We start from the raw sequence: 72,089 nt of genomic DNA, 5'->3' as shown, positions 1-72,089 counted from the left end.
ACGGAGTGACCAGGATTGTGACAGTGAGAACACCATATACCCTTCAAGCTTTTAGGTACGGATCCTTCTCTCTAGAAGCCACTAGTGCGCCCTTACCCCCTTTAGAGGCTCTCTGGGTCTTCGTCTCTGCTTTCGAGTCGAAATCCTCCAAACTGGTACCTTCAGACCTTCCTTTTGAACTGGTCGCATCCGAATCTTCCTGTCATCTGACTTCTTTGATTTGGACATTTTCTTCTTGGATTTGCTCTTCCCGAATTTGCGATTCCTGGATGTCCTCCCGTGCAGCGATTCCCCCGCTCACACTGCTTGCGCCCTGACTGCCACGAGCATTTTCTATGTCCGATCCACTGTGGCCAATGCCGTCCATAGACCCCATGACAGCCCTGAAATGTAGTAGTCATTGAGTACCTCTTGCGCAGGGCTTTGAGCCACAGGCACACGTTGCAAGAGTAAATTGAATTTGGACGCATAACCTTCCACATCCTAATCACCTTGCTCCAAGCTAAGCAATCTCTCCAGAGTTTGCGGAATCATTTTTTCTTGACGAAACTACCTCAAGAATGCATTGTGGGCCGCATCATATGTGGCAAAATGGTTCACTGTGTACTCTGCCAACCAACGTGCTGCCTTACCCGTCGATAAGGTTGACTCAAAAACTGCCTCTTGTTGGAGCGGTATCACAGCTCCCGGATTGTTGATCCCATACACCTTTTCAAACATCCAGACATGCGCATCGGGGTCGTCTGACTTTTTCCCCAAAAACTTGGCATACTTGACATTATTCACCGCAACCGCAGGAGCTATCGCAATCATCACAGCACCTCTAACATTTGGTGCCCCTCCAAACGGCCTTCCTTGACCGAAGAGATTGCGAGAAGCCGTCGAAACTGCAGTTGGAGACGAAGATGCACTCAGCACTTGGCATGCATCAATCGAGACCCATACCCCGCAGCCTTGGCGGCGGTGAAACTGACTATGCAGGTGGACTCTATGTTAGATATGCTCAATGCCCCACCCTCCTGGTAACCACTAGTGCTCCAAGGTGCTCAAGTTGTAAGGCCCCCATATTAGGAGAAGCCATGGGACATTGGATGGATCCATGTCAGATGAGGTCTATCAATGAGACCTTTAATGGTAGAAAGGTGATCTATGTGAGTCTAGCCTATGGGCTAGGCAGGGTAGGTAAGCTGGTAGCACAACACGGCACATTGACTTGATTGTGTGGGAGCCCCTTGCTCTCGCTAGGGTCTAGGGGCCAGTTGGCCTCCAGCTAGGGGGTCCCGAGGCAAAGGTATAGGAAATATTCCATGGACGACTAGTCGGTTCCACCGACTAGGTTGACTGGTCGGCTCCACCGACTATGTTGATCCAGCTACCGCCCTCATAGCTATAAAGAGGCGACCTTCCCAGTCCATTGTATCAGATCAGATCAGATCTTCTAGCTAGTAGCTCTTCACCTAGTATCTGTCTAGATCGCCATCTAAGCTCCATTGTGGGAGCGCACGGGTGGATGGAGCCATCATCTGTACCACATCGGTATTGAAGGAAAATTTTGTTCGTCTCCAATTGGCTATGTACTCTCTATTCTTTTTCAGTTTCTGTTCCACTGCGGCGTGTAATTTAACACTCTAACGCCAATCGACCCCTCCCGGAGCTTCTTGCGGACTGCCGTCTCCATGCTCAAGATCACTGTTGCGTCGTTGCCCGCATCGTCAATGTCAAGGGATCAAGAGGTCCTTGCAAGCGTGTGCACATGCATGCTTACTAGGAAGATAACAACCGTAAAATTCGCTGCCACGACCATCGAATGAGGTTCTTTACAGGAATTTCGGCACTTGCTTGATCGTAAGCAGGGTGCTGGGGGTTGGATCACATCTAATAGAGTTCATCTTGAAATCCACGGATGCGCCTCCTCACCGCAGCAATCTCCTCCGGAGTGAGTGCAACTGCATGCAAAACTCCATGTGAAGTGCCTCCGCCAATGATGGCAAGGAGTGAATGACATGAGTGCTCAATTGCATGATTGCGAATTCCTTGCATGATGGTAAGAATGTGCATCGTGATCACCAATGTGTAGCGTCATAAATATGGGCATACGCTACGAAAAACAATAGACAAACGATACGCGTAACATCCACGAGAACGGAATACAAATATGCAAGAGCATGTATGCAAGAGCATGACAGAACGCTAAAGAACACTGTATTCTGGAGCACTAGCTCGCACTTCTATGTACATGATGACCTCGGAATGCTAGTAATAGCATGCATATAGAACCGTCTAACGGTTAGAGAAGCAACCGTTGAAGACCCCAACCGCTTGGAGATCCGAACCATCAACCTTGCGGCTAACCTAGGGCAGCGTGGGATGCCTTCCTCTTTAGTTTTAGTGGTGGCAGAGATGTTTGGCTTGACGATGCTTTTCACACTCAACCACAATCAGTCCTATTTTCTTGGTCAAACAGGAGGCTACAGATGCCTATCCATGCATGGACTGATTGATTTTATGTTGATGATTGGGCCTTGGATAGAGGAGGATCAGTTTGCATTGCTCCTAGTGTTTCCACTTTGGATCACTTTTCGAACATTCTGCCAACATTAGGATTTTTTATACCCTCTATGTAGAGGAGGATCTCTCAGAGGTAGCTTTACAGATCTGGGTTTCTCATGTGCAAGGTGGAGTGCCCTCCCCTTCACATATGGCAGCAACCCTATTTGACATTAGTGACTTTTATCATCTAGTTGCTAGTACCAAGAGAAGTGAGATTCTTAGGCGAGAGATTGGTGTTTGCCAGCAGTTGGCAGCTTTGCAGAGGGAAGAACAGAAGAGGCCACTTGATCTTGGATTCAGGAGTGACTTGCTGCTGCAGCAAGGGCTCATCAGCAAATTTTGTTTGATCAGAGAGAAAATTTTTCCTTTCATGCACGAGAGTCCTTCTGGTTATAGATGGGATGTAGAGTCAATAAGCAGTTCTTCTCTACTCATGGCCCCAGACATAGTAGAGAGAGCGTCTATCAGCTTATTGACTCAAACAGAGTTTTGCAGCCAGATTCAAATGCTGTCATGCACATATGTAGCTACAGATTTTTATGCGTCCCTTGTTTTAACAAATCTTGGTAGTGTGGCTATAGATGATGCCAGATAGGTCATTTGGCTACTTCTCCCTAGGTTGGTGAGTCCAGATATGAGACTCTTTCTTGATGCACCTTTTACCAACCTAGAATTCAAGACTGCTCTTCTTGCTCGTCATAAGGGTAAATGCCCAGGTTCAAATGGGCTTACACCCTCCTTTTTCTTGACCTTTTGGGATATGATTAGGGATCACATCACCTCAGCCTTGTAGGGCATTTGGGACTCCGGTGAGACGCCTAGCTTACTTATGGAGGGTCTTCTATATTTAACCCCAAAAGGGGGGTGCATAAATTTAGTACCACAATCGAGACCCATCACTCTAATGAGCAACCAAGCACAGACTAGGCAACGAAGCCTCTAAATGAAGCTATGCTCAACTTCCACGATTCACACCAAACGGCCGACCTGCAAAGCCTCTAGCGCCATATGGGCCTCCATCACTCCTCTGCCACGAAATGACCACTATGATGAGCACGGCTCTGCCACAATTTTGGGGCCTCCAATGAGCATCATCCACTTCAGCAACTTCAAGACCACAACTCGACTCCTTTGTGAATGAGAGATGACCGTTTGCACAGGCCATAGGGCTTCACGGCGAGTCCAATCCAACGAGGAGCTCTCCAACGCCTTCAACATCTATGCCAACGGAAGTAGCCTCGACGGTAATACTAGCATTGACGAGCAACAAAATCGGCTTCAACGCCTGAGTAGTGAGCGATGATCCAACGGCCACGACCCTCTATCGGCTGAACGACAACCAAACACTCATCCGCCATGCAATCGACATCACAACAACAACCTCCAAAGCTGGAGCCACAACTCCTATGCAGACAACGGCAACTACAACCTTCTACAATAGACCATTGGCCTCACAATGCCTATCTACATGTACACCCAACCAACAAGCAAAGCCCACGAGCAACGATGCCAACTCGGTGGCCAAAACTGACTCCAGCGAGAACAACGCCCTCTCCACGGAACTTGCAAGACCAACACCCCCAACAGCTTGCACGACAGAATTTCGAATGCAGAAGAAATCTAGGAGATTCTATCGGAATCTCAGAGATTCTATCAAAGTCTCTGAGATTGCCAAAATCTTTATCTCCAATGACACGTGGCGCACTGTTCACCAACCCAGGGTCACCTCACCCTATGCTTGGTTGGTCAAATTGACACGTGTCATCCACATCATCACAAGCCACACTGGTGCCACATCATTAGCTTATTTGCCACGTGGAAAATGTGACATGTCATCACCTTTTACCATGTCACCACGCCTTGTCAGCTGTCACATCATTGACATGTGGTAATGCCATATCATCAGTGGCCCCTCCAGAAGGCCCAGTCAACAGGATCCCAATCATCATCCACCTCAGCATGCCACATGTCACACCCTCTTGCTAAGCACAGTTGCCTCTTCACAGGCGCGTAGTTTAAACAGCATGTGACCTCAGCCTGCCACCTCACCACAAGCCACATCATCATTTTTGGGCCTTCTTGGGATCAAAAATTGGCTATCCTTCCGAGGGCCATATCTTTTGATCTAGAGGGAATTTCACAGAGCTGTAAAAAGGAAAAATGATTGCCAGATCTTGCTTTATGCAATGAGAACCTCAGATCTGAAATTTGATATTTCCACAAGTCAGCATCATTAAATCCTCTTCATTGGAACCACCTCCTGATCCTTTGCAGCGTACCCAGCACTTAAAATGAATTAAGATAAAAAATTCATTTGTTGTATTTTGTGCATCGACATGTGGTCTAGATGTAGACTAGCACCACCATAGAGGAGATCCAACTCCACCAAGCCAAGTCAGCCCCCATTGACATATTACCCGATTAGTTCCCACCGGCGTCAATCCCTTCGGATCTATCATCAGATACACATTCACACACTGACACCAACTCAATCTCTTGGCATTTGGCACTTCAGCATCTCAGTGTGACACTTGGCAAAGTTCTCCCTCCTGGATTTACAATGGTTGCATACTTCTTGCATGCACATATGCCACCCATGTATAGTCATTTTCATTAACTATTTTTGGCATTGGTTCCATACACATACATCAGCATTGTACAACCTTTTGGTTATCCCGACACACAGTTGTCATCATTACGTTACAGGCTGAATCCTTGGCACATTGCAGTTCTCACATAACTTGGTTCTGACAGTCTAGCGTAAGCCCCCCAGTGGCAGCTCTCACACAGTGTTCTCATGGGTAGACTCTCGCCGGTACACGGGTAAGCCTCTTGCACAGAGCACCAGACCGCCTCTAGCATGGAGCTCTTCACATCACACAATTGATGATACACCAGTCATGACTCCGGATGAGATCCGTGAGTGGAAAGAGAACCTTCTTTAACCATTCATTGCCACAGGGTATGTACCAATGTACGATGCATACTCGAGCCTCATTGGCCTTGATAGATTAGATGTAGATTCTCCACATGTTAGCAAGCATCAGCCTGTAGTTTTTGATCATGCACACTCCTTGGTAAGCCCTTAGCATGCGGCACATTTGACAGTAAGCCCTTAGTACAAGGTAGTCCCATCGACATCAGCACAGACTGATTCTAATGATGTACAGCCATCACATTTATGCATGGATCTGACTCCATCCTTTGCCACAGATGCAAATGCTCCAGCAGGAGTTCACCATTGATCATGCAGTCTTACAGTAGGTAACTCCTCAGTATAATGCACTCACATCTCCAGCCGCATGCAGAGATTTATGCCACAGCGCATTCAGCTCCTTAGGTGATTACATTCCAGCATCCATCACTGATACTTTCACCTCTAACACGGAGCATACCATGGACACAGTTTCCATCAGTAGTACAGATCAACAGATCATTCCTTAGCATGAGGATACTTATGCATCAATGCGATCCTGACCCAATGTAGTAGACATCATCAGGTTCAGCCATAGTGCAACCTAGGGAGACTCAGTGTTTCAGCATGCACTTATGGCTATAGTATGCAGTCCTTACTTGATGCAGATTAGTGGTTGGATCCATGACTTTAGACCAATCCCTACATCATCATTCGGCACCTCATATGCCTCTGCAACATCTAATGCTTCTAGACCTTTTCACTGTTAGTTCCTTCTCGATGAGCCTATGATAGATGCTACTATCCTCCTTTCTTTTAGCTCTTTCTTCTTCATATTGTTTTATCCATTTCTTCATTTCTCCAAAATTTGAAAGACAAAATCGATCTATTGAGTTGCAAGGAGACACTAACAATCATTTTCTACTACTTTCCCTTCCCTTGTCTGACCTCTCCTACAACCATGGTCATCACTATCATCCCAAAGTCGAGACATGTCTAGCATGAGTTGTACAACATTGACTCTTGCACCATCCAGCCTTCTTCAATGCTTCCTTTGGTCTAGCTTTTTGTCTTACATACCCTTTCAACATCTTCATAAACTGTCCTAAGAAAAACATCCACTGCCTATGCAAAGTTCTTCTACCAAGTGTACTAGTAGATGCAATTGGATGTCCATGATATTTGTTGGAAATTCCTTTTGAATCAAAGATACAACTTTGATGGTGATAATTGATTATTTCTTGATCTCTTTTTTATGATATCCACTTGCATTTATTCGTCTATAAGCGATGGAACTAAGTTTTGCAATGAGAAGGAAAATTAGATATGTATTTGCAGACCCTCTGATAAATCTTACAAATACACTAAGCTGGGTGATGGCATTCGACACATATGTAGTACTACACCCCTACAAAGCAATCGACAGTACATACTATAGTAACAATCATGTGTCAATAAAATTGAAACAAGAGTTCAAAAAAAATCTGAAATCAAGTGTGCCTTTACTTTAGGCCACACATTTTCTCCATTCAAAGTAAAGGCACCCTTTAAATTCTACATGTATGCAGCTAAGGTCTTCATATCCCCACAATAACAATATTCACCTAGGTCTCTTCTACTTTTGTCAACACCCATGGTGCCTTTGGTAAAATCACCTTGCTAGCACAGTTTGTTTTGGCCAAAAGGCTCTTTTGTCATTATTTCATTTCATCTCATGCTTTTGGGATATCTCTGATGTTCCTAATCATATGTTTCCACAAATTTTTTGTCATTTTTTTTCAATATATACATTGGGTCTAATACATATGTGACTTTATGTTAAGGAAGAGTGTAAAATATGAAGTTGTTGCAAGCTAGGTGGACGTGTTTGTGCTTTTGGATCATGCCAAAGTAACTCCCAATCGCTAGATCTCATGACTAGAAGAACAGGAGCTAGTCTTGCCTCCCTAAATGATGGATCCAATCAATATGGATGGCCCATACAAAGAAATCTCATGTAATATAAAACTTTTTTCTCAAAAAATATATAAAACTTTTTTTCTCCCAAAAAAGAAAATATCGTGTGCTTCTCATATACCATCTTTGAAAGATTTTTTGACTACCAACTGCACAAAGTATCTCTTAGGGCATTCTTGGTATCTGGATACTTGGAGACCTATTAAAATGATAGCACACAAGAAAACAGTCTTGAGAAGTGAAAGAAGAACACAATCAATTGCAAATAAGTTTTGGTGAATTGGGAGGAATAGAATTTTGAAACCTGAGCAGTCATGCAATCTGAGATAATCATGAAAATACATTTTACTTAAAATGACAATGGCCCAAAGGATTTGAAATGTTATAAACCTGCATTCCATTCCATAAAATTTGCAACTCATCTATCAAAGGGGCTAGATACATATCCATGTTCTTCAGCTTGTGCTTGCCTGGCACAATGAGTGCCAACATCGGATGCCCCTTCTTTGTGGTTAGCCAAGGAGAGATATTATAGATTGTGACTACTATTGACATGGACCATGATGTGGACTGATGCCCAAATGGATTAACACCATCCATAGCCAATTCAAGATGCAAATGTTGAAACTCTGGACACTTCTTTTCTATGTGTCTCCAAGATTTTCCACATGTAGGTCCTTAATATTCCATCCATGGAGGAGCGGTTGCAAGAATGCCAATCCATAAGTCCAACTAATGATCCACAATGAAACAAGTGCAAGATGCACATTAAGATGGGCACGTGTTGCAATACCTTTCCTAGAATCTTTTGTCCTTGTGTGTCTTGTCGGTACGAGATGCCCCACATTGTAGACGTGCTCATACGCCCCCTTCTCCTTCCCTTTCGCCTTTCTTTTTCCCTACCCATTTTCCTTCTTCTTCCCCTTCCCCTTCCCCTTTCCTGTCAAAGTGTTTAAATAGAATGAATATTTCCTTGTTTAAATAGAATAAATGTTTCCCTTCCCCTTCCCCTTACTTTTCCTTCCTTTCCCCTTCCTTTTCTTTTCCCCTTCCCCTTCCCCTTTCCCTTTCACTTTCTATTCCCCATGAGGTCCAACAAAAGAAGCAATAAGTAGAGCATATAGCTCATTTATGAGAAGCAATAGGTAGAGCATACAGCTCATCTATGAGACGTCCAACATCATATAGCTCATGTATGAGAAGTTGAATCTACAAGAGCATTCACAAGATGCATATACAGAGTCAATGAAAGAAGGCAATGCTACTCAAGAGTCTTGAATCAAGTTGAGCTCATAGCAAGAGCATTTGAGTGACTCTAATACCATGTAAATAAAGATAGAAACATGTCAGATATGAGCAATCAATAAAGTGAGTAGTGAAAACCGAGAAAGTGCACGTTTATGTGATTTAATATAAGCAATCAACAAGCATTTTTTGCAAACTATAACTATTGCCATTGGTGAGATCAAAGAAAAAATTGATGTCAAACAAATACATGGATGAGGATCCCGATGTATCCACCAACAAGAATGTCGAGTCATAATAGTTCAACACTAACTGATTGTTTGATACATAGTCTTGTATACATGAATATCTTACAAAGACAAAGTTGTACTTCAAGAACAACATTGAACCATAATTCAAGCTCTTTGTTAACTTGATGGGAACTTATCATCAACATAGATGGAACGAGCCCGTTTCATTGCCTTTTTCCTTCTATCGAATTTCTCTCTCTCCACCATTTCCCTTGCCATTGCTTCAGCATAGCATGGTAGTTCACTACAAACACAACATACACCACAAAACAAATGCCTTATCTCTCCAAATCGTGATTGCAGCGTGTAAATGAAAACATGACGCAACATCCTATCTTATCATAAAGGCATATTACAAGCATACACTTCTTGTTCTCCTCAACACTTATAGCATGAAGGAGGAAAATATTCATGTGTGTCCCATTTAACAAAATATGAAACACCAAAAACACAAGCCCTAATATGTGTGTGTGTGTGTGTGTGTGAGAAAACATGATGCAACATCCTATCCTACCATAAAGGCATATTACAAGCATACACTTCTTGTTCTCCTCAACACTTTTAGCATGGAGGAAAACATTCATGTGTGTCCCACTTAACAAAATATGAAACACCAAAAACACAAGCCCTAATAGATCCATCATATATCGTATGATAAATCATATGAACTGTCATAAAAAATAAGTCAAGATGGCATCTCTATTGGAAAATAGCCACTTGGCCCTTGCATGTTCATCTCAGAAAATAGTGCAATCTATTGTCATGGCCTATGTCCAATTCTTTTTGCCTTTGTTGCATTGGACTTCTCAGGATATTTCAGCATATACGTCACAGGCAATGGAAATGCTGTGGAAAACAAAGTCATCCAAGAAGGCTCTCCGATTACTAAAAATGGCCCCCCAATCCAAGGGCCAACTCTCTTCGTCAGGAAAGCTTATATTGGAGTGTTGTATTTGACAATCCACTTGCATGTCAGGAGCCTGTTAAGGCCTACAATTTGAGCAAAACGGATATCAGGCACATAGATGATGTGGTGGATGATCAGGGGCACCTACTCACTTTTCCTCAAGCTGTGGCCACATATGGATTACGCATGCATCACAGGCCTATTTGGCGAAAGATTACGGAGATGTTACAACTTTTTTTGCTTGTTCCTCCTCTTTTGCATGATGATAGGTTGGCTGATTGGGCACTATGTCCCTTAGGGCTGAACATCCGTCCTGTGCCTTTATGTAAGCTCACATCCATTATCACTTATAGGCTTTTGCAGCCGAGGCCTTGGATACATACTTATGCTAATAATCTGTGGCATTTGCTCAAACCACTTACTTGGTGGACCAAGACTATGCATGCATTATGGAAAATTAAGCTTCCTCTCAAGCAGAGGCTTTTCCTCTGGAGATGTATCAGAGGCACTCTGCCTGTAGGTGTTACACTGGTCAAACGGAAGATTGCTACAGCCACGGCTTCCTGTCTTCGATGTTCAGCATTTGCAAAGACAGTACCACACCTTCTATGGTTCTGCCCATGTTCTAGGATTTTGATTCAGAGGATTTCTCAAATGTTACGCCTTCGTTTCCCAAATACAACCTTTGGGAAATTTTTTTTGCTTTTTGGCAGATGTCCCACTCCAATAAGACCCTACTCCCTTCTCCTTCATTGGGTTCGGTATTAGGCTCTTTGGACTTTTTGGACTGCACATAATATGGCATATTTGCAACAACAGTTCACTCAGCCCTATGAGTTTTTTCGAGCCTCCTTAAGGCAATCTGTTTATGATGCTTGCAAGGAAGGTGACCTGGAGACGTCTTGCTTGCAGATAGTTTACTCTTGCTTTTGATGGATACTCTCTGCTTTGGAGACTCTCATTGTATTACCTAATTCTGTAATATAAGCTACTTGCATTACCCAAAAAAAAAAGTGTGTGTGTGTGTGTCTAATTGAATTTGCTATGTGGAGATAGCTTCTAATTATCAATAAACAGTCGTCTCTGTTGGTTTTAATTGTTCTTGTTCTGTCTAGGATTAGATGTAGAACTTTTACCATGTTATGCATTCCTCTAAGGCTTCTTGCCTTTGAACTACATATTACACATCTTGGCCCCTAGTTCACCTTCAACATCGTCATCCATGGGTCATCCCTCAATATTTTTTACCGATCCTCCTCTTGGATCAAATAGGCTTATCAGTTCATCAGACTTGATATCCATGCCTCTAGCAATATCAGTGCCACCCTAGGCTCCCATAAGATGGTGGTAGACTCTGGAGTATTCGTTCAACAAAATCCAGATCATCCCAACACTCCAACCGTCTTTAACACATAGTCAAAAACTCTCACCTACCATGTAAGACCTTCCTTACTACTCTAATACCATTTGAAAGAGATCACACAACTAACACTCGATGCACACAGCACAAAGGATGAGAGAGAACACACACAATTGGCTATACAAAATGTACACTCTCTATCATACCAAATAGATGAACATAATACAAATATATATTGAACCTTAATGTGGTTTGCCCTAAGTCCATAAGGCCTATTCAGACCAAGACTTCGAATCTCATCTAGAGTCCTCTATCCTCTTATCCATATACCCATGTATACAATGTATGAACATATGTAATACAATATGTAAATGGATGATGACCAACCCAATGATCCATACTTCAACATCTTTGGTGTGAGAATGAAACATTAGAAAGTTGCATTGAATTTTTAGTCTACAAAAGAAAGAAAGTCTGAGCATTTTCTTAAATTGGATGTAGACCATAATCAAATAGTTGAGCTTTCTTGGCTCTAGGGTACATTCACATGATTCAAAAGTGGTTTTGGTTGCTATCTTGTCTTCTCAATTCTTGAAAATAGTTAAGATCCTAAGATTGGATGATGACCTCAACTTCTTAGGTATTGTATCAATTTTATTGAGTGAAGAAAAGACAGAACAAGCCTTGCAACCATGGGGGAACCAGCATATTCTATTGATGATGAAAAGAAGGGAAACTATACAATTATGAGAGGTGGTGGATATTGTGGCAAGCCGTGCCACATGGAGAAGCACTGTTGGAAGTGACAAAGGGATGAGCTGTTGAAAAGTTTGAAGAGCAAAGCCCGTGTAATGGAATAGTCAATCCCAAATGAGCATGCTGAGTAGTATGCTACGGTAGTGGATGATGACTGATCATTTTTGTTCTTGAATTCTGATGGTTCAATTCTTATTGGCTTGTTTTGAATCATCTTGGTTCAAATTTTTTGTTGATTATTCGTAGCATTGTTAACAGTTGATTGGCTTTTGGGGGGGAATGTTGGAGAGAACCCATCGTGGGAGGTTTATATTGGACTTAGGTTAGTAAAAGCTTGTAAGTGGTCAATAATTAATGAAGCTCATTGGCCGCTAGAGGAGTCTTGATGTGAGTAATTTGAAGATGACTAGTCCCTCCACGTACATGTTAGTTATATGAATTTCTTGAGCTATTGATTACCATTATGTTGTTTGGATCATAGACCGGAGAACTACATTTGATTGCTATTGATTAGCTCGTTGACAAAACAAGGCCTAAAGGTCAAATATCCGCTTAGAGTATTGTGTGGCATTGCAAAATTAGACGAATTGTACATGATAACATCACTTTGTAACTTGGGATATAATCTCGAGATGAGAGCATGTAGTTGCCCATCTTTGAACAAGACATCAACCTCAACTATCAATGTAGTAGATTAAGAGATGTAAGCTGACATAAAGCTTTTTTGCTCTACTCAAAGCTTAGTATGTGCTCAAAAGTTTGCATTGGTAATGTAAGCCTATAAAGAACCTTTTTGTTCTATTGACAGCTTAGTAACTTACAAATTACATGCTCAAATCTATAAAACTTTGTGACGCTTTATATTCTATAGGCAATGTTCTTTGCACCATCTTAAGGAAGAAAGTCACAAGGGCTATTTTTTTTACTCCAAAAGGTCAACAATTTCAAAGTAAGCATGCATTTGATAAGCCACTATATAAAATGCAGAGTTTCTCAATGTTTATCCATCGTCAAGACAATTGGTGAATGGATAGCTCGTGATGTCAAGAGGTAAGGCTATTGATAGAAGCTTGTAGCTAGTCTAACTATTATTGCCATGCAAAAGAAGGATAGATCTCATGATCTACACCTGGTTTGATGCATCACATGAACCATACCAAAAGCTAAAGGTAAATACAATGCAATTCACACTCGAGTCAACTAGTGTCATAACACAATCATGATGCTCAAATTTTTATGATCTCAAGTTGAAGGTTTAACTACTAAGCATCATGGTGGAGGCAATAAGGGAGTTACTTCAAAAAAGAGCATAACTAGGTCACCCAAGTTAGTAGTGTACCCGGATTACCTAGAACACCTTAGAGATTATTTTCATGTGGAAAGAAACAACCAAGGTCTTGATGTGATACGTCCTACCATTAACAATGGGTCAATCCTTTTTTAGTTGTTGAAAATTAGAATTGACTACTAGCTTGTCATAAATAAATTTACTCAAAGGTTGCAATTAGAAGCAAGATCCATGTCCAAGCCTTACTTACATTGATCGATGATCAAGTAGATGGCAATACAAGCAATACCTACCTGTTGAAATGCAAAGTCAAGCGACTCGATACATTTTGTACAATGATAAAAAATGGAGCAACATGCTAGAGAAATCCATGTTGAGTGAGACTAATCACTCTAATGACTCAACGTGCAAATCCCACAAGAGTCACGAGCGACAATATGCCTTGATTTGCCACTAGAATTTTATGGAATCCAAGGTGTCGCGTAACTTGAAGAGAGAAATTTGTCATACAACACAAGGGCTGTGACATCATCTAGGAAAGTGGGTGATAGAGAGGGACAATGGGTTAGAAAAAAAGAGTCATGCTATTTCTAATACAAGTTTTTTCAAGCTTTGAAAGAAAGGCTAGAGACTGTAAGAGTTTTTTAGAGCAAAAGAGGAGAGGAAAAGCAATCAAGTTACAAGAATTCATTGAATCATTAAATCATTAATGGAAACTCTTTATATAGAGAGTGAAGAGGTATAATTTAAGCATTAGGAAAAGAGGGAGTTCATTTTGGGATCTTTTAGGGTTTAGAAAAATAGGCTCTCAACCAATCAGAAGAGGACCAATGTACATTGAACAAATACCAAAAACCATGTAAAAATATAAAATAAGTCATATTCAAAATCTTTTTCTTTTATTATGTCTAACATACGTGATCTTCAAAAGATGATTTTCTATGCAATATTTGATGATTTTGACATCGCCAATACGTTCGGAGCGGACCAAAACTCCCAAATCGACCCTGAAGACTCGAAAACCAACGCCCGAAGACTCAAAAAAAGGCAAAAATGCCCAAAATGGGAGATTTGCACAAAAACGCGGTTTGACCAACTAGCGGTTTTCAATGTCTCCATGGTCGATTTGGGAGTTTTGGCACGCTCCAAACGCGCTAACAATGTCAGTATCATCAAATATTGCACCGAAAATCAAGGATCTTATATATGCATTTAATGTGAAGCCTGAGTACTAGACTGACATTTCTACAGCAAGTATCCGTATTTTATTGCATTTCCCATATTTTGAGCGCAACAAAAATAGGTAAATAGTCAATTTCTTAGAGGGCCCTAAAATGAGTTCCCTTCTTTTCTAATGAGGCATGTCTACCAAGAGGCGTATACCCTATCAAGATGAGTGACTTGGGGAAAGAGTGTGTTTGAATGTAAATATAAATGGACAACATGCCTTACGAAAAAGTCTCTTGCCTAGAACTGTGGACCTCTGTGAAAAATTATGCCTTGTGGAATGTGTCCGTTTGAAAGGGTACTCTAACACAAAATCCATCCATAATCTAGGTAGGAAAGGAATTCAGTCAAAAATCGTGACATCACTCAGGTACTAAGGAATCCCCAACCTGGTTATTCTTAACCACAATTTCTCATGGGATTGTGTGTGTGTGTGTGTGTGACATTTTATATATATAGAGATAGATAGATAGATATAGAGAGAGAGAGAATATTTTAACCTCGTGCTATTTAAGAAACAGCCCTGGAGTGGGTCATACGAGGGATCAAATACACGCATACCCCACAGCAAGAGTCTCTCAGGTAACCAACACATGAATCCAAAATCAAAATAAAGAAAAATATTTAGGGACAAAAGTAACACTTAGATTCTGCTTGCATAAGCTACAATGGACGCAGAGAGAGAAGGGGGGGGGGCTGGGCTTCTATAAGCATGACTAAATTTAAACTCCTGGTTTTTAATTCTTATGATGGCTGTATTCTGAGTGCAACCAAGTCATCACCCAATACTACTCTGCCCATGTAGAGTTCATATGACGTGTCTGAATTTGTAACTAGGCCCAAAGCAACTAATAATATCATAACATGATCCAGTCCTGTGTTAAGTGGATATCAAGGCAGTTTCCAAGCTTCAGTCCCCTCTCTTTGATGCAGAAGCCGCAGAGCCCATACCATGTGGGGAAAAAAAAGAGAGTGAACATGTACACCTATTCATCCTGTTCACACTCATGCTTGCAAATTTGCATATTTCTACCCAAGCCCAGACTTAGTAAAGAGGCAAATGGGCACAATGTAACAGCTTTGGATCCTCCAATGGCCATTTCCCTGCAGGCCTTCCATGAAAACTATGAGATCCTACCATTGTATAAACCTCCAAAGGTCAGTTAAATACAACCTTCATTCTGCAAATTTTTTCGACTGCACAGGCATCAATGAAGCACAGTTGAAAAGAGTATTCGAACTTTCGGAGCAAGCTTTGTTCCATGCTATGATGCTTGCCAAAGTTATGACTCTTCTTGAGCTCTCCTAATCAGAGCCATTGTGGCTGTCAGCTTTTCTGGTACAAAATCTGTTCAAGAGGGGGGGGGGGCACAAAAAAAAAGTTCTTTTATTTTACACTTTCGAGGTAGTTCTACAGAGAGAGGATTTAGCACTGCTCCACCCTCATCCCTAGCACATTGCACCTCCAACATTATGAAGTAAGAATGGCACATTATTCTTTGAAAAAAAAAAGAATGGCACATATATAGAACAAGGAAACAAACAAGGAACACGGGCATCACAAGGAAAAAGCAACCAAAAAAGTCCCCTGCAACAAACACACCACCCCCCTCAAGTACGGCATAACATTATCCCTACCCTCCCATGCATTTTAGAACAAGCTTCAGGGGACCCCAAACCTGACCATACAAGCCCACAGGACTTCATAGGAATCACAACCTTCACTTCATTTTGCACATTTCCTGAGACTATTGGTTCTCTCTCTCGCTGTCATAGACTCTGATGTCATGTAGCCCCTATAGCCATTGTAGTGAGCTGGGCCTCCTCCTCACTCTCTCAGAGCTGAGGCCAGCCTTACTAGATGGGAAACACTGCCCAGGTCTTGTTGTTTGTGACCAAGGCATTCTATATTTGTGTTGTTTCGCCTATATGGCCAACATTTGCGCAGCCAAGTAATGCTGTGTTTGCTTACTCACCCAAGATGTGTGCAACCTAGCTAGGAGTTTGCTTGTGTATTGTTTTTTCACAATAAAAAAGGTTCTCTTTTTTGCTCTCTTTTTTTTCAAGGGAGCATTAAAATTGCTTTGAAACTCATTAATGAGAAAGTATTTTGCTTGTAAAAAAGGACAAGACTAACAGGAAAACAAAGAGAAGATTGTTTTGAAGTCTCACGTACCCGCAAGAAATTCAAACCTTTTCGCCTGGCTGACATGCGTAGCTGCAACATCATGAACTATTATTAGCTGTGCTCAAAACCATACTAAAGACAAGACTGACGCTCTTTATTATGTGATTTTGCATGTTTGTGTGTAGAGGCATCTGTCCTCATGTTGTGATTTTAAGATTGGGACTAGATTTTCCTGAGCTCCATGCCTTCTTTCACTTCTTAAGACGTGATACAATTTTCTATCTATTTTACTGAAAACCACAACAAAAACAACCCTGCTGTCAAAGTCGTCTCCCATCCCAGCTAGAAAAAAACTCATCTGTTAAGACTAACATCCATTCAGAATCATGTATACAACATCAAATACAAACACTTTTGACTAGCATCCCCGACATGACCCATCAAACAGTAACTATGATATTCACAACAATAAGGTTTCGAAATCGCATTGACTAAAGTATCTGACCAAGGCACGAGGCCTGAAAACTAAACACTTAATACAGATTGACTACACTGCTTCTGTGTCTGCTGCTTGGAACCTGCCATCCATGTATTCCATAACCGCTAATGCAAGGCCACGCCACACTATCCACATGGACAGGGCTTAAAAATATATATTGGCCAACCAACCAAAGAATAGAATTCCAAATGGAGCAAATGCCATTTCTAGCCATATTTACAAGTCTCAGCACAAGGTATTTCCATCGAACGATGAGATACTTTTTAAACCCCTATGATTTCAAGGTTCACTCTCTGCTTAGCTTCCAATCATTGCATTGCCTTGCCGACACCTAAGACAAGATGTCAACAACGATGTGCTCCCACGTGGTGGACATAAGACTTGGAAGCTCTTGCTCCAAAGAGGGCCTCTCACAGGGGACCACTGGAAACAGGCACACGGATCGATCTTCTCAAAGGCTCCCCTCACAGGGAAGGGTTTACCCCTGAAGAGGAGAGTATTCACAGAGTTTGGCAGTGTTTGTCTGGACTCTGGAGGACTTATCCCGGCAAAGAAGTATGCCATGAGGAGTTTGAGCGACATTCCATTCCTCCTTTGGCACCCAGAGCCTCAAGATCAGAAGGGTTTCATGTTGGGGCAGCGGCTAGGCGCACTGGGATAGTGGCCCAGCCAGTTCATTTAGAGTATGGAGCTGTATCCCCACGGAGATAGAGGCACGAGCGAGATCCCTCTCTCATCTAAGGGGGGCAGATATTCGGATGCTAGAGATTGACTCCGCCATCCCTGATTCTTGGAGGGAGGGTTTGGACAGAACCTCAACCCCTCCACAGTGGTATGGTTAATTCTCTAGGATTGGGCCCCCTAAGATCCAGTTTTTGCACCGAGCCCTTGGATCCTTTTGCTCTAGGCAATACGGAATGGGGCTCGGAGGCCTTCTACAGCTGAAGATGGATGGAGGCCCGGAGTTGCTGGATCTACTGGAGTGGCAGAGGATCGTAGTAGGTCGCTTGGGCAAGAACTGGAACATTTACCTAGTCCAGTCATAGCCGGGCAAGAGGGGTCGCGGTGGCATCTTTGATTGTGGGAGGGCCAGCCTCTTCGCAAGGTGCAATGGGATCCAACAGAGTGGCTTTGGACTTCACGAGTAGGGCACTCGGAGAGCGTCGTGGAGCTACCCTTCTTCTCGTACATGCATGTCGCCTTTAGCTGGAGGCAATAGCCCGAACTCCCTTGAGCGTCTGTGGATTGAGCAGCAAGTGCCCTGGGAGGTTCTCTCTAGATTTTGGTCACATTGATGAGCCAGCCGTAGTCTACGACAGATTTCTTATTTCTTCTGTATGGGCAAAAACAGAGGTTTGCCCATCGCGGTCCTTCGATAGAGCAAATGCGAGTTGATGGTACATGCCACCGATGCACGGATAGGAATTTGGACATTGTCTTTGGAGCAGCCTTGCAAAACAGATGATTTGGCAGGAGGCCCTCCAGATCATAGCCAAGACATAGAGGATACATGTAGTAGACATAAATATTTTCTCAACGACATGTATGGATCATTCTTGGGTATCCTATTTTCATTTACTGTTTTATGATCATATATTTACCGACCACGCAGTGATTTTCTTTGTGTGAGTACTTTTGACAGGACTTCACACCCCGGCCGGTTATCTCCTAGAAATCATGTGCACATGGTTATTTACAGTTTGTAGCATGCTCCTATCATGGTTGATCACCATGTTTGCTATTTTCAGGATAGCTCATGTCACCTTCACTGTGACCATAAAATGTTCGTGATATCTTCAGTATAGCCTATGGCACCTTCAGCGTGAAACCATGTCACCTTCAATGTGACTCTATCACCTTCAATGTGATTTGTCATCCTGAGTATGACTTTACCATCTTAAGGCTGGTTTACCTTTACCATCTTCAATACAATCTTATTTACAGCATCTACAATATGGTGATGGATCTTCAGTATCCATGATAGTCACATCTGGTGACAAGACGTTGAAAGCTAGTACATGAGGTGACTTCACATAAGTGAAGTTATGATTATATCACCCTCCACGTGATATGTTCCGTTGAGTCTCTAGTACCCATGGTTTATTCCTGACACCTTCAGACTGGCTTTGTGAGTGAGCCTTGGTGTGTTTGGCAATCATGCTTGGCTTAAGATCAGGTAGTGTTTAATCGTGAGCCGGATGTTCAGAACCCATAATCTTTGAGTGTTAAGATTAGCACCTCGATCACTCACATGCACATTTGTTTGTGCAGTCAAGATCTAAAAGACGGCTTTAATTTGGGTCAATTCTAGGTGAGCCTGGTAAACCTAGAATAGGCCTACTTTAATTAATTGTGTGCATGGGTAGAGGGGTCATGGGAAAATTTTATTAAAAGACCTAATTCAAACATTAAACTAATTTCTCCCTTGTACCATTATTGCCTTGCCTTAGGAGCTCGGATCAAATGGCACAAGTGGATTGGCTTTCTCATGGAGGTGGAGTGCAGATTTCTCACATGGGGAAAGGCCCTCAGTCTCAAGTGATTCCTAGAGGCCAAATATATGCTAGGTGGGAATTGATATCTCAACCAAGTAACATGTGGCTCCCGACTTCAAGAAAATTCACCACAAGCTTTGGTATTGGACTTCCGATAAACTCCCACTGGTAGGGAGAGCTTCCGTGGTAAACCTGACTTGTTAGCAAACCCGTACTACATAGCAGCTTGTTGATGCTTTCATGGAGGGTGCATGGGCAGCTTTGCAGATTGTTCAGTAACTTCTTGTAGGCTGGGTCCAATTGTTAGAAAAACCTAGACCCTTGGCTAGTTTCTTCACGCAGCAGAAATAGTAATGGTTAAGGTGTGTGCAACGGAGAGGAGAAGCGAATGCTGTGATTCAAAACTTCAACTTATGTGTCCACAAGATAGAACTCACAAACATCAAACTCGGGAGATAGACAACAGTAGAGAATTTCAAAAAAAAACTCAGAATATATTGCACAAATCTGAGTCAAACACTTTTACAGAAAGCTTCACCGAAGACCCCAAAACCTGCAGCAGTCCGCTGCCCTGGGTTGCTTTATGGTGAGCGCAAACTCTGTTCCTACTTCTGTCCTTGCACTGCTTTGGTTGCGTGCTCCTCAGTAAGCTTCAGTAACCTTCGTAGAGTTGGTTTGACAGCACCCATGTGCTCTCCTCCAGGCTGTAAGTATCCACCAAGATCTGCTCCAAGACGTAAGGGCTCTTCCAATCTAAACTATGTGTGAAAACTTCTGTTGCTGCACTCCTCCACTCCTCTACCGTCCAATAGACTATTGACCTGGAGTAGGGTGAAATGCCCAGAGACTAAACTCTTCAACTGCCAAATGGCCCCCACAATGGGTCCTTCTATAGAGGGCTGGGAAGCCCCCTGACTGGCCAACCCAGTCAGTAAACGCACCAACCAGTCTGTAAATAGACTAACCAGCCAACCATCTGCCACAGACTGTTGGGCCGACCCATCTGCCGACCTGTCTATGCCTTTACAAGGCTCTTTTCTGCAGACGCCTTTCACTGGCTGTCTGCCAGTCCATCTGCTGCCCTTTCTCATAGCCTAATCAGGCTTTTCCAGGAGCACGTACTTCTCCTGCACTTGCTTTCTGTGCTGCCTCTGCCAGCCTCTTCTGGAGCAGTCCACCACCATGTCCCTTTCTGGCAGCTCCTGCACAGTCCTGCATAGCAGCCACACAGGTCCTTCTGTCTTTCAGGCTGTGCAGATCCTCCGTATTGTCACTGTACTGTCTGCTGTACCCGCCCTGCTTAGCCCTTTTACAGAACACCTACCCACCTCTAACAATGGACCATGTGGCAGCCTAAAGTGCTGCCCACGTGGCTGTCCTGTGGATCATCATTCCCTCCACCTAGAACTACCCATGTGGCATCCATACCTGATGCTCACACAGTAGACTCTCATGCCTCCCCCATTCTGTTTTGGTACCATGTCCCTATGCTCTCCTCGTGTGGGGAATTACAGGTGGGACAATGGACCCTAATCTCCAGCAATAGCACTTTGACACTTGCACAAGGGCAGCCTACCAGACAATGTTCCTTGAGAGTCCTATTGGGCAAGCTTATTATCAACTGCCTCACTCCATGCTCTAAGCCCTAGAAGCTTCTATTGCAGATCGCCCTCTTGAGAACATCCTTGGGTACGTGTGTGTGTGTGTTTTTTTTTTTTGCTTTTTTTCTTTTTTTTCTTTTTGGGGGGAGGGGGGGGCACACTTGGCAGCCCTCCCGTAGATGGGTTTTGCAAGTGCCTCCCTCGCAGGGAAGTGCTCATCAATGCACCTGATGAAGGTCTAGAGGAACCTTGACATCAATCTATCCCAGTCTAGCCCACGGTGCAAAGGAGCTAGGAAGGCAGCTGTTGGTTTAAAATCCGCATTGGTTGGGTGCATTGACCCAAGCAATTCCTTGGGGGGTCCTAAAGTGAAACTGCCCAGGTTCTTGTGGATTAAAGACTCCTCGACTATCATAGTCAAGAGGAGCAAGGTGGCATACCACAAAGAGTTTTCAAAGGAGATTATCCCCCTACATGCTGGCAGGGGCAATTTTCTTGGATTAGAGCCATTCACAACTTCTCAAACTATCAAATCTTTTGTAAGACACCTCATGCCTAGATGTGAGCTCAATATTATCGCACAAGTGATTATCCCCCTGCATGCTGGCAGGGGCAATTTTCTTGGATTAGGGCCATTCAAAACTTCTCAAACCATCAAAGAATCTTATGTAAGAAGTGTCACTTCTAGATGTGAGCCCAATAATATAACATATGAGTTAGGATGGAAAAGCAGCTTCTTACCAAACCTATCCTTTTTCTCCTCTTCCTTCAAGGTATGTTGCTTGCTTGATGTGAATCTCCACATCTTTGCAAAAGTGAGTGTGTGTGTGTGTGAGCGAGGGAGGGAGAGAGAGAGAGAGAGAGGGGGGGGGGGGGGGCGCGGGAAGGGGAAGGGAGGGAGAAAAATTAGGAAATAGATGAAGAAAACGACGAGGGGAAGGGAAAAAGGACAGGGGCTTGCTTGTGTTCTACTTTTTATAAGCTGAAAGGAAGAACAGGAAAGGGCAAGAGGATATAGGGGAAATGATAGGCCTAATATCTATTATTATGGAACAGCATGCTTTTTTTGAACTCTCAATCATTCAATCAAAAATTAAGGGATGGTCCAACGGCTTACATCTACAGCTTTATCATCAAAAAATAGTAATGCAAAGAAAGATTAATCCATTAAAGTCGAAGAGACTTACCAAGATCTTTATAGCTCAAACTGTGCCTATTATCTCCAATCATATGTTCAAATGATTGCTCCACAAACTTCTCCAAAAACAAACCCTACCAAGACAGCATCCTCAACGTTATCAGAGACAGCTATCATTTGTTGATCCATGAAGATTTAAGAAGAGGAAATGTGGTTAACACCCTCCTTATCAACAAAAAATGGTCATACATATATCTTAAGAGTGATTATGCAGCTCTCATGCATTAATTCCCCCTACCAAAAAGAAGCCCACATGTAGTAGTGAGATACTTTAAAGCTTCATATCAAAATCTACTATCTGAATTATAACCATTAGGAGTCAACACTACTAGGAAGCTCAACTTTTCAAAAGTTGAAAAAAATTAGCCACAAGAATAAAGTTATGACCTTCACATCCAATTTTTTCTCATCAAAATGTACTTGCACCATTAGCACCCTATTACAATGATTGCTCTTCCACACAAGTTATGAGCAATTTGTTTTTTTCTCCTTTTAAAATTGAACTTCAAAAATAGACATATTTTGCAACGTGACTTTTTCTCACTAAAGTTTTCATGCATATAGGTGATTGTGGACAAATCGAAAATTCAAGACTAGTAGTTCAGCCACAATTTTGTCAAATTGAAGCTAGCTACTTATGCACATGCTTCTTGATGGGCTTTAATTGAAATTCAGACTTTTGTAATTTATGTTCCCATCTTTACATCCATACTGATGAAGACTGAAAAGCGATAGAAGCTCCCAGGTAATTTTTAGGGCTAGAGGGTGTGCTAGCGTACTGAAGTACATAGCTAACCTCGTTGGGATTATCAGGGTCACCTTCCCACCAGTGAGCCCCCAAATGAGGACGTCATGGGGGCCGTAGACCAGCAGCATAGGATAGATGTCACATGGGCACAGAGAGAGACTCCACGGGGCAGGTCTTAGATGGCGTGCACTGCCACATGGGCAGCATGCAGGCTGCCATGTGGGCAGCTTGTACAGCAACTAGCAGCCCCTGCTAGAAGACACTGCGGATGCATGACAGCAGGCTGGAGCTGATGCAGAATTGCCAGAGATTGGAGCAGGTCTGCAGATAGCAACAGCAAACAACAGACAGTCGGGGCAATGCACAAGGTCAGAGTATAGTGGTTGGAGGCCTCCTTGCTACTCTCCAAGGCAGCCTGCTGTGAGGCTCAGTGCGTGAATGAATAGGCCTTAATTGCAGACACTAATGGCCCCACAAGCTGCACCTGGCTGCCACATGGCAGTGCTGTGCCCTGACCAATTCCGGATTGTTGGAATTTGTATGGTCACCTCCCCATCTGTAAGCCCCCATATGAGGAGAGCATGGGGGGGTGAACATAAGATATGTCGCTGCCACATGGGCAGCACTTTGGCTACCATGTGGGCAGCAAGCTCACAGCAAAACATGAGTACATGGGGCTGCCACATGGGCTGCCCTGTGGGCAGCACAAGAAAGGGAAGTACCTGGCTGTTTGGACAGGTCTGAAGGAGAATCAGAGCCTCAATACAGCATGAAACCCTGCAGGAATACGCCGCAGTGACACGTGGCATCAGTACGGACCTGTTGCAGCAGGGGTACGGAGCTATGGCATGGTTTCCAGGGGCTAGAGATGGCTTGGAATATGTCAGGGCAGGGGCAGACTGCCTGGGCCAGTTGCAGCTTGCCACATGGCCAAGCGGGGCCTGCAAAGGCCTCAAAAATGGCTGCCCTCCAGTCGGGTTTTACAGACTTGGTGGGTCAGTTTATGGAGCCGACTGGGTCGACCAATACACCTACTGGGTCGGCCAGATTCGGGGGGCTCTCAGCCCCTATAAAAGGGGAGCCCTTGGGGCTCATTTGGCATCCAAAAGAGCAGCAGATCACCAACAGATTGGAGCAGCAGATCAGCATCAATAGACCCTACATCTAGGAGTTCTAGAGGAGGCCGAAGGGGAGCAGCAGGGTGAAGGGATCAAGGCAAGGTGACTAATGTTGGGTGCGGGAAGCAATGGAATGGGAGTGGAGTGCAAGGGAGCAAACAACAAGCTGAAGCAACCTGAGTACTTGCAAATGGATAATGAGAAAGTACAAAGGGGTGGCCTATATGGCCCCCAAGTCAACCATATGGTTGACCAATGAAGTCAACTCTATGAGTTGACCTGACCTACAAGGCACATACCAGGGCTAAGTTCTCACCAACCCCCCTCCATGGTATGGCTGAAGTAGCCTGGAAATGTCTCAGGAATACTTGGAATCTATATCATGGTTGCACATGTTCATCCAAGATGGATATAGCAACCTATGATAGTACAGGGGAATCATCATCACATGATAAAGGGAGCCAACTGTAAGGCAAGCCGAAAAGCCTCAAACTTGGGTCACAGTAGATCCTTGGTGAAGAGATCTGCTAAGGTATCCTCCGTGGGAACATAGGACTCTCTACCTGACAGTCACTCTGGAACATAATGATAATGAATCTCAATGTGCTTTGTACATGCATGAAACACTGGGTTACGCAAAACCGCCAAAGCACTCTTGGTACTCTGTGCTCAACTTCACAACTGGAAGTAGTAACTATAGGTTGCTTCTTGCTGAACCATGAGATGCATGAAGATCCAAGCAAGAAACAGTTGCCACTATGGGACACTATACTGTCATGACAACCTGCTCAGTCACTGTCCGTGAAAGCCTCCAAGACCAGTGGAGACTCATCACCATAAAACAGTCCCAAATTTTGGATGGCCTTCAAGTAACGGAAGACCCGCTTCACTGCTTGCCAATGCTATATGCTAGGCTTGTGCATGTATCTGCTCAACTGGGAAATGTCATATTGAAGATCAGGCTGAGTATGACATAAATAAATGAGGCAGCCCACAACCTGCTAGTAAAGGGTGGCATCAATGGGGGGGGCAGCACTCCCATCTTCAGAGGAGAAACGGAAGCCAGGCTCCATGGTGTAGAAATTGGCTTGCAATCCTCAAACTAGAAGCGGTCTAAGAGCTGTCCAATGTACTTGGAACCAGATGCCCAAGTAATAGTGCAATGAGCCCATGTCCGTCATTGCAAATGATTTCTACAAAGCCTTGAAATATCTGGAATGTCATCCACATAAAGAATGAGAATTAAAAATTCTGCAGCACTGTTTCTAACATTAAGAGTGGCCTCTGTAGGGCTGTTCTAAAAGCCATGGGCTGTCAAATATTCATGTATCTTGACATACCATGCCCAGGGCGCATTAAGTGCCTTTTCCAGCCGGCAAACCTGATTTTCAGAGCCTTTTTGCTCAATGCCAGGTGGCTGAGTGACATAGACCTCTTCCTGTGAATCACCATGAAGAAAGGTGGTCTTAATGTCCAACGGCTGAACCTCCCAATGTCTATGGGATGCAATAGCGATGATGCAACATATGGTCGTAATGCGTGAGGTGGGAGCAAAGATCTACCTCAACGTTAATGCCATGTTGCTTTGCATATCCCTTGGCAACCAAGAGGGCTTTGAAGCGGTCAACACTCCGTTTAACCTTATAAACCCATTTTGTGCCTATAGCACGCTTGCAAGTCACACGACTCCCAAGTGCCATCTGCATGAATGGACAGTTCAGCATTCATAGCATCCATCCATTCTCTGCTGTCAAAAGTATCCTTATGACATAGTGGCTCTTCATTACATGTAGTGGCAATCAAAGCTACAACTAAAAAGTTTCCCTGCATCTGTTTGTTCGCATGTCTAGTGCGGGCAGGTAAAGTTTGAGTCTGCTTGCTATCCTTGAGGGTGTCCAAAAGCCAACAAGGGACTGATTTTTGCTGTCTAATGACAGCCCTCTCCTCTTCAACTGCCTACTCAATAGCATGGGGTTCAACTGGAGGCATATCAAGCTGCGCAGGAATAACGGAAGGAGCATGTGGCATTATGTTCTGCATTGGCTGAGTAGGTGATTGGAAGAGGGGCAGCAAAGAATCAAAGACATATGAGACCTCAATGGATGGCTGTTTTTTGCATTCCAGCCAAGGTAAAGGCACATTCTCAGCAAAAACAGCATCCTTGCTGATGATAACCTTGCATGTCCTAGGCTGATACAACCGATATTCCTTGCTTTCTGAGCTGTAGCCAATAAATATGCATTTGATGGCCTTGTTCTCAAACCTTATGCCTCAGCTGAGATGGAACATGCACATATGCCAATGACCCAAACACCTGCATATGTGAAATAGCAGGCTTCCGGCCAATCCATGACTCATAGGGTGTGATAGTCTTCAATGCCCGGGTGGGTACTCTATTCAGTACATAGTTGGAACACATGATGGCATCCAATCAAAATTTGTTCAGCAAAGACTTGCCCTTCGGCATGCATCTGCCCATCTCCATCTCTGCACGATTTTTCATCTTTGCAAGCCCATCTTCTACGGAGTATATGGCAATGTGCACTAATAAATGATACCCCGGGCTGCTAAAAAATCAGAAAACTCATGGGACATGTACTCACCCCCTTGTCATTGCGGAGAGTCAAGAGTTTATTCCCGCTTTCATTTTCAGCCATGGCAAGAAAATGTCTAAAACATGACAAGACATCTGACTTGGCTCTCATGCCATAAATCCATGTGAAACTAGTGAAGCCATCCACGAATGTGTAAAAGTATAAGTAGCCTGAAACCGGCCTCTAATCACTCAGAGGGCAGTGGAACTAACCCTTTAATCACTTCAGCACTTATTTACAGCTCACAAAGCATATATCACAACCATTAACCATTGCATGATCACCATTTGGCATTTACCCATTTGTTCACAAACAAAACCACTGAAAAAGGGATGGAGGCTAGAATGCCCCTGCTCAACAGACATAGACAAGTGCACCCGATTGGCCCCAAACACCGTGGCGCCCCTTTCGGTATTTCTTTATATTTCACAGTGAAATGATTACAAGTTGCATCTGGGAGACCTTCCCTGCAACTGAGCACGCAACCCCAATTCACTAAGCCTTCGCAAGGCTTTCAAGCACAGAACACCATCACATAAGCGCACTTAACCCATAGGCTCAACCCAAAGGCATTCTCTTTTCCGAGTGCAATTCCATTGGCTGTCCAGATGCAATCACACTGCACCCCAGCTGCACTCTCTTTGAGTGGTTTCCAAATGGCATTCACAAAGCTTTTCAAAGCTCCAAAATAAAATCAGCAAAGTACCCAACCAAAGAATGACTCATGTAGCACTGCCTGGGCACCTGTGAGCCAAGAAAGAGGTAGCACACGAGGCCAACCAATAGCTTATGGCAAAAAGAAATTGCAGTAGCAAAATCACAACTCACCAAGCCCTGAAGACTCGAACCAAGTCCTCAATCACCAAGAGGACATAGTAGCCAATGCCCAATTGCATTCTCAGCCAAAGAGGAGTGCAAAGGCATGAAGAAAGAGCATTTACAAGAGCCGACAAGCAAGAATTCCACTGAAAAATGCGAAAAGAAGCACTTCTGTCGCGAGGAAGTGGGAGTTCTTGGGCTCAAAAGAAGCGTGCTTCAGAGAGGAATGCATTGAGAAGGTTTTGGAGAAGTTTCATCGCCGGAAAGTCCTCCAAAACTGAGAAAAACCAGTCAACCAGCGCGTCGGACCACTCGAAATTCAACAGAAAGCTGTAGCTTTGCAAGAGGAGAGGCCCAGGAGGCGGTAGAAGAAAAAAGGTCCAGAAAAAGCCACTTTTGCAAATTCGACCAGCAAAAGAAGTGCTCAGCTCTGCCCGTTCTACCAAACGCACGGAGGGAAAAGCATATCACTACGAAGGGGAGGCAGAGGGGAAGCCATCGGGCCAAACGGAAGTCGAGGAATCCAAACGGGTGAGGAGTTATGAAGAAAAACGGAATTCAGCTGAAGGAGGCTGAAAAACCAGTCCAAAATCTCAACAAAGGGAGAAGATGAGAGAGAAAACCACATATGTGAAGTTTAGAAGGCCCAGGAAGGTCCAGGAATGGCAAAGGAGCATATAGAAGGCACTAGAGCCACCTGGAACTCTAGGGGGGCCACTGAAGGTACATGGCCCTCTAGGGGGCCCATTAAAAATGCCACATCATCATTTCCCAACCACTCTTTTAATTCCTTGGAATGCCTTTGGGCCTAGGGATTAATTACGCTTATGTGCTAGGCACCATGCCGCGTTTAATTACACATTATTAAGCCCACGCTTGGACTTTTAAAACCGAAGTTGTCACGGTCTTGTAGTACATTAAAGTACTTAGAATTTCACGCCCCCGTGACATAGCCTCTTAGTGATGTTGTCCAAACTATAAGTAGCCTCTTAGTGATGTTGTCTGCATCGGCCCCCATACATCACTATGTACGAGATGCAACTTTTTGGATGCACCAACAGCCCCATCCTTTGGAAATGAGAACCTGTGCATTTTGCCCAGTAAGCAGCCCTCACAAACATGTCTAGCAGGTGCAAGCATGGGTGGGAGTGCAACCACAGTGCATTTTCACCAGACTCTTGTAATTGAGATGCCCCAATCTCTCATGCCACAAATGAGAATTTGAAATTACAGATTCTGACACCAAGTTTGCCTCAATAGCTGGCTGTTTTTCATAAGCATCAAGGTGGTACAGCCCACTAGAAAGTGTCCCAGTAAGTACAATACAGTTATCGTCCCGGTTGTCATACATGACACAACGATAACCGTCAAAAAGAAAATCCATTCAAGGAGATGGCTGAGATAGAAATGAGGCTCTTTTCGATACCTAGCACATATAACACCTCAGAAGTGTAGTTGTATCCCCTAATACTGAGCATAGTTCAAAGAAACATTTCAATACTTAGAAACGTGAAACGTTTCAAAACGTTTTGAAACATTTCAAAAAAACACAGGGAGTTTCACAAATTCAGTTTGTATATTTGGGTCTTTATAAATGCAAATTTTATGCCCTGCACGTATATAGTATGCTGAAACTATGCAAACTAAGCTTAAAAATCACAAAATACCTTTATACAATGCCTATAATGCCCAATGATTTTTAGTACTCTAGTTTGTAAGTTATTACTAGCTAGTTGTTACAGAAGACTAGAGATAATTTAAATTAGAGTGTAAGCTTTGAACTTTAAAATTTAGTAATATAGAGATAAGGATCTAGATTACAAAGTTTAATTTCAAACTTTTACCTAAAGTTTACTGAAATATTAATATCTTTGATTTAGGTTAGTACAGGTAAAGGTACTCCACGTTTCATTGGTAATGAAACGTTTCGAAACGTGTTGCAAGTTTTGAAACGTTTCGTTACCAATGAAACGCGTTTCATTGTGACTATGATACTGAGATGACCTCAACCTGGCCAATCCCTTTCACGGGATAAGATGCATTGTTGGCACATGTCAATGTGCCACCATGTGGAGCAGCCCCCAAAGACTGAAAGAGAGATCTGCAGGAAGTAATGTGCTTAGAAGCACCACTATCAAGTACCACTCTGACTCAAAATATGAGACAGACAAGGATATAGCATGCTTCTCTAGATGGTAATGGCATGTCACAACAAATGCCCACTCATCATGAGCAATATTTGCTGCCTCATGAGCATGTTCAGAGGCATCTATGACAGCAAGACCTGTTTGCTGTTTTTTCTTCTCTGAAGCTTTGCACTTCCGACATTCAGAGATGCTTCCTCAATAATTACAGCCTTGCTGTTTTTTTCTTCTTATCTGACAAGGCAGAAGTCGATGAAGGTCCAGAAGTCTTTTGCAGAAATTCTTGCCCCCTTTGCCCTTGCCTCTATGATTTGTAGCAAAGGCCTGATCTGCCTGAATGGAGGCAGCCCGATTGGTGCGGCTTTGCCCCTCTTGCAAGAGAAGGGAAACAAGCTGATTGCAGCTATATAGTGGTTGGGGTTACCCATGGCCACTAGCCTCAGTGTCGTAGCAAATCCCCAAAGTATCCCATGCATCCTAGGCTGCCTAGCAAGACCGAATGTGAGTTAACCTCCCTCTTGCTATTCATAGCAATCATTGCATGTGCCTGTGCATCTCTCTAATCCCAACGAATAGGGACCCAACTCCTCAAACGTCAGAGGTTTGGTCCTCTGTCCTACTGTCACTGTCGTAACAAAGCTCTTGAAACTCCGGGGTAGCCTCCTCAGTACCATCAAGGCGAAATGGCATGAGTTTGTCTTCTAACCAATTGCCACCAGTTGATCCCTCACCACCTTTTCCTTCGTCAAGTGGCTATGTACCGTATCTCCTTCTTCCATATCAAGATTGTAGAGTTGATGCTGAAGAAGCAAAATCTCGGCCATCTGGATATGTGGAAGCACAGAGTCCGCCGTAGTCCCAATGATTAATGCCAGGACATGGGCATCTCTGTCTTCCCAAGCTTCGAGCTCCTCTCTGTCTACTGCCATGAGTATCTTCCCTTGCCTATCCACCATGTCCTCCGGCTTCGCCTCCACTCAAGTTGTCAACTTCCACAACTTCCGAGCCACTAAATGGCTCCGAATTTTCACCTTCCACATCGGGTAGTTGGTCCTCCGAAGTTAGGGATAGTGAGTGAGAGAAAACTGGGGAAGGAGGAAGGGAGAGCAGAGTTGAAGAGGCTGTAGCGGTCGACATCTCTGCTGTTATACCACACAGCAAAGTCAACCAAACTCAAATTTTGGTAGACCAGAACTCTGAACGCACCTGACTTAGCCTGAGTCACCCTCCTTCTCGCAAGGGCACAATCCTCCAATCGTGGAAGTCGATTCCCAAGAGCTTCTGAATCACGGTCGTACTTCAGCAAGGTCCCTTCCTTCAGGCTCCCACACCTGTGAGCCTCCTACTTGGGCTCTGATACTATGTTAAAAATTACCCAACAGAGGGTACGCACAACGGAAGACTGATAATAATGCCCAGCAGCTCACACAGTGTGCATGTGGGGTGTGGAATCACAGACTTCTTAACTTAATGTGCAAAGATGTGCAAGCCAGTAAATAGACAATGATCAGAAACAAATATAGAAGCAACTCTTTATATTTTTGTCCGTCCACAAAGTAGGACAGGATACAATACCAAAAGGTTCTCCTACTAAATGTCAAGCACTTCTAGGTCTCTGAGCCTGCGTGCTCCACCTCGAGCATATGTAGACTCTCTGTCTAGATCCCTTCCACCTTGCTGTCTGGAAGCCAGCCTCGGTGGGCAGCACCTTGAGCTCACAGTCTGCAGCCCTATGTCAGCCTCCTTCTCCTCCTGTGTGTAGGTCCAAGGGTGGGCTTGCTGCTGCTGCTGTCTGCTCCCCAACTGCTGCTCCAAGTGATGTGTTATGAGGCCAAATGCCTCTCCTTTTATAGGGCACAAGGCCTGCCCCAAAAAACCAACCAGCAGCCTCAATCTGGCCGACCCAAACCGGCCAACCAGGCTGCTATAAAGCTGCCCTAAAAGGGCTCTCATAACCAGGGCCCCTGGCCCACAAAACTAGGGCTTTGGCCCTCACTTCAAGGCAGGGTCCCAGCCCCTATGCAGGCCTGCCTGGCTGTCCCATATGGACTATAAATATGCCCTCCCAGGGTCAGTCCCTTGCAGCCCTATTTGCTGCTGCTCCTGCCCTCCTGGGTGCCCATTCTGCAGCCCTAACCAGGGCCTCCAAACAGGCCCAAAACCTGCTCCACATCTGCGCCTGCACATCCTGCCATAACTGCGCCTCTGCCAGGCCCTTTTCCAGCGCCCTACAAAGCCATACACCCTGTAGATGTCAGCGCCATGTGATCGCCTCTTATTCCGGGTTCCTTGTGCTGGCTACTGCTTCGCCTTTTGCTGCTGCAGATCCATCCTAGCTCCGGGTACCCTTCATCTCTTTGATTCTCGCCCACATGGCAGCCATGCTGCTGCTCATGTGTCAGTCTCTCAAACCCTAGGTTCACCCCCCCATGCTCTCCTCATATGGGGGCTTACAGATGGGGAGGTGACCTTTCCAACATCCTAAACCTGCGCATAGGGATGGGACTTCATGAGGAGCGCAAGATTGTAGAAACTCTAGGGATAGGCTTCGAATAAGCCATGCGAATCCCCAATAGCCTTGAATCACTATTGGTCTAGCGCTAGACTTGTGCATGACAAGACGGGGTGAAGAAGATTCACTATAGATCTTCTACAAGGTTGAATCCTTGCGAACTGTTTAGGGTGTTTCTGGAAATCTTTTTCCATGAAGACTAGTCACCAACCTTCCAGGAGAAAAACCATCTAGTTTATGGAGGCGATATATGGGACTAGTCCATGCCTGTAGGGCGACCCCAAAAAGGGGTTTGATACACCTAAACATCAGCCTGTTGATAATACACGTCTAGGGTGTAGTTTCGTCTGGGCTGTTCTCTCCTGAATCCTAGAGAAGAAGAGGTTCGTATGATTACGTTTCCTGAATTCTCTATTGTGGGAATTCGTTTTTTACATCCCCCCAGCAATTTTGGGATTTGCTTTATTGGAAAAAGCAGATTATTGAAGCTTGTAGATCCAAAAAAAAAAACAAGGCGACAGGGATGACTTGCCACGTGAAGGCAGTGCAGGATATCTCTTCCTGTGAGTCGATGCCTTGCGGTTTTCAAAAAGCCTCCTGCAGTTATTGCCATTTCAAATCTTCTACTTAAGCTCATAGAGACGGTGATTGGATTATCTCTGGGCAAAATTCAGAAGTTTTCAGGCAATATTCCACGTATTTGCAGCTCTATTATGAAGCTGATCACCTATGGATTTCAGTATGATCGGATTGGTGCCTATCTTAGGAGGCTTTGAGAATAACAGCTCCTATAATTTGGACTGCTTATGGCTTCTTCCTCTTCATCCTTGAGGGGGCGGCAGCAAATTAGTTTTTGTTACGCTGCCCCACGAGATGGCTTTTGGCTATGGCAGGGAATCACAGCTAGGTATTTTGGCAATAGCCTTTTGAGGGTGGTCGCTTTACAGTCTGGGAGTATGCTTTTTTGGGTTAGGTTATCTCTGACTGCAGCAGTAGACTATTGGCTGATGATACTTGCATAGATGAACCATGACAGTGGGGATGGAGGTAATAAGTGATAGCAGCCGGACTGCTAATATACTCCCTAATGTTGATGTTAAAGGTACTCAGTTCAACGACCATTGAGATTCTTTGTACCCTTCTGAGGAAGGCTACATCTTATAGAATCTTGTTGAGCCAAGATCTCATGATTTTCAGGTCTTGGGATAAGAATCAGCTTGCCTTCATCTGGAATTGATGGAGATAATTGACTGCTCTTAAGTTCCAAATAAGAGCCATTCCTCAGGTCAGATGGCCAACAGTGAGGAAAGCTCCGGAGTAGCTAGCTTTATTTGATGTCTGGAACAAATAAGAGCAGAGACCCCCTGGTAGCATCCTGCTCCCCGGATAGACAGTTCATCTAGGACACCAGGAGGAAGTAATGTGAGGTCTTTTGTAAACATTCACTATTTTGTTTGGTACCTCTTGTGAATGGGATCTTTTTTGGATTGTAAACCACCGATTTTGTCCTCAAGGGTGGATCTGAGAAAGAATTATTTGCTCTTATTATGTAATTGTATATTTTGTATGCCATAAATACATAGACGATTACTTTTGCTATCCATGTTTGGTACTACTTGCATCGAGTTTCTTAAGTGCTTCTCTTTTGAATGGGAACTTTTATGCTATTCCCATTGCTTTTGAATATTATGTGTGTTCCAAGTTAATGTTCTCATCTTATTGACTGGTATCCCAGACATAAATCTTTCTTTGGTCCTTGGACCCAACCAAACCTATGTCTCCTTAACAGCTGGATTGGCTGGGGCTGCGTAGTATGGGATGTGCAGTCTTACTTGGAATCGACTAAGGTCAATTGGTACAAACAAGGGCACAATAATTGATTTGTTTAGCCATGGATTTGGCAAAGATGTCTTGAATAGTAATAGGTTGAACATCCTGCTGTTCTGAAGGGATACTATATAGTGGATGATTTAACTTTTTTGGTTATTGGATGAGAACCTTTTAATGTTTGATGTGAGGATTCACTTGGATAGTGACAAGATGGTAAGTTGATCTTGTGCTTGGATTGAGCACAAGATAAGAACACAAGACAACTTTCAGACTCTATACTCGTGTAAACACAGAGCAATTTTGGGTTCTCAAAGAGACAATTCATGATTATCAGAGAAGCAACACAAGAAGTAATTCTTCTGGTAGACCTGCTGACGAGCAAGTGGGTCACTATGGACTTCGGTTGGAAAAGGTTGTAAATTGATACGGCTAAAGTTTGTTTTCCTATCCTGACTGATACCAGTATAAGTCTTATTTTAAGGGAAGGAGAATGTTACATCCCCACTAGGATGTAACCAGCTATGGATTTGCAAACCCTAAGCTGAGACTGACATGGTCTTGGACTACACCTAGGGAGTCAGCGTGGGGTCTAGCTAAGGGTTAGGACTAACCTAGGGCTAAGACCTAACTAGCAGAAGAGGTCTAGAAGAGCTGGCCTAGCTTCAGGTGTCGCGAAGCTTGGGTGGAGTGTTCCCCCAAGCTAGGTAGCCCTAAAGTAGGAGTTGTTGGCTATAGATGGCTAAAGCCACATAAAGCAGGAGGCCTAGCCTAAAGGATAGGCTAGTGGCTCAATTGATGGGGGGTCTTGAGGATGCGTTTCTCAGTGACCAGGACCTGCTGACTAAAGGGCAGCAGCTAGGGGAAAGGGCTTGTAGTATGGGACGTAGGTCTGGACTCTCAGGCTGGTTGGTTCTCTCCAGGTGGTTTAGACCTCTAGCTCGGGGGTGGCTCGGATGAACCTACGGCTGGGAGGTGAGCTGCTAGCGCCAGCCCTTATGGGTTGAGTCTAGGGCGGATGGCCAGGCCCCGATGGGTTGCTTGCAGGCTTGGCCTATGTTATGAGAGGGTTTCTGGTTATGGAGCTGACGTGGGTGCCCCACCAGGGTCTAGGGTTGACCAGACCTTGTGAGGGTTGTTACAACCTGGAGTATATGGGTTGCCCACTGCAATTTTGTGATGGGAGGCGATGAGGTTCCCCAAGGAACCACCCTAGTCGCCATCCAGCAAGATATCATTTACACCCTGTGCGCCATCTAGCAGTGCGGGACTTCAAGATCCCGGGCGACCGCCGAAAGACGAGAGCTTTCTGCAAGGCTTGGCCTGCAGGTATCTTTTGTGTTTTTACCGATCGAGGTACTCATGGATGTATAGAGCTCCACCCTAGTTGTTAGCCCCTGTTCTCAAATTCCCTAGGTAGTGAGCTGGGTACTGTAGAAACAGGCTAGTTTTTTCTGCCAGCTTTTCTCCTTCTCACCATAATCAGGGCCTTTCAAATTGCTCACCTGTATGGTCGTTTTCTCAAGCATAATAGAAAGTTCTTTTCTCTAGGGGCAAGAAAAAAGGACCTCAAAAAAGAATATCTCTCTCTTCAAGAGACACCTAATATGCAAACTATGCACCAGCTCTCAGAATGCTCAGCTGAAATAACGTACCACAATGGGACATTTTCAAATTATGCCCATCGGGAGACATTCAGGATAAGCACCATACAATTCTCGTACGTTGGCCTTATCGGCACATCAGGGAGAAATATAGCATAGACTGTTACCCATGAAGCAAAAATGATATGATCCCTACATTCAAAAATCTTTGGCAGCCAGCAAATATATACCTAGATGAATCCAGGAACATTCCCAAACTCATCCTCTAAAAACACAACATAGTGCAGTTTCAATCTCATGATAATTGAAAACCATAAACTCCATCACGCATAGCAGGGACTAACTACTATGACATTCAAAAATATTTGGCAGCCAGCAAAAATGATAGGAACCTACAGTAAAGAAATCCTGGAACACGATAACCACAGTGATAGACACATGAGAATATTACCGTCGACACCTATCCATACTGCTGCAACCTGTAACCTTTGATACAACAAATCATACAATGTCCTCAATCACACTTTTGTGACAAATGAAGTCTCATACACGCACTTACTTCTAAGGAGTCTCGCAGTCAGAGGCCAGCCTCACGAAGCTTACAAGATCTTTTTTGCCCCCACATGCTATAATTATTTGCGGCTGTTCATCTCTATGCTGGACTCCTTAGCCTTCCATAGGGAGCCGCCCAGTTCTTCAACAGAGCACCAAGTAATTTCAAAGGCCCGACTGTATCACATGCCGACTGTTGTTTTATGAGGAGATAACAAAAATCTGTTTTCACATTCACCAATGCTAGAGAGCTGTACCAAGCATTTCCTTACAGCTTGCATTCGCTTGCTGTAAGCTTGCCTTCGCGCCTTCTGATAAATCTAAATCATGATTGTGAGCTTTTTGGTCTCACAAACACGTTGGATGTCTTGCACGCAAGAACGATGCTCTCTCTCTCTCTCTCTCTCTCTCTCTCACACACACACACACAAATTTCCTGCCTTTTAACTCCCAATTCTTGCCATCTAGGTAATCCTCACTATGAGGGAAATTTTTTAACAAACTCCCTCCTCGGCAATTCAAAAGTGAATCCAATATTTGGGCAAGGAAAACATGACGAAGGAATCTTTGCGACGTGCCACAAATTCTAGTATCGGAAAATACTCTTTTTGCGGAATACCCTTCTAATGACTCCCCATTAAAGAAGACGCAAGGAGGAAAACGAGAACCGGGCTCTGCAAACAGTACATACCACCCCTTTCGCAATGACATACGTTGCTTCCAAACTCACGCGCGTATCGCCCTCGCTTTTGACGAGCCGCTTCACTCTGGCCAAGGGGAATGCGATGGAATTGAGCGAAGCCTTCTTGGGTTGGGGAACTTTGCCGGAAGCTTTGCTTGTGGAGGCTGGGGGAGGAGAAGCGGGCACCTTATCAGAGGGGGAGTAAGGACGTCCGTTCAAGAAGTCTGGCAAGGCCTCTGCGTCTTCTCCAGGGTAACGAGGGGAGCCTGTCTCAACGTCTGAATCCGAAACTTGGATAGCACTCATTGCCAAAAGGGTTGAAAGATCCACAAGACTCAGAGAATGGCTGCACGATCAAATTTCTGAGCTTGTAGATTTCTCTGCTCAACTTCGAAATCAAGTCTCTCAGCTTATCAAACTTCAAAATCAATTCTGTGGGCTTGTCAACGAAGGAAAGTTCTGTTTTGCCGAGCTCAGGAGACTCCTCTGTTTACCTGTGCAATCTCTAAACACTGGATTGCATGCCTGGACAGAAAAACCCAAACTTGGGTTTTAGCAAAAGCTTCACACTTTAGCAGTTCTCATCTTCCCACTTCAAATCACCTGATCCCTGATTGTTGGCCGAAAGGCAGACATACTCAATTAGCAACCCCAGCCTCCCTGTGCTTTTTGTCCCAATCTTATTAGCAGAAATTTTGATTCAAATTCCAAGTGTAATGTTTCTTGGCCGTTATTTGGGGAGATGGTAGCCCAAGGGCCCAATGTTTTTAGTTAAAGCTCACTTTGTTAAGGAGTTCATTAGTGGTAAATCTGACTTTGTTAAGGAGCTCATTTAAAGCTGACTTTCTTAAGGAGCTCATTGTCGTTGGTAAAGCTCACTTTGTTAACCAAGTCGTTAGTGTTTTAAATGACTTTAAAATGCCACACTAGCTTAGTCTTCTTGCTATTTGTCTACTCTTCCTTCCGTTTAAATTGGATCAAACTGACTTTGTTAAGGAGATCATTAGTGTTTTACATACTTTCAAAATGTTAATCTACTTGCTATCCATTTACTCTTCCTTTCATTAAGAGCTTCGTAAAAGCAAGACCATAGTGGTTTTGCCAGTGTGTTTTGCTAAAGCATGACTTCTTTTGTGAAAACGTTGAGAGCTTTCTTTCTTAATGGAGAATACAACAAGATCTTACACAAATCTAATTAGCTTTTTGGGTTCTCATCAAGTTCTAAAAATATCTTGTTTATCCTTTTTGCCTTTTTTTGGCTTTCCTATGCCAAACGTGCAATTCAGAGCCAGTGCACTCTTGTTATCTTTCAAGTTGGGTTACACATTTTTTGGATGATTAACTTTCTCCATACGTTTTGGCACGAGAGAACCAAACACTAAGGAAGCATTGAATAATTCAAGGAGAGCTTGCAAGGACACATTGCATAAGCACGTTTCGGTTCCTAAACTTTTTGTGGTTCAAGGCCACATATCATAAGCCTGGATCATTCCCATACACACGCGCACCTTTTCCTTAACTCATTGTTGAATTTGCATATCTTCTGTGATCATTTTACATTATGTTGAAGGTTGTGATTTGGCTTCACATTTGTGATGCAATTTGTCAATGTTCTTTGGCTTTTGACGTTCTACTTCCTACTTCAGTAATGGTCTTGCATCATTGTGTTTGAGTTGTTCCTATGGATGTACTTTGAAGTTCCTTGTGCACCTAGATTCTTGTTACAACAACAATTAGAGTTGTGTATTATTATTGTTGCTATGTTATGGGCTTTGGATGTTTAGTTTGTACAGTGATAACTCATGTATGATTCTTTTTTGTTGGGGATGTCACCAACATGTGCTTTGTCATCTGCATGATATAATTAAGATTTGTTATATAGATTTGGTCAAATTGAGAAGTGCAATGGCCTATGCTAAAGTAGGTGAAAAAGTCAACCTTCACTCTTTATTAATGTAATTGATAAAGTCAACCTTCACCCTTTATTAATGTAATTAATGAAGAATATATGTAAAGGATATGAGATCTATACCTTATACAGTGGTTAGCCACCCCTATTGCCTTTTAAAAAGCATTGTGGATGCAACCGAATCACATAAATGCACATGTTATAAAAGATTTACAAGGCCTGAGAGTGACTATGAGGCCTTAAAGGTAGGAAGTAGTGTGAAGAGTGGTGTGTGTGGATAATTAAATCAAGTAGCTGGAGTCAACTAGATGGGATTGGCTAGTTTGAATTTTTAGTTGATTTATGTAAAAGTCTAGAAGGTAAGCCTAAAACTTATGGCAACCTTCTATAAGAAGGTTTGTAATCAACATTTGTAGTTGGAATGGAATTCATGTTTCCATAAATCTCTCTTGTTGGCATGTTCTTTCCTACCGTCTCTCTCGTTGAATTGTTGATGTCTTCTTCTTTTTTTGGGTGCAAGGGGGGGGGGGGGGGGTGAGTTTTTATTTGTTTCATCACCAAAAAACATATTAGCTCTATGGTTGCATAATGGGTATTGCCCACCAAAAAAATCATATCTTGCAAAGTAGAAGGGATTCAAGGCTCATTGAAACACCAATATTTCTTTATTTTCAGGACCAAATAGGTGCCCTATGATATAAAATTTTACTTTTTGTATTAGTAGATGCGAGAGGAATAAAAGATTAACCTAAGGTAGCACTAATATGCATCAAGTATGGACTATATAGAACAACCATAAGTGGATTTGAGGTTCCCTAGATTACACTATGGTAAACCGGGGTAGAACTACATTGATGCATAAATGTCCTCATGCTAAGGAAGGATCTACTGATCGAAAGGAAGGGTGATCATTGGATCCAAGGGTGATACAATGTGGCATGACTAAGTCATTGCTAGAGTAACATGAACATTGATGTGTTGATCACTGCTGATGAAAACTTTGTCCAAAGATGTAAGATGCTCCGTATTAGAGGTGAAAGCATCAGTGATGGATGCTGGAATAGAATCACCTAAAGACGTGAATGCGATGTGGCATGTATCTTTGCATGCTGCAGTAAGATGTGGGTGCCTCATACTGAGGACTTGCCTGTTGAATAGTTGCATGATCAGTGGTGAACTCCTACTATGTATCTCCCTCATCTATGGCAAAATGTGGAGTCGACTCTATGCATCAAGATGATGGTTGTGCATCACTGGAATCAATCTGTGCTGATGTAGATGGGAGTGCTGATGTACAGCCACCAAGATGATGGATGTGCATCAATTTGTGTTTATGTAGATGGGAGTGCTGATGCATAGCCATCAAGATGATGACTGTGCTGATGTAGATGGGAGTGCCTTATGTTGAGGGCTTACCATCAAATGTGCCTCGTGCTGAGGGCTTACTATCGAATGTGCACAATCAGAAAATGGGGGTTGATCCATGCGAACATGTGGTAAAACTAGATCTAATCTCTCGAGACCAATCATGCTTGAGTCTACATCGAAAACTGGTACATACTCTGTGGCAATGAATGGTCAAAGTAGGTTCTCTTTCCACTCATGGATTTCATTTGGAGTCATGATTGGCGTATCATCAACTATGTGATCTAAATAACTCCCATCCTGGAGTCAGGATTAGTGTATCATCATCTGTGTGATCTGGAGGTGGTCTAGTGCTCTACGCAAGAGGCTTACCCACATACTGATGAGAGTCTCTACCCATGAGAACACTGTATGAAAGCTGCCATTGGGGTCTTATGCCAAACTCCCAAAACCAAGTCATGGTGGAAGAAGTGTGTGTGTACCAATGATCAAGCCTATAATACAATGATGACAATAGTGTGTCGAGCATAGCTAAGAGGCTATACGAGGTGATGTATGTGTGTAGGAACCAATCTAAAAAATAGTCAACAATGTGTGACTTTACATGGGTGGCATATGTGTGTGCAAGATAACTGTAACAATCCTAAATGTGAGGAAGATCAATTTGCCAAGTATCACAAATCCCTAAGGTGAAGAAGTGCCAAACTACCAAATGTATCGAACTAGTATTAGATGTATGAATGTGTATATCAATGATAGAACCAAATGGAAACTGACCTTGGTGGGAACTAATCTAATGATGTGTGTTAACAGCTAGATCTGGCCCATCCAATGATGCGTGTTAACAGCTGAATCAAAAGGTGAGACTGACCTTGGTCAGAACTAATACAATTCATCCAAATTGTCAAGGATAACACAAGAGCCATTTGGATCCCATATATAGATAACACAAGATCCATTTGAAGACAAACAGGCGGTTGACAGAATTAGCATATGCCTTGGCACCATAGGGGCCCAAGGGGTTGTAACAAAAGAGAGCCGAGAGAGAGTGGTATAAGGAAAAGTGTTGGCCCTCCCTTCAAAAGGTGATATGTATAAAAGGCCAAATGGTTGACTTTGGTCTTCATTGTTGTAAGCACAAGTTTGGAATACAAGCTCCCTCTTCTCTTTCAAGAGTGTCTTTGGTGTTCTCTTGTTTCCCTTGTAGTGCCTTTGTGTTTGCTACTCCATCCCCCTTCATTCTCCTCTTCTCCTCCCCTTCTCCCTCTCTTCTCCCATCTCCCCTTTCCCTCTCTCTCGTGGAAACACATTGCACCAATCCCGGAGCCGCTTGAGTGACACTTGTGGATGGATCATGCTTTGCATTGCTCTCACAAGGAGCAGCTTGCAGTGGAGGCTCCATCGGCATCCCTTCAAGATCCCCACAACACGTGAGTCACCATTGAGACTACACATCTTTAGCGTCGCTGTCGGGGAGTTCAAGGTATGTTGTTGAAGTGCACTTGCTTTCTCTCATCATCTACCCACTGCTCATTGCTTCAAGCTTAACTTGGAGCTTTGTTAGTGGAGTTGTAGGAGAGGAATAAGTGAAGAAGTGTGAGTTTTTAATAGAAAAAGATGAAGCTGTCATTTTCTTGTTGGAAAGCATTTTGGATTGTGTGAAGCTTGTTTTTTACGTTTTTTAGTGTTTTGAATTGATAGGAAGGTAGTTAGAAGATTGCTAAGGTGTATGTGATAGCAAACTCCAACAAAAACACCCAAAAGTGATGCTTTGAGTGAATTTCAAAGTTGGTTTGGAAGAAGAAACTGTCATCTTTTGCAAAACACCCCATTTGTCATTCAAATGTTGTAGTTTTTTGCATTGAGTAGGTAGTTTAGCATCCCCCTATCACAAAAAAACTTGAAAAGAAACTCCAAAATCATCAAGAATCATCAAAAACCAGTCGGCGACACTTTCAGTTTCTCTCCCCACGATCCATCGCTTTAGCTCGCTATCCCAACGACCCATCACTTTAGCCCTATCCCCATGACCAAACACTTGTCCGACACCTAATCCGCCGCCCTATTTATGACGTGTCAAGGTCTGCTATCACACTGGTCTTACAGGGGTTGACTCGTTGCCTTAAGTCTGTTCCGATGATTTGTTGCCATATTGTTAACCCTACGACCGTCGCCATCCTGGTATCCCCTGAGGCAAGCCATCCCACTGACCATTGCTAACCCTTTGACCACTGAGGGAGCAATGGAAGTCTGAGGCAAGCCATCCCCATCGACTTATAGCTAACCCTTTGACCGCTGCCATACTCACATCCCACCAGCTTGAGCATCCCACTATCCGTCACTTTAACTCTTACCCAACAACCGCTGGCATACCAATCTCACCCTAACCCACTGACACATGTCAACTGCTACCCCTATGCCCATCGCCATAAGTCTACTTGCTATCCATTTACTCTTCCTTTCATTAAGAGCTTCATAAAAGCAAGACCATCGTGGTTTTGCCACTGTGTTTTGCTAAAGCATGACTTCTTTTGTAAAAAAGTTGAGAGCTTTCTTTCTTAATGGAGAATACAACAAGTCCATCTTACACAAATCTAGTTAGCTTTTTAGGTTTTGATCAAGTTCTAAAAATATCTTGTTTATCTTTTTTGCCTTTTTGGCCTGCCCAAGGGGAAGGGTATATTCACCAGGGTGTGTTCCATGAAAGCCAAAATTCAAAGATTTCTTTTTGTGAAAGTCTAAATTTTATGATTGATGCACCTCCCCACTTTCTATTTCTTTCCCTTGGAATCATCCACCTTTTTCTCCACTTTCTATTTCTTTCCCTTGGAATCCTCCACCTCTCTCTCTCTCTCTCCCTCCTTCCTTTATCTCTTGGAGTCTTCCTACACACCATCTCCAAGGTGTTCTTTTTTGCTTGTTTGATCTTGAGCTGGCCTTATGAATGATTAAATATCATTCACCTTGTAACGGCAGGCAACCTAGGGAGATGTTTGGGTTTTCTTACACCCCCTTGAGCCACGTGTCATGAATCTAAGCCCTTGGGTTTCATCTTATGCCCTTGATTTCGTTTGATGTAAAAGCTAAGCTTTCGACTAAAGCACTAAAAGCATATAGGTGCTTTTCACAATAACAATAATATATAAACGTTTCAAACCTATTCAATTTGAAGAGATGGTCTACTTGATTTGCAAGTTTGGGCTTATTGGCATGTGAAGCTTTGGAGAGCCTCGTGATGACCTTATGCTCTACTCTCACAAGCCTAAAAGCTCGACTTACTACAGTGATTAAACTCCCAGTCTCCCGAGGTTGGAGAGGCATGTAACACTGGCTAAGTGGAGAGTGAGTATGTTACGTGCTCTACTTCGGACTTTCTCTAATGATAGTTACCTTTTTGTGCTATCTAGAGTCTACTAAACGATCTGACAATGTTGGAATCATCCCCCGCTCAAGGACACATGTAGATCCTCTCAAGGTCACATTGGCAAGTTTTCCGAATATTGTCTCTCGGCATTTGACTACAATTATGACTATTGACATTCAGGTAATATGCCAGTTTCTTATCCATTCGCAAGACTTACCCTCGTCGCTAATATTCTTAGCGTTATCTCGGCACCCAAGGAAGGGCCCGTTCCCTCGGATTATAACTCTTTGGGGAAGGAAGCGCACCGCCTCCCCGCCCACACTACGTGTGGTTATAATAATAATATATTATATATTATAATATAAATATTTTCAATTACTGGCCCATTCAAAATTTATTATTTTTAATTTAAATTCTTATAACATTCCTCTCGCTTAATGAATGTTATCGATGGAGGGAGCAAGGAAGTCTAAGATGGATGTAAGATTGAAGGATGACTACACCTTTATTCATATGGTTGTAGTCCATGTGACAATCCTGCAAAAACTGCAACGAGGATCAGTTATTACATTGCCTTATGCATGCATGTGTTGGACTTCAGCTTCCAAAATATGGACATCACAAAATCAATAATAAATCACCACCCCTGACAGTTGCAAGGAGGATGGGTCCTAGTAACGATCGCGTCTCATCTCCACTATTTTACTCATTCTCTTTCCTCCTGCCCGCAAATCTAGTTTTTGCTTTCCTATGCCAAACGTGCAATTCAGAGCCAGTGCACTCTTGTTATCTTTCAGGTTGGGTTACACATTTTTTGGATGATTAACTTTCTCCCTATGTTTTGGCACGAGAGAACCAAACACTAAACAAGCATTGAACAATTTGTTGGTGCAAGCATGGAAGCATGATGGAGGTAGACAAGAGATAGAGACAATGGCACAAGTATGAAGGAAATGAGCAACTGATTCATTCATAGAATGGAGTACATATAGGCAACTAGCCATGAGTAGGTGGAATCTAGATCCACAATCATCTCAATTAGGAAGACCACCAATGTCTCCTAGAATCTCTCAATCACACACCACACTTCTATATTCACTCAATCACACCCACTGACTGACACATCATCAGTCACACCTAATCACGAACACCTACACACACACACATGTTCACACACTCACTCATGAAAACCATAGACCTTGTAACCCTTGGTATGATCCATTACATCAATTTGTCCTTCATACCCCCCCACAAATTGATGACCTCAACCATAGCAGTAGTCCATGGGATTCTCATGGCTTGCCCACCTCTAATGGCAACACACATGATCCACAACCTGGACTCACTCTAGTTGCATCAGCAGTAGACTCATTTGGGCATCCTCATCCCAACATGATCTCACTCTGACTTTGGTCTCTTGGTTTACAATTGGGAGAGAGACTATAACTATGCATGGGAAGTCCCTTGGGTCTAACAAGGTAAAAACTCACATAAGACTAACAATCATTTGAGGGGGACATCCCAAGGCAGAGAACCCTTATTGACCACACACAAAAATTCTAATTTGAAGATGTGGGGAAATTCCCCCCCTTGATGGCAATCTTTTTCTGGCATCGTTTCCAAGCCACCATTGTATCAGAGTCATTAACTTGCTTGTCCATTGCATTGTACTTGGTGTTGAAGAAGCAAAGCTTTCCTTCTTTATGTATCTTCTTGATATACCAAAGCATATCTTTTTGTCCATGTGAAGCAAAGTATCCAATTCTAGGCAAGGTCTTACCACATGGGCAGTGTCTAATGCCTTAGAAGGTTTGACAAATAGACTCAAGCAAGTGGAACTTGAGAAGTTATTCTTCGAGAGCACAATCATCATGTCATCCCCATATAGATGCAAACAAGTTGCATACATCATAAGATATATTGCATAGACCACTAAGCCATCTCCAAACATCATGTATGCTACATCCTTGTTGTCAATGTAGGCCTTCATCCAAACATATGACTCAAAGACCATGGTTTTCATAGTGATAATCAAAATTTTGACCATAAAATACTTCATCCATCCACTTATATGACAAACAGCCATCAATGCAAAGTGAAAGTAGCAAAGTAGCCAAAGTTTTGAGCACATAACCATCAACACTGCATGTAACATGAGGAAGTAATGCAAAAAACCCCCAAATCGCACAATCAAGAATTGGAGGATCAAATTCGCACTGCTGGAGTTGGCTTTCAGAGGGCTTTTAGCATGGAAAGGAAGCTCTATTACCAGAGATTGTCCACCAAGGAGCAGAGGCAAAATGTCGTGCCAGGTTGCCATAGTCAGAAGCTCGAAAGTCGACTAGTTTTTTGTCTATTTCTCTTCGAATACTAATGCATTTGGGCTCATACTTCAATAGCAAACTCCTCATAGGGTTGCCTAACTCCAGCTATGAGCAATTAAGGAAATTCGACGCTCTAAAGGAAAATACACAAAAAGTTTGTCGGATTGTCAAAGTCATGGCACGAGCAGCAGGCACAACTATCCTCTAATTGCTTAAAGATGTAGATTTGCCCTATCACAAGGTATCTCCAACTCAAAGCATTCTGTAAATGGTCACCAACAAAGGGAGAACAAGCGCTTGGAAATTCTGCTCAAAAGAGGAAAAAATGGAGAAAAAGAGACCGTGAGGAAGAAGAAGATGATGTGGATAGAAATGGCTCAAAGAGGCTCATGGAGGCTGAGTGGCTCTGATACCACATGTTGGTGCAAGCATGGAAGCATGATGGAGGTAGACAAGAGGTGGAGACAATGGCACAAGTATGAAGGCAATGAGCAACTGATTCATTCATAGAATGGAGTACATATAGGCAACTGGCCATGAGTAGGTGGAATCTAGATCCACAATCATCTCAATTAGGAAGACCACCAATGTCTCCTAGAATCTCTCAATCACACACCACACTCCTATATTCACTCAATCACACCTACTGACTGGAACATCATCAATCACACCTAATCAGGAACACCTACACACACACACGTGTTCACACACTCACTCATGACAACCATAGACCTTGTAACCCTTAGTATGATACATCACATCAATTTGTCCTTCACAATTCAAGGAGATCTTGCAAGGACACATTGCATAAGCACGTTTCGGTTCCTAAACTTATTGTGGTTCAAGGCCACATATCATAAGCCTGGATCATTCCCATACACACGCATGCCTTTTCCTTAACTCATTGTTGAATTTGCATATCTTCTATGATCATTTTACATTATGCAAAAGGTTGTGATTCAGCTTCACATTTGTGATGCAATTTGTCAATGTCTTGGTATAGTTCTAGGCTTTTGTCGTTCTGCCTGCTACTTCAGTAATGGTCTTGCATCATTGTGTTTGAGTTGTTCTTGTGGACAAACTTCGAAGTTCCTTGTGCACCTAGATTCTTGTTACAACAACAATTAGAGTTGTGTATTATTGTTGTTGCTATGTTGTGGGCTTTGGATGTTTAGTAGTTTGTACAGTGATAACTCATGTATGATTCTTTTTTGTTGGGGATGTCACCATGTGCTTTGTCATCATAAGCACTATGCATGATATAATTGAGATTTGTTATATAGATTTGGTCAAAGTGAGAAGTGCAATGGCCTATTTTAAAGTAGGTGAAAAAGTTAACCTTCACTCTTTATTAATGTAATTAATGAAGAATATATGTAAAAGATATGAGATCTATGCCTTATAAAGTAGTAGTTAGGCACCCCTATTGCCTTTTACAAAGCATTGTGGATGCAACCAAATCACCTAAATGCACATGTTATGAAAGATTTACAAGGCCTCAAGTGACTATGAGGCCTTAAAGGCAAGAAGTAGTGTCAAGAGTGGTGTGTGTGGATAATTAATCAAGTAGCTAGTCAACTAGATGGTATAGGTTAGTTGGATTTTTTAGTTGATGGGAGTGGTGTGTGTGGATAAACAAATCAAGTAGCTGGAGTTAACTAGATGAGATTGGTTAGTTGGAATTTTTAGTTGATTTATGTAAAAGTCTAGAAGGTAAGCCTAAACTTATGGCAACCTTCTATAAGAAGGTTGTAATCAACATTTGTAGTTGGAATGGAATTCATGTTTCCATCAGTCTCTCTTGTTGGCGTGTTCTTTCCTACCATACTTGGAATGGAATACATGTTCTTTTCCACCGTCTCTCTTGTTCAATTGTTGATCTCTTCTTTTGTTTTTGGGTGCGAGGGGGGGGGCGGGGGGGTTTTATTTATTTCATCACCAAAAAATATATTAGCTCTACGGTTGGATAATGGGTAGTGCTCACCAAAGAAATCATATCTTGTAAGTAGAAGGGATTCGAGGCTCGTTGAAACACCAATATTTCTTGTTTTGTAGGACCAAATAGGTGCCCTATGATATAAAAATTTGCTTTTTGTATTAGTAGCTGTGAGAGGCATAAAAAATTAACATAAGGTAGCCACGCATTGAAAAATTAACGCTCGGGAGAAGCTAGAAGGTTCTAGATTCATCCGTCTCACTGCCTCAACTCACCGTATATCTCTGCCTCTCCTATTGCTACCTTACTGTGTGTGTGTGTGTGTGTGTGTGTGTGTGTGTGTCCGTTATTAGTGTCTCCAAAAGACTGAAAAACACCTACACACATCCACTCCTGGCAATGGGAATGCCAGGGTCGGTGGACTTAAATATGACTAAAGTCGAAAAAGAAAGAGACAATACAAAGCATACAAATAGCCGAGACAATCGTTTGTAGAGTGGAAATATTGCATATAGTTTGTATTACAGCAGATAGCAACAACTCCTTCCATGCAGGAGGTGATGACTAACAACATCTGATGGTATACCGACCTCAGTCGGATAACAGTAAGAAAACAGGCATAGTCCTTGAAATGATATTGTGGATAAGGCCACTACTACATGCTGTTAGGGACAGTTATAACTGTCCCTACAGTTACAAAAGTATCCACTACTTGCTATTGTAACCCCCCCTTACCCTCAGTTGTTGAGGTCCACGTGGGTGGAGGAGTCATCCTCAACACCTGGCACACCCGGTGGTAAAACTTTTTGCAAAAAAAAAAGTGGAGGACTCGAACCCTTTACTAGAAGTAATCCATCAGCTGAACTTTGATGGTGTGGGTGGAGTTCAGGTCTATGAATGCTCCCTTAGCAATAATTGGGTCTACCTCATCTGCATCCTCTTTGCAGTACTTGTTCAGTTCTGATTCCTCCTAAAATGTTATTTGTTCTTCTGTAATATTTGCGCCAGGGGCTAAGGCATGGCTCGGGGTTGCTATGTTTTTTGTGTCCTTATATGTGGCATCCATGAATGTGGTGTGCTTTGCATCCAACTCTGTTGATAGGTTTTACTGGTGTGTTGTAGTTGGCTTCTCAAACTGTGCTTTCAAATCAAACAATGCTGTGTCATCATGCATGGGCATCTGCCTCTGTTTCGCATCCTATGCTTTAGATCGGAGGGTCTCTAATTCATGTGCCATGATATCATATGCATATGCAGCACAAAGGCATCATAAGGTCTTTGAGCAATTACGAACAGACGTTTTTTGAGATTTGATCATAGGTCTTAAGACGTCTTTACCAACTGATTCTTTATATCTTTGATTTCAGAGGTGCTAAGGAAAACTCCATCTACCTCTTATGCCATGCCCTTGAGCTGTTGTTCAACTCCTTCCAATGCATGGATTCGTTGTTTGTGTGGACTACACCCACTCGTTCTAGTTGTAGAAAAAATTTTGCTTTCATCTCCTATAGCCAAGTTGTTACAGTTGATAGGCATTCCTTCTGTACTCTCACTTGGGTAGTGAGCTTCGAGATTTGCTTGTACTGCACTTCTCTGTATTGGGCATATTCTTTCTTGATTGCCTCTAGTTCCGACTGAGTGTCATCGAACTTCTTTTGCATCACCGACTGCTTAAGCATATACTCGTGTACCACCTTCTTATCTTGTGTCAACTCCTGGGCTTGCTTTTGCAGCTGCATCTATACCTTTCACTGCTTATCAAAATAGTTATGCAAGACTATGAGGACATGTTCTGCCTCCATGCTAGAGACTATTTCCACTGCTGGCGGACTGGTCACATCTTGTGTTGGGGATTGCTGCAAGTCTGTCAATTTCTGGACACAGGAAAAGGCCTTGAAGGGGCTTCTGGGAGGCGATGTGAGCAATAGACTAGCAATGTCCTCCTCTGGTTTTTTCTAAGTCTTTGTATTTGGAAGCATGGATTTTTCCCGAGGATTTAATTAATTTTCTTGGCAGATTTGGGCGCTGTCGGGCTAGCTAATAGCTCTTCTCCTGCTAAGGGTGAATCCCATAGGCGTTCTACCAAAGATTGGCCATACACAACCATAGTAGCTTCATCTTTGGAATACTGAGCATCTTCCAAAGCTTGAAGCATGGCTTGCTTTGTCTTTTCTTCCTCATGCTAGTTGTCTTGCATTGCTTTGGTGCGCTCCTCTTGGTACTAAATGATTACCTCCAAGTTCCTCGTACCGATCTGGTCGGTAAATTCAAATAAGGCAGCAATAAATGGTGCTATCTTGGAATGAGCATTTGAAGCGCTCAAATCCTTTTTAGCTATCTCGCTCATAAGTCGTGAGTGGAACAGATGCGCCCACAATATCTTTGTCCCCTTCTCAGCTGCACTTAGCATCGCACACGTTATTAGCATTTGCATTCTCTCCAAATACCAAACAAGCTGCTAGCGCCTTCTCGAATCCTAAGCATTATTGATAAATAAATAAATTTTCTATGTCTCTGGTGGCCGAATTCTTTCTGCATTTCGAAATCGACATCCTTCTTATACACAACCTCCTCGTTGTTGATAATGGGTAGCTGAAAGACTTACGCTAAAATTTCAGGGGAAACCATTACATTCTCTGCAAGCATAGCTCCGCTTCTTTGGAAGCTCTCGTATTGTGTCAATGCATCCTGGGGCGCCTTCCATGATGTCCAAGGTAAGCTCGCATACTGCAATAAATCGATTTTCTTTAGCCACCTCTGATGTTTGGAGAGATCCAGCAATACCTTGAAGTTTGCAAAGCTAGCCATGAGCATCTGCTTCTTTAGCAGAGGAAGGGGTGGTTCTCCCTCTGATCCAATCTCCTCCGCGTCCGCTGAGTATAGCCTTTTCCTTAGCCGGGCACTTGCACATGCTTTGCGAGTAGGGGAGAGAGACTTCTTGTGACCCATGTCTACATCGAGGAGCACTGTATCGCTTAAGAGCTCAAGGGTTGGCTCTGGCTGTTCTGAGGCACTGGGAAGTGTGAGCCGATGGCTTCTCTTGGGCGCCATTTGTAGATCGGTCACGTGGGAGAAGCTTACGTCAATGTATCGTGGTGATTGACAGTCAGTCAACTCCACATGCAGGGAACTGACCGTGCATTTGGTGATTCGGAGGGACTAGTGTTAATCTTGCATTTGGCACTGCGGGTTATACTCCATGATGGAGTTCGTCGGCAGGGGTCAATGAGGATGGAGATTGTGGGAGTAAGAGCCTTATTCGAGGAAAAAGGCTAGACGACAGGACTCGAGTTAATACCTCGTACGCCTTGGGTGGTGCAGTCCGTACAGAGACTCCAGTACGTGTGGCATAGATTGTGTTGGTTTTGGTGGAGATTGTGTTGGTTTTTGCATTGGTTTTTGTGCTACCATCAACATTTTTTTCAAGATATTAAAAGCATATTATTGTGGATCACCCCAGATGTATGGCTCAGTTTCCCTTGTGAGTTTTGTGAGTGGATAGCATATATCAGTGGTCCGAGCTTGTTCTGACCAGGAAATCAGTTTTTTCTTTAAGAATATATTTCGGGTTGAAAGAAGCTTATCCTGCTGTGTGTGTATATGGAACCCTGTTTGGTTGTTGAATGCTGCTTTGCTGCAGTGTATGACCTGTATTATGATGTCGGATGGTTTCAATCGAAAGACTGTCGAACTGTGTTCTGAGTTGTCTGAGGTCGATCTTAGCCTTACCCTTGTTTTGGAGCTGTGATGTTCTTGCATCTGCTGTTGCATTACTCTCAAGTACTTGCTGTAGAGCTTTATTTTGGACTTGTGCCTTGATTGGGCTATTTCATTGGCTTTGCCGTCTCTCTTGGTGTATCTCCAAGGCTAGGCATTGGCTTTGTACCTCTCGATCTTATGACTGCTAGTGCTTGTATGTTCCTCTGATTGTGATTGTAATCCTCATTGATTGGAGCCAAGTACACATATGAACACCTGGTGGTGGCTGCTGCTGCTAATTTTGGTTACCTCTTGCATTATAATTGAATATAGGTATTCCTCTTTCTCCTCTGTGTTTGCACCAAAGCTCACATTGAGATTCTTGTTTATGGCCTTCCATGCCACAGTATGTGCATGCTTGATCTTGGTTTTGTCCTTGTTGATTTTTCCAATTTCGCTGATTGGGTCTTCTTGGTGCTGCATTGTGAAATCTTTGTTGTCCTTGCCTGCCTACTGTAACCTGATTAGCTACCCCACGGGTGGGACTTGATTGTTTGAATTTTAAACATGAGGAGGAACTCTCCCCCTATAACTTGGATTATACCAGCATCTCTCTTTCTCATGATTGTCCTTTCCACAAAATACACCAAGCAACTTTAGGCAGGGGTGGGGTGGTTTTTAAAGTTTCCAATTGCTCTTTAATCATTTGCTCTAACTTAGAGAGCTTGTCTGTCTTCTTCTTGGCTTTTGATTTCTCTTTGTTCTTGGTCTATTTTTTCTTTTTCTTTAAGTGCTCTTCTTCATTCTCTTCATTTGATGTATCATCTTCTGTATCATCAGTATCCTCGTCTTTTGCATCAGTGTCTATCTTTGTTTTAGAGTCTGTGTTAGAGTCGGAATGCCTTTTTTTCTTTTGTTTTTTAGACCTTGACTTTGTGCCTCGTCTTCTTTCTGCTCTTTGTGCTACATCAACCATGTTGTTGAAGTCATTTGCTCCTTCAAGCTGATCTCTGCCAGCTATTGTTGTCCTCAACTCCTTGTTTAGTCTTTTACAGAAATAATCTTCCAACTGCTCATCAGTGGGTTGTTAATTAGCTGTCAGTATTCTATTCTAAACATTTGAGCATAGTATTCAACTAAGAATCATATTCTGTAGCTTCTTGAGTATGTCTTCTGGAGTTTTTTCTTTACAAAAATGGCTTATAAATGCAATTTTCAATTCATCATAAGTTGCAAAATGAGCTACACCATATTGCATAAGCCAAATCATTGCCTTACTATTTAAAGTTGCTACAAACTACTCTTTCTAAGTGATGTTTGAAAGTTGTCCAAATCCACTTGCAGCCCACCTTGTTTCAAATTGTCCGACATGACTCTCTGGATCATGTCTGGCTCTTTCTAGGTGATGTCCGAAAGTTGTCTGAATCTGCTTGCAACCTACCTTGTTTCAAATTTTCTGAATCCACTTACCTTGTTTCAAATTGCCCTTTCTTACCTGTGAATTTGGCTGATTTTACCAAAGGATTCTGCATTCTTGGCTGGCCTTGTAGTTGTCTTTGAGCTTGGAATCACTCTCCAACATGCACCATTCTGGACCATCAACCTTGAGAAACATCTCACGCACACTTTGTGACAAAATTAATTCCACTCTCAGTGAGTAAGCATTTTGCAACAAGTAATTGACACAAATGCAAGAATATCCAAAGCACTCCTGCCAAATTTTACTCAATACCTCAACCTAAGCGTAAACAAATCAACAGCTTCCAAGCCTAAACAAAAAGCACAGCCAATTGCTACATTCTCAATTTTCCCACCATCCACATCAGTTACACTCATTGGAATTAGACACAATAGACAGCATACTCGAGGAGTCACATGTTGAATTTTGAGCTTGTAATTTCTCTTTTGGAGGTGGAGGCAATGGATTGAAGTCGAGTTTTAGCTTGAACAAATAGGCAAGCTCCGAAATTTGTTGCAATACTCCTTTTGAGCAATTCTTCAGTAAGTGATTGCACCATCAATTTGCTAAGTTCAATTTGGACCTTGCTTATTTCTATGCTATGCACATAATTTTTTTTATTTATTTTTTTTGAAAAAGGATTTATATTATAAACAGTTCATATGATATACATTTATGATCCAAAAAACACAATTATATCCACAGGTCTACACATCTTACGTCATTCAGAAGATGATTCACAACTGACTCAGTTTGAGTCAGAGTCAGTCTCATAATAGATGGATCCCTTGAAGTGGCATTCTTGATTGAAGTTCTAGTGATGCGGAAGATATATAATAGCGACCTTGCACAGAACTATCAGAAGAGCTTGCTCCACTGGGTGTATAGTCGCGGGGTCGTTAAAAATGTCATCTTGATCTTCTATTTGTGTGCCCGCTTCCAATCTAGTGCGGTTTCTTGTAAAATAGGTTGCCAATTCGACGAGGTGACGTTTTCTCCTTAAAGTTATCCGACATGCACCAAGATACTTGCCATGTAAGAAAGGAATGGAGAACCGCGGTCACTGGCTACTGTCAGTTGCTTGTAGTGCAGTTCAATGAGTAATCTGCTTGCAATTTGCTGGGGCTTGTCGCCTTGAATATTTGATAGTGCTATTGCTTTGTGGTTGATTGATGTTTGTTGATGAACCTCAGAAGAGCGTTTGGTGCTGTTGCACAATCAAATGATTGTCCGCTCATAATCCGATGACTGCTTGCTGGCTCGTCTGGTCGATGTAGTGATTGAAGACTTTGACAACAATGTCGCTTGTCGAACCGTGTATTGTACTTTGCTTGCCAAATAGTTTTTTGCTAGTGGTGTTTGTCGATGAGGGACATTATCAAGTTGTTGCAAGCTTGTATGATTGAAATGGAGTCGAATTACAATCCGCTTCCTGTTGAATGCTTAATCTGAGACACAGCTTCGTAGACACCTCACTCATCGCAATGTATTCACTTGTCTGGAGTGTTGTGGCAACTATTCAATTGATTCTTGTCATGAGAAAGTCGCTTACAAAAGTCCTGAAGGATTTCTAAAAGTGGTTCGCCTTCAAGTGATTGACGTCACTCACTGAATCGACTTGTATGCCATCTCATGCTTTGCTAGAAGTCGTCTTTGCGATTTGATTTTCTTGTGAGCTGTTGCCTCTGCTGGCCAACTTGTGTTGTAGTCGTTGTAGATCATACAGTTTTCACTCTTGTGCAGAATTGCTATGTAGCAGCAACCGGCAGTCAGTGCTCGAACACAGATTAGGATTACCACTAGTGTTATTGGTGTCTCCAAAAGATTGAAAAACTCCTACACACATCCACTCCTGGCAATGAGAATGCTAGGGTCGGACTTAAATCTGACTAATGTCGAAAAAGAAAGAGCCAATACAAAGCATACAAATAGGCGAGACAATCATTTGTAGAGTGGAAATATTGTGTATAGTTTGTATTACAACAGATAGCAACAACTCCCTCCATGCAGGAGGTGATGATCAATGGTATTCCAACCTCAGTCGGATAACAGTCAGAAAACATGCATAGTCCCAAAAGTGATGAGGTGGATAAGGCCACTACTACATGCTATTAGGAACAGTTATAACTGTCCCTACAATTACAAAAGTATCCACTACTTGCTATTGTAACCCCCCCTTAATAGAGGTGTACTAACCCTCCTTGGTTGAGGTCCAAGTGGGTGGAGGAGTCATCCTCAACAATCTCTCTCTCTCTCTCTCTCTCTCTCTCTCTCTCTCTCTCTCTTTGGGGCTCTCTTGCTGAAAAGCATTTTTTATCAAGCTAATGAAACATCAATCAAGCATTAAGCTTAATCCACTTGTGTCCTCTCGCACAGCTGTCGTTGTAGATGCAATAGGCGCATGGAGCCCTCATGGGAATTCTATTTGCAAAAATAAGGATGTGGTGCAATTGATTCAAGCTCATAATTGTCATCAAATCATGAGATCTAACTTTTTGAAGTCAGAGGAGTGAAATAGAGGGTAAAGCTTCAAAATTCATGTGAGGAAAGCTAGTAGAAGTGAATAGGAGTGAATAGAGGATACAGCTTCAAAATTCACGTGAGGATAGAATAATATGCATGAAGTCAACACAAAAAGCTAGTAGACAAAACTTGGCATGTCCTCCGAACACAACAATGTACACAAAAGCTAACCAATGTGAATCCCCTTGTTGGCATAGGAAAACAAAGGTATATAGTCAGAGAGATGCCGTGGAACATCATTGTCACTATTCTTGGGCGTCTGCTAGACCATCGGTTGCTTGTCTGGGCTAGACAGCTCGATGCCAAAACTTGGAGTATCTACAACGGCATGGATGCCTGAATCAAGAGTGCTCACAATGCTGTTGATGCTGATTGTGTCATCGCTACTAGGATATGGGCTGGTCACATCAATAGGGGCTGTCATCGTGTTAGCATGGGTGACCTACTCGAGCTAACATCGAAGTACTTGGGAGTGGGGCACGATGAATGTTGGATGTGCAGGTCTACGTGTGCAAATTATATCACACGAAAAAAATATGCTACTGACATCTGTGGGAGTGACTGAGGAAGGCAAAACCATCGTAAGCATGCAACCGTGAGTAGTCCATGCCCCTACCTTGGTATGGAGTGGCCCATGATGCAAAAGGGTAATACTTGCCATTACACAACATCTTGACGAGACACTTATCCAGTGTTGTTCCAAGCCTGGAGCCCATTTTGTACTTCCAATACATGAACGCCCTCTCAAAAATATTCAAACTACTCAAGCAGACTCGGCTCCTCACATCATCTGCGCCCTATCGAACGTAAAGGTCCATCCCAGTCTACAAGTCTTTGGCACTAATATTTTTGGAGATGTCTGGAAGTGGGGCTGTCCATAATCTTTCATGCAATAGCCTGACCTGCCGTGGAATATATGGAGATTCTTTTGCTTTCCATATGATCATGCCTTCGATCGGACGGTTCTTGTATCTGCGCCCTATCGAACGTAAAGGTCCATCCCAGTCTACAAGTCTTTGGCACTAATATTCTTGGAGATGTCTGGAAGTGGGGCTGCCCATAATCTTTCATGCAATAGCCTGACCTGCCGTAGAATATATGGAGATTCTTTTGCTTTCCATATGATCATGCCTTCGATCGGACGGTTCTTGTCCCAACATTTGTATCTTTGAATAAGCCTATTCACATTCTAGATGCTCTTGGCAGCAATGTGACAACCCATTTGCAGATGTAGATGAAACAATATGCCCCCCTCTTGACCGAGCAAAGACTAGCAAGACAAGAATCAGATAAAAATCGCTCCATACCAAGAAGTACACCAAGGTCAATATCAGTCCCACCAACGCCTATTGTGACACCGAGCTCGTAAACTTTAGATGTGTCTAGCTTGGTGGAAGAGGCTAGCTTCTTGGTCCTTCCACTTGGTCTTTTCATACTGCTCAAAACAGAAACACAAAAAACAAGGGAGCATGAATGCTCGCATGCACTGCCTCATAACCATAGTGCACCCACGTGCATGGCTAGTTAAAAAAAAAATAGCATAAAGCTTGAGAAATTGCACAAGACATTTAAACCCATATCCAAAAGGACTTAATTTCTCAGATGCATCTATTACAGACACAAATGAACCCCACTACCATGAGATAATGCAGCCAAGACAAATAAGCTTGGAAACTCCATTTACATCAAGGATCTACTACTGAGAAGCAAAAATGATCCCAAGTGCTACAAAATGCCAACAATGCTACGAACTCTCAACAAAATGAAAGAGGAGCTTTAGAATAACAGTGCAACCAACCGATCAGACTGTAAATAAAATTCTTGGAGATAGAACTAAAGTAAACCAGTTGCCTCTCTTTATTCAACAATTTCCCGACACAGGGAAGCACCAAGTATGCATCCAACAGTACTGCCACATAGAATCATCCATTAGAATGTAGAAATATTTGTCACAATCAATTCCTTGGAACAAGTAAGACCACATGGAAAAGGGCAGCGAAATCCTCTTTACCATAATATACATCCACCGATGCAGAAAAATGGGCGGTCCCATCATTCACTTCTCGAATACAAAGATCGTTTAGTAAATCGCAACAAAATAAAGATGCTACACTCAAAAACAATGAACCTCCATGTCACAAAAATCTTAGAGCCATAATAGATGATGGATGCCACACTCGAAGGGAAGAACTAATCAATCGATGCTTGGCATTCATCATCTAGGAGCCCAATCGAAGGATGCACAGATTCACAATGAACCTTCTTGCAGGCCAAAGCTTCATTGCATCTAGGCAGCCACCATCAAATGGTAGTCCATCAAACCCTAGCAGATGCTCATCTTATAGTTGTAATCGACCACACCCCACAGCTTCTGCCCTTTTGAACTACGAAAGTCCATAGCACTGCACCACTGTCCTCTACTGGTAAATCATCAGCACCACAAACCTTTGGTCAATCACAAAGCAATGCATGAGCATCAAACCGGAGAAATGGATAGCAAGGACACAAAGAGATAAACAGAGGATCTCGACACCACGACCGGTTGGATCAACAGAATCACATAGCTTCAATCAATCGCAAAGCAGCACATTGGCATCGAGCTGATAAGGACATGAACAGATGCACAGGAAATCTCCACACCACGACACACTAGACAGACAGGCATAGAATTGCCCAAACCTGCAGTACTGCAAAGGAGCCCACAATTGCGAATCAATGCATACGCATCTAATTAAGCACTACCTTAATTGCTCTGCGTAATCCATCCACCCAACAGAGATGCATCGAGCTACCCCAATCCATAGCACCCCAAACAATTTCTTGAAAAACATGCATGCAATGTGATAAGCAACAACATCTGCATGCAATGAGCGTGCAAGGTGATCAACCTTTGTTTTTTTTGCCAATGGAAACCACATGGTCTACAGCATCTATCTGTCCACACAAAATATGAAAGTAGAGCCAGTAGATAGCGAAGACCATAGCACCTATCCACAATGTAAGCGAACACCCAGTATGAACTCCACCAGCAACCACGAGATGAAAGTAGAGCCAGTAGATAGGAGACAATAACATCGATCCACAATGCAAACAAACACCCAGCATGAACTCCACCAATAGCCACAGGCCGACAACGAAGGAATTCTGCAAGAATCGGTGGCTTGCAGAAGCTTAGAATCCTAAGCTTGAAAACTAGGATGGCATTAACAAGCGAAAGGGAAGAAAATCTCAGCGCATGGGCACCATGTAGTCTGTAGAAGACTCAAGTGAAACTGTAGTCTTAGAGGACTCAAGTGAAACCAGTTCTATAACTCCCACTTGTCCATCAACCCGAATTCAAAGGAATTGCTATAGTCTGCCTCTTTTAGAGGCAGTGCTAACAAATAAGTAGTATGTCCTCCTCCGAATAGCCCATTTTCACACAACAGCCAATCCATTTTAGACCAGAAAATTTTCACTTCACAATTTATACTGCACTCGAATAGCCTAGAAGCCTTCATTCACAAGTCTCCATGAGGCAAAGAATCCTCTCTAATATACTCGTAGGGGGGATCGCCAACAATTGCAACAGCAACCACCCACATAATCCACACACCCACACACATACTCGCTACCAACTGACTCTGTGACCTGCCCATGGTTCATGCACAATCAGCATCATCTCCCATGGTTTACAACTCTAGTCATCGCTATTAGCATTAACCCATAAGTGGCAATAATCACGCTTCCTATCCACTCAATGCCACAATCGTCTGCTAATGAGAGGAGACAATGCCATTGACAACAAAGACATTGAGTGATAGCTCAATCGGGCCAAGACAGATGGCAGATGCAAGAGATGAGAAGATCATGGCCAAGCAAATAAAAGATGGCGAAAGACTTGTTGTTGAATATGTAACTCATACTCTCCGTAGTAGGCATACTCTCCATGAGCGGCACTCCTATCAGCTCAACGCCATAGTATAATCGCATCGCTCAATGCCTCCCCTTCGCATTTTCAAGGCACTAGAAAAAACTTGTGCATCAGAAAACACTTGTGCATTTTCAAGGCACTAGAAAACACTTGTGCATCAGAAAACACTGCATTCATTCCCAGGTCGATTGAGATAGTCCCTACGCCTGCCAGCAATATTCAAGGCAATGCCTGCCAGCAATATCATACTCGAGGCAACGCCTATCAACCATACTCGCATGATGTACTCTACTCAAAGGGAGAACTCACCTCTTATTCTCCTCTCCATCGCCTTTCTGGCCTACTGTATTTGTTGCCTCGTTGTGCGGCACGTCATTCTCCCCGTTGTGCTCTAGGAACATCTCCACACTTGGCTCTCCATTTGCATAAGCGTCAAAATCTCTAGAACAGCACTCTGGATTTGCATCAACGTCAAAGTCTCCCATGGCTTTGCAAAACTCCACGCCTCACAAGTCTAGCCTTTGTCTCAGGGAGGCTTTTCTCCCTTTCATAGATCCTCTTCTCGCCATAAACTTGACCCTCGTTAGGAACTTTACCAAGTAGAAGTTTACAGAAGCACACAAACCCACTATGTCCCCCCATTGCAACCATTATAGACACGAGTTTGTGGTAATGTAGCTCAACGCCACTCAACGAACCTCATTCAACACACCACCTTAGAAGTCCAAATATTAAACCACCAACAACGCATTGCCAATTGGTTAGCTTATGTTAAGCGTTTGATTGAGGGGAATGCCAACAAATTACTATTTTGAATTTTGAAATTTTTTCCAAAGGGAGGACATACTAGCTCTATGAGCCAGTCTCTGAGGAGAAGCAACATGAAATACAAATCAGTCTCTCGGATGATGAGAAGAATGCTTATTGTCCTTTCTTTTCCTTGACCTGCGGGTTGAATGCATCCACAATCTGTTTAACATGGACCTTCAAGAACCTACTCTCGATATAACCTACTTGTTTTTTTGACATGTTGATAGTAACTACTCCATCCTTGTCTAAGAAGCTTACCATAGCATCGTCTCGTGCTACAAGCTTAGTAGTTGTATTCCAATGTATCAATGAAGATATTTTGCAACTTACTTGCAACTTTGTCCATGTTTCTATGAGAGGATGTTGGCCACTAATTGCATCTACCTGATTTTCAAGTCTTCTTTTAGCCCTATAGCCTCCTCCTCATCCTCAATGTTGCAAACTCGTTTTTGTGAATAGTTGAGTCTTCTTGAACTACTGCCGGTCTTCCCCCTTGGGAGGGAGAATGTATCATACTTAAATTCAACAATCCCTCATTTGAAAGAGGAGGCCGTTGGTTGATTGGATGGGGGAATAAGTGACTTATGGCCTTCTTTCTGGGACAATCCTTAACTACATGGCCTGCTACTCCACAAAGGAAGCATGAGTCCGGTAAGTTTTTATACAGTATGGGTTGAAATCGTGGGCAAGAAGTTGACTTGGAATTAAAAAAGAAGATTGTCTAAGAGCTCCTCAATAATGTTCATCAATACAGAGACTTAGGGATGAGCCCTTAGGTTGACAAAGGTTTCCTTTTTGAACCTCAAACACCTCCCAACAACTCAACCTGGCTACAGAAGGCTAGAGGGAGGTTGGGTAGTTCAACCCACACTAGAGCTTTGGTAGCTCAAGGTAAATCAGGGTCAAAAGACTTCCTATGCCATAGTCTATACTAAAATAGACTTGGCTACTACTTTAGAAGGCTTAGACGTTTCTTAATAAGCTTGGATACATGCACTAGATATGACAAAAGGAGTCCTACACTACCTGCAAGGAGCCATAAAGCATGGTTCAATGTATACTGTAGCCTTTGAAGGCATTGTGGGGCTTGTAGATTCGAATTGGGTAGGGACATTAACAAAAGATGATCCACCTATGGGTTTGTGTACTTACTTAGGAATAGACCTATCGGTTGGTACTCCATTTGACAAGGCTTTGTAGCTTTGTCTACCATCAAGGCTGAGAATATGAGCATTTGCCATGGCAGTAAGAATACATTTGGTTGCATAACTAAGCATGAAGCCCAATATCAACTGCACTTTACAAACGACAATAAGGGGTATTTATTTCTCAGCAAATATGGACTTTCTCATAAATGCTCCTAATATATTGATCTCCAAATTGATTAGTTATGGGAGGAGTCTTGGACTTGCGATCATGTACCAAGAAGCAGATGCTAGTTGACTTGATGACCAAGGCTCTTCCAAAGGATTGATTCCGTCTCCTTTGTGACGGAATGAACCTGCATGCCTTTTGTACATCTCAGCCTCCAAATTTGAGGAAGAGGTTATGGGTAACAATAATAACTCCTAGGCTAAGCTACTAGAGATAGTTGAGATTAGGGCACATGTAGAGGGGATTCAAGAGGATTTGTGAGTAGGGGAAGGAGTTAGCTAGCTTTCGTTTTTCTTTCCTTGACAGTTGATTAGAGGGGCATTTTGATGTAATATCTTTGTATCTCTTATAAAGCCAGTGAAGAAAACAGGCTCTAAACAAGGAGCTTTGAGTTATCTTTCTCATTCATTCTATCTTCCAATTGCATTATGTTCTCTTTCCTAATCTATATATTTGGGTACAAATTCTTGTAACATTAGTAACTTTGCATATAGAGCTTCGATGAACATAACATGAAAGCCAACATTTTTCTATTATTGGATGGAAAAATGCCCCGGCAAAAAAACTTAATTAAAAGACCTAAAATAACCAAACCAACCTGAACTGACATAAATTGCCCCCTCCCACTCTCTGTAGCTCTGGCCTTCCCCCTCCTCCCTCCCCTTTGCTATCCCTCTCCCCACCTCCCTCCCCGTCACTATCTCTCCCTCTCCCTCTCCCAATAGCCTCCCCCAAATCAGCTAATTTGGTGGCTTTGCATTGGGGTGCATACTAAATGCAAAAGCCCTCTTGATGCTACACACAAGCATACCTTCAAAGTAGAGAGGGGATTGAGAAAGAAAGAAAAATAGATCAAAAGAAAAAGGAATGGGGAAGCGAATGGCCTCCACTTGGTCATGTATAACTTCCACTTGGTCATGTATAGCTGGCATGCATCCTGCCTCTGCCTCACCACGTTGCACTTTGTGCCTTCAATTGATTCAAATGATGGGCTGATTGGGTGATACAGATAGAGAAACCAATCAAAGCTAGGCATCGAGTCAAAGGCTACTTGCAAGATAATTGCCCCCTTTCGTGGGGCTAATAACATGCTTGAGAAATAATAACCTTGGAGCACCTTTTAGTTGATTTTTTTATTGCTTGCACAGCAAAAACGTTGTTGCCCCTCTTCAAAAGAAGTTTTAGTTGCTTGTATAGCAAAAACTTGTTGCCCCTCTCCAGAAGCTTTTTTTAAAAGATACACAAAAGCAGTAAAAGTAAAGGAGCACTGAGAACCAATATGTTGTTAAAGAACACAATGATAGTATACAAATGAGGCTTCACATGATGCCAAAAGATAGGAACCATCTAGTGCTAGATTACATCCAACTAGACAGTGGGAACATATTGAAGTGGAGAGGAGAAACAGGTTGGAGACATCTTAATTCTTGAGACAACTATCTATAACTTTTAGGTAAGGTATAAGCCTCCATAGTTAGCGAAGGAGGAAGGAGCATGGAGTGAAGGGGAGGCATGATGGATAGGTCTTGTGAGGGCAAGAGAGGCGACTGGATGGCTGGGGCTATTGGTTGAGGAGGAGAGGGGAGAAGTTGCCATTGCCAAGGAGAGGAGGGGAGGGGAGAGGCCACTGATAGGGAGGGGGGAGGGAGTAGCTACCGGGGAGAGATCATTAATGTCGAGCGAAGGAAGAGAGAGATGGAAAAGGGGGACGGGGCGAGGCAAGGGATCAATCTTTCATGGGGGTTTTAAAGTTGATACTAACATATGTTAATTTTTTATTTTGTGCTAGGGGTCATATAACTTAGGTTAATTTGATTAATTCTTGAAGGGGGAGAATAAGGATTTTGAATAAAACTTTATTAGAGGGATGTATTCTTCCTCTTCCTCAAGCCCAAAGCTTTTTTGGCCTACCCCCAATGGGGTAGGGCTTAGTAGACGTTTGGGGGAGAAAGAGAAAAATGGGTGAATTTTTTATTCCAAATACTCGTTAATTTTTTATTGGTGTACGTGTCATGTCCCATGTGGGTACTCTATGATGCCACCAAATGTGGGAAAAATCATTTTCTCCTATTCACACACATGTGTTTGCTATTTTTCGCATGGTGTGCTATACATGCATGTTGTATATATCTTCTCCCCTCTAGCATCTTTGAGTTCGTTGGGTGTCTACATGGTGCGTGTAGGCTAGCTAGTATTTGTTGGCTTTGGCATCTTTGGGTTGGCTAGGTGCGCATGCAGGAGGCTCGTTGGCATTTGGAGCATGGCTGGAGCTGCTTGTGACATTCTTTGCAAAAGAGCACGGGACGGTCTGTGTAAGGACGGCGGTGGAGTTCTCTATCTGTTGCTAGCGGTCTTCGTGTGTAGGAGGCTTGTGTTTGGAGGGCTATATTAGTGGCATTCTTTCAAGGATGGACACTTGGGATGGAGTTCTCTATTTGCTGGCAATCTTTGTGTGCATGTCGATTCGGAGTTATGTATTTGCTGCTAGTGGTCTTCGTGTATAGGAGGATCATGTTTGGCATGCTATGTCTATGGCATTTGTTCAGGCATGGCCTTTCAAAACTCGAATCCTTCTATGGCGATGTTTCAAGCATGCATGCTTCTGTATTTGGCAGCCTTTGTCAGAGTTGATCCCTCTTTGGTGGTCTTCAAACCTTCAATCGACGCTCCAGCTTCTGCAAGCTTCCTCTATTTTATACAAATGTGTGTCATCGCCCACTTCAATACCGTTGTGTCTTGTAGGCAATTGCTTTCTTTTTAGTTTATGTGCTCTATATTGGGCTTCATTTGTCATACCAACAATGAAAGGGTGCAAGAGAGTCGATGCCTGCATAGAGCCCATGGACACCGAAAGCACGACCTGTGGTAGAGTTTCCTTTTGGTTTTAATATTTTGAACTACAGTTTCCTCTTCCTTCACTTCGGGTTCATTTTTTATTTTCTCATTTCTATTGCTGATTGTTTACTTGCCATAGATTTGGAGAGGTTGTTTGGCCAATATGTTCATAGGAAACTAACGATGCCAATTTGGATTCCACTGGTACATGCATGTCCTTACTAGTGAATATGATGCTTGTCACCTTTGAATACTGCAAAAGAAATTGGGGAGTGTTCAAAGTTGCTATTGATTGACTTCAAAGGTAGGTGCAAGTGTGCAATCCTTTATCATGACCGATTTCAAAGGAAGGTGTCTTCCTACGAGTTTTCATTGCCCTTGCCAATCTTTGTACATTGAAGCTCATTTGCCCTTGCCAATCTTTGTACATTGAAGCTCATTTCAGCTTGCTCTCCTTCTCTGCAACTCTTTCCTGCAATCTCTTATTTTCTCTTTCTTTCTCTATCATACAAATCCCATTTGCCAACTTGTTGGTCTTTTGTAGATGTAATGATCTTATGCATTACTCTTTGGCTGGCCTCTGCATTTATATCATACAGACTATGCCTTGACACCTCTACATCAAGTTCATAGCATTTGCATAGATCATTCTTTCTCACATGGCTTCTTCTCTCCTCTTCCTTCTTGTGTTCTTCCCTTCCTTTATCTCAATGCTTGTCTACATCTTATCATCCATCTCGCCTCTTTATCTCCAAAGTAGACTTTAAACTGCACAAAAGAAAGCTACATCAATGCCAAGTAAACTAGTCATCCGATGATGAAAGCATTCATGATACCTCTGTGACTATCTCGAATCTACAACCAACTCTTGGAAATAGATTAACAATAGATTCTAGCTAGTCCACCTTGTGTGTGATTTAATGACCATGATTGTGCTCTTTGAATATGACTCGTCATTCTCTACTCATGCTTAAGTCATCACCCATCATCACTATTAGGGACTATTCTATTTTCTCGGTGGAGTTTTTTTGGGCACTTATCTCTATCCGTGGAAACATAGGACTTAATAGGCAACAATAATTTCATAGTTGCTCCTTTGGCCACTACCCTTTCATGTATCTATGTATTCCTCATCTTACTTTAGCATTGCTCTGCTTTTGACATAGCAGAGGAAGCTGGGTCTTCCAATGGGCCTAGGTTATACTATAAAGCACATAAGGATGGTAATACAGTGAGCTCCAATGACCAACATCTGACAGTAGCGCAAAAAGCAATTTCAACAGTAGCATCGTCTCAAGCAAAGACAATGATTCATTTAGTGGCTCGACACTCAACTCAACAACTACAACACCTAAGTGCAAGACTCATATGCAAGGCTACATGTGAAGCCTCCAACAACTTTGATTGTCGCATGCAGGCCTAGCACCTCATGAAAGCAGCAATGTCCTAGTGGCTCTCGGCAACTTCTACATGGCTACACAATGCAACAGCTCCAATGCACACACATGACACCAACAAGAAATAAGATTCAACGACCAAGGCAAACCAAGCAAAAGTGCCAACAATGACCACACAAGCATCCACAGGCTCGAGTCTGATATCTTCACCAATCTCAACTCACAACGCCCATCAATGAAATCTTCTAGATTCCATCGCAATCTAGAAGATTCTAGATTGGTCACCTTATCACTAGACCTTTGGTCACCATCTTGAGACGTGGACAAAACCTTACCCATACACAAGGTGGTCATTGTCGTGACACATGGCAACACCATATCTACCACATCACTATCACACATCTACCACATAGGCAATGATGTCATCACCCTATCTAGTTGCCATGTGGCATCCAATCTACCATGCTAGCATCCACCTGGCATCTACTACGTTAGCACAGGGGGCCAGTGCCACATAGGCAAGCCACATCATCATGACATATCATCATTTATTTGTCAACGTACCACATCATCACCATCTACCACATCATCATTGACACCTAAGTCATCCTGCCACATTAGCATACCATGTCATCAACCACATCACTAGTGCCACATCAGCACTACCATGACATCATGTAATGTCATCAATGCCATGTGGCACATAGTCCCTCCATAGGCACATTTATCTCTTCACAAGCACACTTTGCATGTTGCATGTGCACCCCTACTACCACCTCAGCACAATGGTCCAACAGGCACACCCCTTGCCAAGCATACTTTTTTTTTCTACATGTGAATCTGAGAGATCTCAACAATGAAAGAAGAACAGGAAATGGTGAGAGGAGGAGAGCACACAAGAGATAGTGGACACTTGTTTGGTGGATGCAGAACACCCTAATATTCTATGTCATCCATATATATATGTGTGTTTGAGTACTGTACATAACCGTGACTAAGGCACATTTCCCTTTAACCCTCTTAACCTCCCACTTAAAGGCCAATGTACCTTTAAGGGAGAACAACCAGTGAGCATAATATCCAATGCCCATCAATACACGACAATACTCAAACCACTAACTAGGTAGACTCTTCATATGCATATCTGCATAGCTGCAAGGTTATCATCATTTGTATGAACCTTGACAAGCTCTATGTGCTTGTCCTCAAGTACCTCCTTGATGAAATGTTACCTGACCTCAATGTGTTTTACATGAAAGACCGGATTCTGTGCTAGGTTGAATAGGCTCATGGAATCACTATGCAATGTCGGTATACTTATAGGAATCCCCAAGTCTCCCACTAGCCATCCAGGCCATATAGCCTCCTTGCAACCCTCTATGCCTGCAATATATTCGACCTCTATGGTAGACAAAGCAACACACTTCTGTGCATGAGACATCCATGACACTGCACCACCTCTAAAGGTGAACACATAACCAGAAGTGGATCTTCTGCTATCCACATGCCCTGCATAGTCTGAATCTGTGTACCCAAGTACACACATTTCTCCTTTGCCAAAGTAGATGCACATCTCCTTGGAACCCTTCATGTACCTCATGATGTATTTGACTGCCTCCCAGTGCCTCTTTCTTGGATTAGCCATATACCGATGAACAACTCCCACTATAAATGCAATGCCCAGTCTAGTATATCATAGCATACATAAGACTCCCAACCGCTGATGCATAAGGAACCTTGGCCATCATGGCCCTCTCCTCATTTGATTTTGGACTATCTACTTGACTCATTTTCACATATGGAGGCAATGGAGTACTTACATCCTTCCCCCCCTCCATATTGAAATGTTGCAATACTTTTGTAACATACTCCTTCCATGAAAGCCAAAGGAGTTTCCTACTCCGTTCATGTGTGATGCACATACTAAGAATATGACCTGCAGGTCCCAAATCCTTCATGTCAAAGGCCTCATGCAACTTGGCCTTCAATGCATCTAGCTCATAAGTGTTCTTGCTAGCCAATAGCATATCATCCACATAAAGTGCCAGGAGTATTTGGCTAATTTTTTTAAAGCCATCTTAGTGTAGAGGCAATGATCAATCTCAATTCTTCTGAAACCCTAGGACCAAATGAAAGCATTAAACTTCTGATACCATTCCTAGGCACTTGCATAAGGCCATAGAGACTCTTTTTCAACTTGCAAAACAAATGTTCTTTCAACCCTTCTGGCTGTACACTGTATTTCCTCATGTAGATCCCCATGCAAGAAAGTTGTCTTGATATCGATCTACATAAGCTCCATATCCTCTGCTGCCACAAGTCAAAGTATATATCTAATTGTGGTCATCTTCACAACCAGAGAGAAGATCTCATCAAAGTCCACACCCTTCTCTTGATTGAACTCTTTAGCAACCAAATGAGCCTTATACTTAGGCACATCATCACCTGTGACCTTCATCTTGTAGACCCATTTACATGGCAATGCTTTCTTTCCATGTGGCAAAGAAACCAAGTCCCAAGTCTTATTCATCATGAGTTAACTCATCTCTGATTGCATAGCATACTCCCACTTGTGTTGATCCTTGCGCATCATAGCCTCTCTATAGTAAGAAGGCTCCCCACAATCAGTAAGCATCACATAGTCTACCCCTGGAACAAATCTCTCAGGTAGTCTAGACACTCTAGCTAACCGTCTCAAGGGCATTTTAGCTTGATGTCCTGCCTGCATATCAACCACATTGGGCTCATCATTTCCACCAATAGATGATCCATCATCTGCCCTTGTTTGTGTACTTGTGGGAGTACTTGGTGGCACCATTTCCTGCACATTTGGAGAATGGATAGCTTGCTGTCTATCAACATATGTAGGTGGATTCACATCGTGGAAAGTGATTCTCCTCATTTCCACATCCTTCATGGTGGGTGTCTTATGCATCTTCTTCTTATTGAAGACCAAATCATGGCTTCGTATGATCTTGTTTGCTTCTAGATCCCAGAGATAATAGCCCATCTCTCCACTTTCACCATAACCTAGAAAGATACATTTTCTAGACTTAGGATCTAGCTTCTTCCAAAGCTCTTTTGGCACATGTGCATATGCCTCACACCTAAATATATGCAAATGAGAATAAGAGGGCTTCTTGACACTCCATGCCTCTTCAGGAATACCACTATCCAAACTCTTACTTGGTGATCTATCAATCATATGCATTGTAGTCTTCATTGCCTCAGCCCAAAAACCACTAGAAAGACTTGCATTGGAAAGCATACATTGCAACCTTTCCTGAATGGTGTGGTTCATTTGTTCTGCACCTGGATTTTTCTTTGGAGTACGAGGGGATGTGAGCTCCCTCTTGATCCCACGTGTATCACAAAAATATTGAAAGTCATGAGAGAGATACTCTCCACCATTGTCAGTCCGTAAGCATTTAAGCATTCTACCTGATTGATTTTCAACCAAAGCCAACCATTTTTTAAATACCTAGAACACATTGCTCTTTTGAGCTATAGCATAATCCCACACTTTCCTAGCAATGAATGTTAAATAGTATTTAGCACCACCTAATGACCGTGTAGGCATGGGACCACATACGTCTGAATGCACCAAATCAAGCCTTTTAAGCTCTTTCTTTCCTCTTATTTTATGGGCTGATTTAATATGCTTCCCATAGAGACAATGTTCACAAAATTCAAAGTTAGAAAAATTCATTCTATTTTGGCTCATGTGCCCCAACCGACAATGCCACAAAGAAGTACTTGGCTGCTTGGTTATTGCAACAACATGATCAGACACCCTTGATACATGTAAGGGATACAATGTCCCACTTGGCACCTCTTGCCATAACCATAAAGCCCTTCTAAATTTTACAACTCTGAAAGCCAAAGGTGGTTTGAAAACCAACATCATCCAGCTAACCCACTGAAATGAGACTCTTGGTCAAATTAGGCACATGTCTCACATTTTTCAAAACAAATGCAGACTCATTTGCAAAAGGAAACTTTATGTCAACTACTCCCACTGTCACATGCATAGTTATTTCCAAGATGCATACAACTTGTCTTTCCACTGTCATAACTGGAGAACCATTCCCTATGGAGAGTAACATGGAATGAAGCACCAGAATCCAAAATCCAATTTTGGGAATATGCATCATTTGAAGTGGTAAGCAACTTTGCAGGTAGACTAGACATGAAGAGAATGTCGTTGTCACTATTATCCAGTGAACTGCATTGATCTCCTCAATCTTCACTTTTCCTTTGTCCTCCCTTGGACTCTCTTCCTTCTTATTTGCACCCCAATTTGCATTATTTTCCTTATCCTTTTGCTCTCTTTTCAGCTTGTAGCAATCCTTTCTCATGTGGCCCTTCTTGTCACAATGGTAACACTCAATGTTCCGTGCCGTGGATTCGCTACTACGAGACTTCCCTCTTTCTTGGGACTTCCCCCTGAATTGTGATCTGCCCCTTTGTGCATTTAAGGCTGCATCCTGCTTGTTGCCATCCATAGACTCTCGTCTAATCTCCTCGGCCAACAAGCTACCTACAACATCATCAAACTTTAGTAATCCTCTAGGTGTAGAGTTACTAACAGTAACTGTACGAAAGGTATCCCATGAGGATGGCAATGAACTCTAGAGGAATAATGCCTTAGTGTCCACATAAAATTTTAGCCTCTGAGCTTGAAGCTGGCTAAAAATCATATTGAATTCATTCAAGTGAGAAGCATTAGAGACCCCTTCCTTCATCTGCAACTTAAACAACCTCTTTATGAGGTAAGATTTATTAGAGGTAGTTTCCTTCTCATAAGTGGCATATAATTTCTTCCACAAATCTTTCGTAGTCTGCTCAGTCTGCTCATTTACTACTATGAAATAAGCTGACTCTGCAAGATGAAGTCTAATAGTAGACTTTGCTAATGCATCCAACTCATTCCAATCATCCTCAAACATATCTGTAGGCTTAGCTGCAATCCCTACCAAGGGTTTAATTTGCTTCTTTTGAATAAGCACATCCCTTATCTGTTCTTTTCACAAAGAAAAGTTTGTCCCATCAAACTTTTTAATGCTGAAAATATACTTTTCAGACATGGAAGAGGATGCCATGATGCAAATAAAGAAAAATCCCAAATGCTAGAAAGAATCACACCAAATACTAGGTGCACCCAAATATGTCTATCCCAATGGAGGATAGTGTCACCAAAGCTCAAGGCTCAAAGCATCAGAATGCCACTGGCACATGTGCACATACTATGCATCCATATGAACAAATCTAGCCCAAAAATGTCAATCTACAATGACAAAACAATGGCAAACCCAATGCCAATGAGAGCTAAATGCCTCAGGCATAAACATCATCCATGGGCATAAGCATCAATAATGTCTTATCCAAGAGAGCATAGCACGATCAGTGCATCAACAACTGCAATATGTCAAAGCTATCCCTCAACATAAAATAGCATATGTGTGCTAAATGTCCATCAATAAAGCATCCCACAAGGCAATTTAGGCCTATTAGTGCATCCAACAAGGATCACAATGCATCCAAATGGCTTGTAAAGCACCCCCTATAACTCAATGCAAACCACGAATGAGCCCACACGGCTCAAACTGCAACTAGAGTGATTTGCATAAGGTATATCAAAAAAATCACGGCTCTACAACAATGACTGCTAATGAAAATATAACCTGATATGCCTAAAACATGGGCATCACTGCATAATCGAACTCAACAAGACAATCTATAAATCTCTCTCTTTTGTTGGAACTCCAAAATCCCAACAAATGAATGGGAAATAGGGAGTCAAACCTTGCAATTGACCAGTAATAAAAAAATCAAGGTTTGAAACTTTGAATGGATTTTTGATAGAGAGACAGATGACGTCTTAGAGAGACGACACTTCTACAAATCTCCACGAAATTGCACAAGAGCTGACAGCAGGTAGGGGTCTTTGGACCTTTGAAATGCAATGGAACAGATGGTTTTGAAAACCGTGGTCCCAATCACTGGGTCCAACACACGAACTGAGAGTCTGGAATGAGCAACACAGAAGTTTTAGGACTTCTTGAGTCCATCGAAATTGACAGATTTGCAAATGGTTGCTTCAAATCCAACACATTGGCAGAAAAACATTGAAGGAGAGACAGTGAGTTAAAAATCCGACGAAATGA

The 72,089-nt window shown here is 42.8% G+C and overlaps 1 protein-coding gene across 1 annotated transcript; it reads right to left on the bottom strand.

The window, feature by feature from the left end:
* Positions 1–15,128: 15,128 nt before the first annotated feature.
* NF-YC10 (nuclear factor Y, subunit C10) lies at positions 15,129–37,731 on the bottom strand. The gene is made up of 4 exons (XM_087389718.1): positions 37,024–37,731; positions 22,404–22,488; positions 16,670–16,711; positions 15,129–15,841 (listed from the first exon to the last, which is right to left on the bottom strand). The coding sequence occupies exons 1-4, from the start codon at positions 37,318–37,320 to the stop codon at positions 15,777–15,779; spliced, it is 489 nt and encodes a 162-aa protein (XP_087245844.1). The 5' UTR covers positions 37,321–37,731; the 3' UTR covers positions 15,129–15,776.
* Between the last annotated feature and the right edge of the window lie 34,358 nt (positions 37,732–72,089).

The sequence above is a fragment of the Dipteris shenzhenensis genome, chromosome 18, assembly GCF_047967505.1.
Source record: "Dipteris shenzhenensis isolate YYH24624 ecotype China chromosome 18, Dip_SZ_1.0, whole genome shotgun sequence".
Taxonomy (NCBI): domain Eukaryota; kingdom Viridiplantae; phylum Streptophyta; class Polypodiopsida; order Gleicheniales; family Dipteridaceae; genus Dipteris; species Dipteris shenzhenensis.
Note: the sequence above shows the minus strand (reverse complement) of the source record. Positions and strands in the feature narration are given on the sequence as shown.

Bases quoted from the DNA above. Each gene is read 5' to 3' on its own strand.
- NF-YC10 (XM_087389718.1), bottom strand. From the start codon at position 37,320: ATGAGTGCTATCCAAGTTTCGGATTCAGACGTTGAGACAGGCTCCCCT. The intron at 22,489-37,023 runs GTATGTACTGTT...CTGTCTTGGTAG, and splicing joins ATGTCATTGCGAAAGGGGTG to GGTTTGTTTTTGGAGAAGTT. The intron at 16,712-22,403 runs GTAAGTCTCTTC...ATGATGTTGCAG, and splicing joins TTTGAGCTATAAAGATCTTG to CTACGCATGTCAGCCAGGCG.